Source organism: Elaeis guineensis, chromosome 2 (assembly GCF_000442705.2).
Source record: "Elaeis guineensis isolate ETL-2024a chromosome 2, EG11, whole genome shotgun sequence".
NCBI lineage: Eukaryota > Viridiplantae > Streptophyta > Magnoliopsida > Arecales > Arecaceae > Elaeis > Elaeis guineensis.
In genome coordinates this window covers 119,086,381-119,156,394 of record NC_025994.2, presented here as the reverse complement: position 1 = coordinate 119,156,394, position 70,014 = coordinate 119,086,381, and the positions used below count along the sequence as shown (strand labels likewise).

The window sequence follows — 70,014 nt, the reverse complement described above, 5'->3', positions numbered from 1 at the left end:
TGGTTGTTGAGTTGGCCGTCGGTTTGGGTGAAGGGAATAGTTTATTCCTCGTCACCGCAGTCCTACACGTGTCGGGGTCGGGAGCGATCTACGCGTCGGGGGTCGCGGCGCTCGATGTCCAGCTATCATCCCCGTCATGTGGCTGACGTGGCCCGCTCACGATTACAACGTGTCCTTACGCATGTCCTCCGTTCTATTCCCATTGGACACTTGTCGTGACCTGGCCCCGGGACCACCAGGAAGGCACGTGATGCATGTTGACTAGGTCGGATAGGTGAGATGATTTGTATTTTGGTTCGTTGTTGGCTCTTGTTATTTGGATTAAATTCGATTGGAGTTGCGCCTCACGCCCGACGAAGGGCGGACCACCCGATCGCAGGATCCACCGCGTGCCTTCAGAATAAAAAAGTAGGCGTTTTAAAGATTATGACTTTTCTTCCATGGCTCTGAAACGACCTTGAACATTGAAGAAATTACGGGAATCTTGAGGCATCTGTGAAAAGACGAAAAAGACCTTGGCTCCATTCTCGGATGTTCTACATCGGCCTACTACTGTCGACAAGTGGCTCACCGTCCAGCGAAGCAAGTTCGCAATATATTGGGCTAGATATGCTGATGGGTTGACCGGTTTTGGATGTCGGATTTGTGGACTATTTAGCTTGCAAGCTTGAATTAAAGAATAAACGGAAAAGCATGCTGGTCGTGCCATCAGGCAAAAATTTTGACCGTGAGTTTTCCGGTGTGGACTAGAAGTCATCCACGCACAACAGGGCTAACCGATTCCTTACATGCAAGTACGTGCACGGTTCAGATGTTTGATGTATCTGATCATATCAAAAAGTGACCGGCAGATGAAACTTGTTTGATTGTCATTTGGCTTATGCCACTTAGCATGGTAGTTGGTAATAGGGTTTTTCCTGTGCAATTATACTTGCAAAAGCAAGGTCGAGGAAAACAAAATCAAAAATTTCATCATATCGACAATTCGCAAGTGATGATTTTCTTGTGTTTCCGTGCATCCTGGACATGGCAATGCGTTCAATGTCCCACAACGAAGATACTTTCTGCCTTTCTGTTAAACAACCACATATATGCATTGGACTTTATCACTGCTGGTTCAGGATGGACCATCTCTATGGATCTAGGAGAGGATCAGAAAGCTCACATGATTGGCTTCAATTGGATCCTCCGGTACCTATATAAGAAAGGGTTATTTGGTAGAACATGAAATGGAACAAGAAAGTAATAAAAACGGTAAAATAATTAGAAGATCAGGCAATTGAGCATTTTTCTCGCATTTCATAGGAGAACTCTTGATCCATTTATAGCCAAAACTCAAGATCATGATGCAACAATCCATTGACGACGTGATGTAACAATTCAGGAACATGTTATAATTGCTTGGCATGTAATGAAATTATTGAAGCCTCATGCATGTTTGGCAAAAAAAAAAAAAGGCCGAGCTATCTCTGCCACGATGATACTTTGCTCCATCAGGATTGATTGTCCAGATTGCCAAACAAAGTTGACAAACTTTGATTGTGGAGACAGTAGCATTTAACATGCTCATCCTGGTTCACAAGTCAGTCCCGCATGAATTGCACATTGATCATGAGTTAGACAAACCTAGTCATGCCACGCAACCTTATTTATGGATTGCCCCAACGGACTTCCTCGCTTGTTATCTCTGGAGAAAAGGATACCACTTTCTTCTCTCTTATTATGTCTCTTTTCCATATAAAATCGCTCTTTTGTGCCTCATGATCATCATCAAGGGCCGCTTGCCAATTTGCTGAAGTCACCGTGAACTCATGCTCTCCTGTCCCCTTGCTTTATGCTCGTTTTTGCTACACCTGGATGTCTTGCCGTCATCTTGATCGTAAATAAAAACTGGTAACAAGGAATGCATGGTCCGTGTGCCTGCATCTCATGGATTATTGAGGTCTACTGTTCAGTTATATCGACTCCATCTTCTCCACCCAGCGTGAGGTATTGTCCACTCTGAAGCGGAATCCGGGCTTTTGACCCGGTCACCCCACCCCGCACAGTTTTGCCCCACAAAAGACACCTCACGTGGGAGAGGGGGAGTGGTAGTACTTAAGCAGTAGAGTCCCTTGATTGTATCCGGTATGAGACTTTCGGGCTCAATGCCCCCGATGCCCATCCCGCAACAGCTCTCCCAGCAAAGGAGTGTACTACTGCAGATAGGGGATGGATTTCCACAGACGGCGTCAATTGTTGAGGTCTACTGTCCAGTCGTATCGACCCCATCTCCTCCACCCAGTGTGAGGTATTGTCCGCTCTGGAGCGGGGCCTGGGCTTTTGATCCGATCAGCACCCCGTCCCGCACGGTTTTGTCCCGTAAAAAGTGCCTCACATGGGAGAGGGGGAGTGGTAGTACTGAAGCAGTAGAGTCCCTTAATTATATCCGATATGAAATTTTTGGACTCAATACCCCCGATGCCCATCCCACAACATGGACGAATAAGCTGCGTTCCTCAATAGGTGTCTAAATCTTGCTCCCACAATTGTTCCTACCGAATTTCTCTTTTGGTTACTATTCTTAATTTAGTTGGTAGGCTGTGGTGCTGATTTTGTTCTAATTAGATTTTCTCCATCCCATGTTCCATATTCCTCTGCAAGGAAATATATATATATATATCTGAATAATCCATGATGCTCACACAATTTTTTGGGATATCATGGTAGAATTATTGTAGTCTTGACTACTTAAATGGCCATTGGTATTTCTTGTACAATTGTTGAAATATATTGACGAATTTTTAAAAACAATATGGTGATAAATGGTATCTGATACAGCAAATATAACCTAATACAAAGGCATATAATTTTATCGATGAAAATTAGCAATACATAACATACATTGCATAAGCCTTGCTAATGTAGAAGTTCTAATTGCTCTCCTAGCATACGATCCAATTTATGGTTAGCCAGCTGTGCCGTGCAAGTTCCATCCAAGCTAGCAAATCTAATGAACCTATCATAGCGACTATGGTGGCTTTTAATCTATTTCAATACCAAACATGTCAAATTATTTGATATGAATGGCATGCCGCCGTTGATTATCTGAACTAAATAAATCCGATCCAAAGAAACAAGTCAAATACTCTTGTACACCTTTTTTGGGTAAAAAAAATACACCCTGTACATCTTTCAAATTCAAGACCATGCTGATTAAATTTTTGAAGTGAAAAATTTAAGCTACATGACATGTCACCTGCAAGACACCCAGCAGACCTTATAAATAGGGATGGCAATGAAGCAGATAACCCACAAATAAGACTGTAAATAGGTCGGATCTTGGGCTGTAAATAAGTCGGATTGATCCAAGATCCGACCCGATCCGATCCATTTAGATCCGACCCAAATTATTTTAAAGGATCTATGGGGCCGGATTGGGTTCTAAAATTGAATCCATTCAATATTTCGGACCAGATCTGGATTTACTAAATTTCGATCCGACCCGATCGATTTAATTTTGGGTCAATTTGGATCTTGTACTCAATAACTCGATCCGATCCGACCCAACCCGAATTCAGCATAGGATCTGAATGGGCATACTGAGGCTCCCAAGCCTGAGTCCGACTTGTCATCCAAATAGCCCAAACCCATTGGCTATCAGCCAATCACTGGCTTTCTTCTCTTAAGTCTTGACCGACTCTCCCAATTCCCAATCTCAAATTAAAATCACTCTCCGGCTCTCTTCCTTATTCGATCATCCCTACTCCTCCTTCCCAATCGATCTCCCATTCTCTTTCTCCCCTACAAAACCCTAGATCTAGCGGTGGCCAGAGACTCATTCTCTTCAACGACCGACGACTTTGGCATCCGATGAGGCTATGACATTAGCATGCTCAGTGCTTCATTTAGAGGTATTCCCTTCTCTGAAACCCTAGATGATAGATCTTATCTTCATCGTTCACATGGCTTTGATTCAAGATAATGGAGCAGCCAGAGCTCTGAAAGAGGTACCATATCCTCGTGTCCCAAATCGATAGGCCCCGCCGTACATGGTGGTGGGTTTCAGTACGACCCCCTTAGCTCTGCCCTCAACTTCGATGAGGGCAACGATGACAACGAAGATTCCGTGACGTTTCGGTACTGGAAATCCCCTCCACGGCTCCTGGCATCGCTGGCTCCGATGTTCGAGATGAGGTAGGATTTTTTTCTTATTTTTTTATTCTTAAATTATTTAGTCGTCTAGCTCGCCATGATTCTGTTTATAAGCTTTTTCTTGTTTTTTTTTTGGTCTCCTCGATTTGTATTTGGAATCATAGCACACAATTTCATGAAACCATTGATCAAATGATCCAATTGAGATCAGAGGAAGAAAGCTAGATGATACGATCCATAAAATTGAAGTATAATATATTTTTTTTATTTAAGTATGTTAACTGCCTAATCTGATTGAATTAGATGGTTAGAATGGGATGAGAAACTTAAAAATCCTGAAATTTTATTATGTTGAGTTTTTAGATTCGGCCCGACTCGAACTAGATCTGCATTTCATGGATTGAGGTCGGATTAGCCATGAATCCGACCCGACTCGAATGATCCGATAGGTTTAGAAATTTAGTTATAGATCTGATCCGATCTTTTATTGTACTAAATCTGGATCCAATATCACGATCCGATCAAACAACTGAGTCAGATTGGGATTACTCATGACCCAATCTGACCTAACCGATTTACACCCTCATCCATAAATTTGATCTGCTTCAACCCATGATGGGATGGCTAAATTGATTAACTAAATGGGTTAAAAGGTCAGTCAGGTTAAAAATTAACAAACCCGCTGGTGAGATGGAGCGGGTCAGGGTTTGCCGTCACCTCACCTCGCAAACCCATCTCATATATGTGAAAAGTCCAAAATACTATTAGTTATATATATATATATATATATATATATATATATATATATACACATCGGTGGTTTTTCACTTAAGTAAAATGATTGAATTTTTTTTATAATTATTTTATGATAATATAGAGGTGCAGAAATTTTGATAAAAAAATTATTTATGAAATGAGATATATCAATAGATCTAAGACATATAACGTATTAGAGGTGGATTGGGTTGAAGTAGAATGGGTTGGGTTGAGACGGATTGGAGCATGATGGATTGAAAAAAAAAAAATGACGTTAATAATAAAAATTTAAATTTTATAAATTTATTTAAATATAAATAATTTTTTATGAAGCGAATCAAGATCCAAATTTTGGAAAATGCAAAGGGTTTAGATCGTGTTTATGTAATTTGATCCTGGTTTCTGGTTGGACTCCGACGTCTGACCGCACCCATCTCTGACGCCCCGTTTCCCACGCCACTCACCCCCGCGGACTCCAATCTCGACCGTCCACTCACAACACGGTTCCTCCTGGACCGTCGTCCGTTCACGTGTCGAGCAAATCAATAACAAAGTTTCCCATCGTGGGCCCCGCACCCGACACACGCACCGAAATCCCACGGCCATCATCCGGCTATGCACCAACGGCCCATATCACTCCATAGTCTAAAGCGGTGCCATATACGTACGGCGATCTGGCGTCATCCGCACGTAGCGGTAGCTGGTCCCCACCCGGCCTCCTGTCGGTGGCCGGCGGGCCCGCTGGGAGGAGCACCACCGTGGCCTCGAAAACCCGTGGGCCCCTGTACCCTCCCAAAAAAAATTTGTGGGCCCCGCCACGATGATCCTCCGGGATTTGCCGCCAGCTCACGCCTCACGTCCCACGGACTTTTCCCGATGGCCGACGTGGCGCTGCGGTGTTTCACGTGGTGATCTGTACGTGTCGGGTTCTCGTTGGTGCGTTCCGTCCTCATCAAGGTGAGGTTACGCCCTAGCGACCAATATTAAAAGCGAGACGCGACAGAGTCCTAGTGCGTGGTGACGTCATCCACGCCAGGTCCACATCACCGCGAGACAACAGCCGTTGGATGAGAGGAAAGATACGGACGATGGGACGATGTGACGTGGTGATTAATTTTCTCTTCCTTTGGATGCCTCTTTTATCAGCCCTCGTAGCTCCTGAAGCTGCTTGGGTCCTGACAGCGTCGTGCCCTTTTTGACGGACGTGGCAGTCCAGGTAAAAGCTTTATGGTCGGTCGTATACTTGTATCCAGTCAGTGGCCTGTGTATGGCTGTCTGCTGTTTTGGGGGTAGATCTTGATGTCCCTCACTGCGACAGGATGACGTGGCTATAGTGAGTGAAGTGGGTCCCAGGAGACGTGGACGAGAAGGAAAGGCAAGTGGCTTTGTCAATTAGGGTCCGGTTTCGGCGGGGTGTCGTGGCCATCGAGGAAACCGGAATTAACTCGGTGGTCAAAGTCTGTTGGCCGGGTCTTTGAGGGCATGTGATCGCCCGGGGTTTTGGAGCATAACTACGGGAGTGCCCCTGCGCATGGTCCTCGGTGCGATTTTGCTTTTACGCCCTCAGCAGATCATTGTATTTGTTTATAAACCTTTTGTTTGTATTCGTAAGAAAATAAATCTGTAACTTGTTGAGTAGTATGATGACCACATATCGGCTCTTTCGTGTAATACTTGTTTTGAAGATTTGAGTATATCTTAATGATCTCCTGTGCTATCTTATTTGTTGGAAATATTTTTTATTTAATATTATAATTTTATTTTTTATATTCAATTAATAGCTTTCTATACATAATGAATAAATAAATTAAAATTTGACGTTATTTAGTTTGAGGCATGCTTTAGAAGGTGCTTCTTTTATTGTAGAATTTATCATGCCCATATGTAAAAAAGTTAATGATAGCCTACTACTCTCAAGATATAATGAACTGCTTTATGTTTTTTTTGTAAAGTTCACTATAGTGAAGGAGAATTAGTATTGAACATGAATTAACCAAATCCAAATACATTAAAAATTAGTAAAATTGATTGAAATAATTTCTTTTAATCCTTTTTTATATGGATACAATCTTCTTATCAAGTACTTAATGGATGTATTCGAGTTCACTTAATTAGTCACTCAATTTTTTCTCTAATCTTGTCTTATTCAGATGAAAGGAGATGTTATTTTGATGGAAAGTACGATTCTTACCATTTCATTGGATATATCTATTCATATAATCCATCTGTTTATCAAAGATTATCTTTTTATAAGAATATATTTCGAAGTTTTTGTGATGCATTTATTCGAGATGTTTTATGAGAAGCGAAAGTGACTTTTCAAACATATCACATAAAAAACAATAAGAGATGTGTCTATAGAATTCCATAGGATTTTAAAAGATGAGAGAAAAATAAAGATAAAATACTAGTTTATCTATTTAGAAAATCAAGTTATTTGAGAGTCTAAGATAATATATTTATATTTTTAAAATTATAAAATTATAAAAATTTTAATTAAATATTTTATTATGATCTAGCACTATTTTGCTAGCATAAATTCTATTTCAAAAGAGCGAGATGTCTCCATATTTAAACATATGACTCAGGATAAAAATATATGCTGGATCGAGTTTTTACCAAGAGTAATACAAGTAAGCGATCAAAAATTAAAATGATCTTCATAATCCAGATACACATTGTAGGATATTTTTATTCAGTACAAAAAATTTTTCATGTTTGCAGGTCAAGAGTTCTCATATTTGCTGGATTTAATGCAAATTGATCCTAAAAGTTAGGAAATGCCTTCTAAGACGAAATACCTCATGCATATTCTAAAACATACCATTATTGCTAGCTCTCTGTTTGGCACGAAGAGTGCATTAGAAGAAGGATTGATAGAAAGAAGAAGGATGAATGAGAGAGAGAATGGATGGAGTTTTTATCTATTCTTTCATATATTTTGATGAGATATGGAAGGATAAATGAAAATGATTTTTTCCTCCATTTGGTATAGAATGAATGAAAAAATGATGGATGATATTTGTACCATATTTTTACAAAACCGCCATCTAATAAAAGAATATTATTATCAATTTATAATGTTATTTATATTAGAGAAATATAGCAATGTATAAATGTATAATCTTTTTAATTTTTAATTTATAATTATATATAAATTATATAAATTATTAATTCAATTTAATAAATAATTTAATAAATTAATTATAAATAAAAAATTATTTTTATATATCAATTATATAAATAGCCAATTAATATATATTTTATTTTAAATAGTTAATTAAATTTCTATAAATATTAAATATAAATAAAAATATAGAAGATAATTCTAATTATTTACTTATAATTATAAAAATTATATACTAAAATTAAAATAATTGGCAATACATTTTGACAATATATGATCAATAGTATAGATAAACTAAAAATATATAAATAAAATAAATGAAAAAGTGAATCAAATTATAATCTTGTCAAAAAATTAGAGTGAGTTAATATCGTCAATGTGGAACCTATCTACTCTATGCATCATTATTTGCATTTTCTCAATTCTGAAGAATGCAAATTAGGAGGCCAGAATGGATGAACAATCTCTCTTTTTCATCCATCTTCTCTAAAACTTTTAAACCAAATGATGAGTAAAAGTCATCTATTCTTTCGATCTCATTTATCATCTCTCTCGTGACCTTAACCAAATATAAGATAGATGTATTTATGATACATCTACACTTGATCATTCAAAAAAGATATGCACAAATAAATGGTTTGAAGTGGTTGTTAAAAGAAATTTTTTCAAAAATATCACCAAATGGAGAAGGAGAAAAGCATGGAATAAGACAATCCAGCAAACTAGCATTACTTTAGTTCATATGGTTTATGCTGATTTTATTTTTTCCCTCCCAATTCAGCTATTGCTTATTTAGAGTTTTTTTTTTTTTTTTGCATCATTACTTATTTAGTTTACAAAACAATAGAGATGGCAATTATAGTTGATCGACCAAAAATTTGATCCATGTTGATTTGAATGGGGTGGATTTTGTCTAACCTATTTAAATCCCGAAATAGGTACATATTATAGATAAAATATTTGAAGTGGATTCAGAATGGATGAAGATAATGGTTATCTCATTTCGAATCCGATCCAATACAAGCTCAATCTAATTCCTAACTTCCAAAGCTAAGGGGGTATTTAGTTTGTGACTGAAATTGGAATCGAAATGGATTGGGATGATAATTGGAATGACCATATCTCCTGAAGTATTTGATTCATGACCAAAATTATAATTAAAATTAGAATAAAGATTTGAATCATTAGAAGAAAGTAAGGATTGGATTTTAGGAGAATTGGATCATTTTCATTTCACTTCGAAATCGGAATAGGAATGAAACTCCTATCAGCTAAATGGTTAGAATAGGAGTCATCCATTTCAAGCCCTAACTTTTCCTAATCAAACATCCCTTAAAATCTATGTAACATAAGTAAAATAGTCAATATGTATTAAAGGTGAAATTTCATGTTGACACATTATATTATGGAGTAATTTCTCAGTATGCCACATGTCAAGATATTTGAGAAGTCTCAATCGGATGGAAGGTTTGGAAAGGCCAAAAGGAAAGCTTGGACGACTGCTGGGGTTTCATGTTGGGTATTTCCTTTTGTAGATATGGTGGCCAGCTAGGGAGATGCCAAGGAGGTAGACGAGGCTACTGTGGTGGCTCTTGCAGATGGCAGCAAGGCAGGTAGGGAGGGCTGCAGGGCCGCTGTAGAAGGGGGGCTGGAAGATGACGGCATCCTTACCATGAAGGGAGCATCGCCAGGAGGAGGAAGAGCCAGAGGCGAGGTGACAAGCAATGAAGTTGTTAGTGGAGATCTCAGTAGAGGGGTGGAGTGTGGCGGATCTTCTATAGAAAGTTGTGGAGCATGGCGAGGGAGGTGGATGATGAGGCCTTGAAGTCGGCAAAGAGGGCCATGAGGAGGAGGAGGAGGAGGATCCGGTGGTGCGGCGGTAGTTATCAAAGTTGGTGATGGGGAAGCTGTAGGAGGAGTGGGATGACGGTTGTAGCTTGGGATCAGAGGCCATGGCGGTGCATTGGGTCTTGCACATGGAAAGAGAGGGAGGAGAAGAGGAGGGGATGAGACCTCGAAAGCATAGAGGAATCAAGCTGTATGTCGAATTAGGACTCTAGAAGAAGGAAGGGAGAAAGAGAAAAGTTGGGGGGAACGGGAATGGAGGAAATCGAGATGACTAAGGAAATGGTCTTGGATGGACGGACGATGGGGGATCAGGTGGAAACACTCAGAAAAAAGTCCACGGATTTGTACAGGATGTATACACGTGGCGTCATATGTGACTCCTGTGCCAAGGGTGTGCAATGACCTCCGTGATCTTCTTTAAGCAGAGTGACATAGGGACATAGTTTATTCATATATCACGTAAAATTATTACATGACAACTTTTGCATTTTGCTTTAAAAGACGTCTAGGCTATTTACCTGCATTGCATCCTTCAATCTATTTTTTTTATAAAAATTTTAGAAGCTAAATGCACCATCCTTTATAGCCCTCATTTTCATTCTCTATAGTATTAAATTTAGCAATAAAAAATCTTTCTCTTTCTCTGCTATCAATAGGAGAATTCGATAAAAAAAGATCAATAAAAAGAAAAAAATAAAAAATATTGCAATGGTTGTTGGTGCTGACCATGATTGGAAAGCCAACCTATCTTACTCTCTATCACCGATTAGAAGCTAAAGCTTTCTATTATCTTCTACCAGTACCAAGGCATGCTCTCTACTTCTCTCTAATTTTGATGATCGTATTTCAATTTATGAGATGTTCAAAAAATTTTTAGTTTAAATTACTATTGTTTCGATTTTTGTTAATATTTTTGCTGTGACATAATTAGAAATTTTAGAGATAGCTATCATGGAGTATTTGATTTTTCTTCTTAAGCTAATTTTTTAAAGCATTTTAATTCAAAAGCATTTGCGATGCAGTTGGGTTTAAAAGACAGACATCATGTTGATTCGTAAAATTATCTTCAATTAGTTTTGCAGAAATACCACAACATAATTTCTATTATATATGTTAGACTTTCTAATATTATTATATAGACGATGGATTAGCGAGCTAAACTACAGCTTGATATCTGAAACTTGAAATTGAAATTTGTTATGTCTGAAATAGATTGGCATATCATTAGCTTGATTGATAATGATACTCGATATTAAGCTATATGGAAATTTCAAAGAAGCCAAGTATAAGCTTCAATTTTGCTATCCATATAAATCTATTTGTATTAAATCAAATCAAATTATGCAATTTATTTTATAATGATAATTTATACATATATAAATATCTTTTTTTGAGCCACGACACATTCAAGTATGACCTATAATAGAAGGAAAATCAGTTTCTATTGGAATTAAATAATTAAATATAATTTTGGTATGATGTTGCGGTTGTTACGGGAGAAAATTGATGTTGGTCATGCAATAATTTTTTATTCAAATTGTATTTTGTTATTATTTTCTATTGATTATTTTGAATGGATTCATGAATTTATGATGCTTTTATTTTCTAATTGCTTTCAATTGTGTAATGCTCGTTCAAATAATTGGTTGATTTGGTACGACGGTGCTATAGGAACATGGGGAAGTAAAGTTTTTTTTTTTTATTTTTTTATATCAAACAACTAATATTTTATTTGCGATACTCATAGGATGTATTCTACAAATCTATGTTATAATATTTTTGATTTTTAAATTTATTAATATTAATAATAAAAAAATATTATTATTATTATCAATTAAATTCTCATAATATAGAAATTAAGTATTAATTATTTTAAAATATTTATGTGATGAGCTAATTTGATCTGAATTGGTTTATTTTATACATACAATCTAATCTATACCACCTATTTTATCCGATGCGATCCAGTCTAAAGCAGGTCCGAAGTGGATATGTCCTTGCAAAACTGGGATAAAAATGTTTTTGTAATTGTAGGACTTCTACAGCATTTATTTAGATATCAAGTCCAAATTATGGAGTCCAGCATTGCCTACAGCGTCCCTTCGCTCGTACATCACGTACCGCTCTTGTTGATACCCACCGACGACACGTTTCAGCAAACCAAAGTCGGCGAACGTTGCCGAATTCACGTCAAACTACTCACAATCTGGCTTGAAATTCACAGGTTCTCGAGTCGGCGAAAGAGAGCTCCCCCTTCGTCAAAAAGAATTCTCGTCAAACTCCGACCGTCTCCAAACCTCTCCGAACACCCCCCGCCCCTTCCTCCTCCTCCTCCGCCCCCTTTCCTCCCATCTCCCATGGATTACGATTATCGGAACCGGACGGGCGCCGCGTACCGTCCCGGCGTCGGCGGGGGCGCCGCCTCCTTGTACCCGAGAGTCGGTCAGCCCGGCCACCCGCCAGTCGCCCGAGCCCCTTATCTCCATCCATCCTCCTCTGCTCTTCCCTCCGGTAAGCCTTTCTCCTCTCGTCTTTTTCTCCGAATTAATTTAGGGTTAATCAGTAAAAGCCTTCAATGAATTCTCGAAAACCTACGTTCATTAATCTTTATGAGCGATGATAATATCTCCAAAGTGCTAGGGCTTTGTTGGTCATGTTTTCCTTGTGGTTATGACGAGGACTTTATTTTTTTTTTCTTTTTCTTGAACCCTAACGCTTTGTTTGGATTGGGGGTACACGAGAGTTCATAAGGAGAGGGGAGAGGAGGGTAATGGAGATTGGGGGTACACGAGAGTTCATAAGGGGAGGGGAGAGGAGGGTAATGGAGGGGAAGGGAGGGGAGGGTAAGAAAATTAATGAACCCTTGTTTGGAAAGGGAGGGGAAGGGTAAAGAAGGATACATACCTTATCCTTGTTTGTTTGGATAGAGGGGTTAAGGGTTTATATATATTTTGACAAATATGCTTTTTCTCATTAATAGATGTACTATATTTATGATATTTTGACAAATGTCCGTTCCTTTCGGCAAATATGCTTCTCAAATCTACTCTCTTTGATTTTTTTTTTTTTTTTGGCATTCATATGAATCTATATGAATCTATTCGAGAATGATTTTAGCTTTTTGAAATACTCATTCCTTTTGACAAATAAAAAAAGTTAATATATGAACTTCTAGATAGTTTAACCACAGAGAAGTATTGAAAGGATTTTTTTAAAAAAGGAAAACAGTTGCAACTAATATAAAAAAAAAATTGACGAGGGAATCCAACAAGCTTATATAAGCTTATATAATTTTCAAAAAATTATTATCGTTGATCAGATAATTATAGTATGATTTTTTCTTAATCAACATATCAACGGCATTGAAATGTTACCAAGTGATTACAGAAAAAAAATCAACTGGGGAAAAAATAGAAGATCAGAAATATTTTGAATAAAACAAAACATTAGCTCTTAAAAAAAATATATTTTAGATCTCTACATAAAAAAAAAAAATCTAGATCTGTTGAAAGATTATCATCAACCCAGACACTGACAGGTTTTGAATCTCTGTCATTAGAATCTGCCTTCCAAAAATTGTGATATCCGGATTTGCGTGAGAAGGAGCGGCCAAAGGGATGGCTATAGGGTTTCTGAGTTGTGCGAAGAGAAAAGGGACGGTTGGGAAGATAGAGTATGTAATGGTCTAGTTGTAATTTTAAAATTTTATTAAGGATAAGTTAGGAAAATAAAAATTAAGCATGAACCTTTCCCTCCATTGCACCTCAAATCGGGGAATATGGAAATTGAGTAAGTGAGGGGTATGGAGGGGTTGAGAGAACCCTTCTCTACCCTCTTTTACCTCTCAAAAAGTTTTACCAAATAGGGGTTCATTCTTTCCCCTCCCCTCCCCTCCCCTCCCCTTATGAACCCCCGTGTACCCCCAATCCAAACAATATGTAATTGGAACACGACATCAAGGTTTATTTCTCGAACCCTAATTGAATTAGATTAAATCTTTCCGACGTGATCTCCTTTTGTAAGTATTTTCTTTTTCAATATTTGTACAAAGCGACATTGGATTTGGAAAGAATTTCCATTTGAGTTAGGATTCTTAATGGCTCTATATTCCCACCCTTCTAAGTTTATTTTCCAGAATTAGCTGACATTTTACTCTACAATAAGATCCCAGACAATGAAGATTAAAATTATCATTTCTAGACTTGTTCTGGGATAGTTTGGGGAGGCAACTTTTTCTAAATCTTAACTTACCAATGAGCTTTGTTTTCACATGTCAAGCCCAAAAGGATCTTTTGCGGGATTGATAGAATATTGGGCTTCGCTCCTTTAGTCTTTTATTTTGAGCATGGTTTTTAGCTGAATTTTAGTATCAGAACAAGTCAATGGGAACTTTATATAAGCAGTTCATATATAATTTTATGACTAATGCTTATTTTCTTGGAAGAAAATTTATGCATGACTCTAAGCTTTCTTTATGTCAGTATATCATGCCATTCTCAAACAATTTCCGTCTTTTCTTATCATTTTATAATCCATGGGGACAGGATTTGATAAATATAGTTCTATTTGTGTTAATTGATAGCTGAAATACAAAGTGATGCTGATTAATTGGGCATGGAATCAAAAGAATTTGCACATTCTATGCCTGGTTCCAGCTTATCCTCAGACTTGGTCCTTTGCATAATTTTGCTTGCATATAATGTCAAAGACTACATCTATTAAGTAAAGCAAAATGTGACTTCCAAACTTCTAAGTACATTAAGGTGAGTGTTGACAACTTTTTCTTCACTTGAATGAGGTGGGCATATGTTGGTTGGATTGAATGATGAAGCATTCCTACTTTCTTTACTATTATTATGCAATTTACGAGCCTTATCAAATTTATCTTATTCCAAAGATATGATACTGTGATTACTATTAGACTGTGACTGCATGACAACATTGGACATTTTCAGGCAAATATTTCTTGCTTATAATACTTTGAGTTTATCTACTTAAATTTAGATAAACTTTAATCAGGTCTCTCTTTTCATCTTTGCATACTAAGTCTCTCTCTCTCTTTCTCACCCACCTCCTTCTCCCCTCCTTCCCTGGCCTCATTCTTGTGACTATATTTTGATAGGCATGTTCAAATAGCATACAGCTATACATGTTTGTCAATGGATGCCAATCCAATTTTTTTATAGTATGCTGATATTGTGCATTATTAAATATGACCCACCTATATAGTGCATCAGTTGTTATTATATTTTTTTCATGTCATGAGCACACTATGTTTCACTGATTTTCATTATGATGGACCATAGCAAGGGAAATGTTATGGTCAAAATATAGCATACTTTCTAAAAGATAAAGCTTTGTAGATCTGGAGTATAAAAATCATGGACAATAAAACTTTTGTTCATTGTGGACAATGATTTCAAATCCCTTCCTTACTACCATCTCAATTTTACTCAGGCTTCCTTTTTATCTGTCTGAAAAGCACATTGTGAAGTTGAAGATGCATGAACTAGAAATCATTTGATGCTTATTTTAGTTTCTTCATATTGCTATATCTGATCAGGGAAGGTTATTATGTTCTCATGGTTAGATGCAACATTTACCAAGCTTGTTTCTGAGACTTATTCTTATATGTTATAGTTATCAATTCACCTTTAACTCAATAGGAAAATGCTGTTTTTTATTTTACATTTAGTCTTCGGATCCTTATGAATGGAACACTTTTTATAGCTCAAGTATTCTATCTTGTTTTGCAGCAGGATTGGGCATTCGAGTTACAATAAAACCAGAATATCAGATAACACCTCCTGTAAGATTCAATTTGCAGTTAATTATTTTGATACAGATTCATCTTGATATTGAACTCTGCTTGTAGTACTTGTTTAATTCCTATGTCAGAAGTTTTACTCTTCCCTCTTTGGCTTGTTCTGTGACTATAAGAATCTTAAGGGTTTCTCCAACTTGCATGAGCTCAAGTTAAGACAAGGTAAATTTATGTCATCAAAATTAGCTACTCGCCAAAAGTTATCTATACTAGAAACTGATTTATTTAAGGTTGGCATAATGTTGAGAGCTGACATACTTTGGTAGATTATAGTTTAATTCAATAAGTTGTACCATATTAATGCGATAAGATTATTGATTATAGGTATACTTATAATGAAAATTTGCTTGGCATGCCATAATAATTGAATTAATCAGTAGCCACTTGAAGCCTCGTGGTAAAGAAATGGATCAAAAGATCATGAGGAACAAAGCCAATAAAAGCTGCTTTAGTTCATCTATAAAAGTTGGTCTAATTTCTTATGATAATTCAATATGCATTTTTTTGAGCTGGCCATGAAAAAATATACACCTTGTTTGACATGCAAGTAAAGAGAGTAAAATGATCATATTTTTGATGTCATCTTAAGGATCCATCTTCACCATCTTATGAGCTTCAGCCTTGAGAACTTGTTCCATCCCTTCTTTGCAGTCTCTCCAATTTTCATTGTCTTTCATCTCTTGCTTGAGCCATCAGCACAAGTATGTGCTTTTTTGCTGCCAAAGGACCCATTTGTCTTTATTAAGCATGAATATTTATTCTGAAAATTGCTATCCCTTTGTTCAACATTGATGCTTTGCACCTTGTCTTCTTACAGGTCACTTTTTTGGGCTGTAAGTGCCTCTGTCCTCTTTTCCACCTTACCTTAGAAAACACTAGGTTGGCCTCCCTATCCATAAATATGCCTTTTAGGTTTCATGGCAGGTTGCTGTCTGGCCTAAAGTTGCCTTGGTTGTAGACTTGGTGCCCATTTTTTTAGTGGCTTGGAATTAAGTTGACAGTCAGATAAAATTTGGTTTACTCTTCCATGGAGTGTTATGAACTTTTAGTTGTGAGCAGCGACTGACCCTTTTTCGATGACTACAGTCTTGGATGTGAGTGCTTATGCTGACAGTGTGGTAAGCCGATTCATCATCTTGTCATTTTTAAGACTGAGGATCACTGATTCTTTGGTTCTGCTTTGATACACATTCTCAGGACAAACAATCAGTGCTTTGAGTAGGTCACGGAACATGTTGAAGTTCAGTTTCTTGTGGTTATGTCGTTGCTACCGTTCAATGAAAGACTTGCCTACCACAAGGTTGATGGTACACTTTTGAGAAAGATACTGGTTCATCTTATGATGGATTTTGCTGCTTTAGGGAATGTTAATGGCATTTTTTGATCTTAAGATTGTGTTAATTCATATGCTTATTGTTTAACTTTTCTGCCTGCGTCTGTGTCATAACCTTGTGAGTTTCATGTCAGTATCTATATTTATTGTTCTTGATTCCAGAGTTATATGCTGGTACATTGCATTTGTTCCTTATTTATGCTGTAAGTACCTGATATTGGAACTGTTTGAAATGCTTCTCAATTATTTGTGGTGTATATTAATGTATTTGTCCTTCTTATGGGGCTTCTATTGATCATAAATGGACTGAGCTGCTTAGATTGTATTTGTTTGTCTGGGGATAATTATATGTTGTTTTTCTTGATTGTTTTCAAGATGGCATCTGGCAACATCTCTAATAATCATACCTCTGCACTAATTAATATGAGAATGCTGTTAATGTACAGTGTTTTTCTTGTTTGTATTTTGTATTTTCAGCCTCAGCTAGCACCTCAAGTAGCAGAAGTTCCTAGGAGCACATTTCAGTTTGACTTTGAGTTTGAAAAGAAAATACTTGCTGAGGCAGAGAGAGATAGCCAGAACTGGAGCAAATTTGCAGTGGAAAGCCAGTCATCAAAAACTGCACCTTCAACTTCTTCTATGGTATATTTCTCACTACTGTTAATTTCGTATATTAGTGCGCATATGCAATATGTGTTTATTTTTTTCACAGCCTAGAAGTTAGGCAATGTTTTAATAGGCGTAAAGATAATTTTTTATCTTTTTCTTAGGCATGCTAACTTTTTGGATAGAACAAATTAAATAGAACAATAAGTTCTGGAAGTTGAGCGATCTTTTAAAAAAAAAAAAAAACAGTGCACCATTCCCATTAAGGACCTATTCTTTCGTGGATAAATATCATAGGAAAGTTGGTCAATTTTTTCATTGACCAACTTATCTATGTTCTTACGCTTTTTTAGACGGGTAAATTATTTTTTCATGAATAGCATTTACTCATGAAATGGGGGAAAAATCTTACCTACCTGGGAGGTAGATAAGTCATTTTCCCATCAATCAAAAAAATAATCTTTTTATTTTATTTCGAATATATCTCTAACGCTATAATAATAATATAATAATATATAATATCATCTTATATATAATAGAATATAATATTATTATCATACGATAATGTTTCATTATTTTAATATAATATATGATTATAATAATATAATGTTATAGTATAATATCTTATTTTATTGTTATAATATAATTTTAATATCTTATATTACTAATATAATATAATATAATAATAGATTATTTTACTATATATTAATATTATACACTATATTATAATCTATATTTTATTTTATTATATATAATATAATTTATTATATTATATTATATTATATGTATAACATGTATTATCTATGTTTATGAATATATTATATAATATTGTATATCATAACATACAAAATATAATATATTATACTATATTATTATTTATAATAATATTTATATAATAAAAGGTAATATGAGAAATATGGATAGATCTTAGCAAATTATCTAGGAAATTAGTAATGCAAAAGAACATGGATAACAGATTCTTGAGTTATTTTTCAATGCATAAAAGAACATGAGTAAATTATTTTTCTGTTTAAATGTTGTCTGAAAAATACTTATCTAGAAAAATACAGATTTCTGGATAAGTTTTTCACCCTCAAAAGGACGGACCCTAACAATCACACAACTGCGGTTGGTTTTAGCAGTTTCGGACATTTTCTAAATGCTTTTTGTGAAATTCTGAATAACAAGGTGCCTATGCATCAAAAATTATCTCCATATCCTGCTCATCATTTTCACAAGGCACATTGCTCTAGATGTGTTTTTTGGAAGTTTGCTTTTCTTATAATTAAATTTGTAACTTTAAGCAACACACCTTTCTTAAGTTAATTGTATTGGGCATGGTTTTACAATTTCAACCTTTGCAAAAATTTTAAAACAAAATTCTGCCTAACATCTCAAAGATGATGAAAGGGCAAAAAAATTTCAGACTGAAACAGTGGTCGAAATGTTTTAGAAAATTCAAAAGGTTCTAAATGCCATAGTATAATCAAAAAATAGTTATAATAGATAGGAGTGCTATGTCAATATTTTTATGTTTTATTGCATGAAGTGCAGTGCAGCAAGCAGATGCAATCCATTTGCTCTAAAAATTTGAAAAAATGGGACAACAAGATGTTATGACCTTCTGTAGTCATGAAATTGCATCAATGAAAAAATATAAATAATTTGAGGATCATAGTGTGATGTCTTTTATGCTGAAAATGTAGATTGTGGGCTGGATTAAAATTTAGGGTTTGTTTGGCTATTTCTACAGGATTGGGATGAAAATCCTGTAGGATTGGTGGATTGGGCCATCCATTTAAGCATGGTTCTGTATCAACCAAACTCTACCCAGCCCAAATCCTCCATGGGTCTATTTTTTCCTTCTTGCTGCCTAAAGGCTAGGATCTGGGCTGAGTTTGGATAGTTTCTTAGAAAATGGAAGCTAGATGAGCCAACAGGTTTGATTCCTACTGGAGTGGGATATCCAAATTGGCCCTCAGTGTAGAGTGTAATGTATGTGAATCAGCACAGCAATATTAGAATTTAGTTATAGTACAGATTACATGTATGCAAACAAAAATGACAATTTAAAAGTACCTTTCACTACTATCTAGTCAATATAACAAAATTGACGAGCTGGCTAATGATATTTGGTGTACTTATTTGTCCAATGTGGTTATGTGAAAAGTGATATAGCAAGTCCATAATCTGATATATGGATGATGTTCTAGGGGCATGTTTGATCATCCTATTCTAATGCTAGTTGCCCAAACTGGTACCTTATAATATGCAGAAACACTACATCGACTACCTCCAACCCTAACCCTGATGATCATCATTGTTTGCCTTGTTGGGTGGTCCCATTCCTAGCAACCATCATGCCTCATTTCTGAGATTATCTTAAACAGCTTGACTACCCACATCAGCATCCTCAACATTGCCATGACATGGTCTTTACTTGGGGATTAGATCAATGGTGCATGATGTATGCTTAAATCTTTGTGATAGTCTTATTGGATGATGATAGATAAATAAGGCATTGTGCCAAAGCGGTAGTATAAATTGAGTAAATTCCCTAGCTGTTCAATTGCACTGCATATTATATGTACATTTTTTTTTTAATATGCTGCAATCTCTTTACAATATGCATCATCTGAATATTATGAGAATACAAGATAATTTGTTGTGACTTGGATGCCCGTTCAAGTCAAAGTCAGATTAGCATGACCACATGATATGTATATGACTTGGACACCTGTCGACCTATGTTCAACTGCATGCAATAGAATGATATGTCTGTGTTGCAAGATGTTATGAACTTAACATTTGCTTTTCCTTGAAGGGTTCAACAGGGGATCCAGTAGTGGACAAATATGTTGCCTCAGGGCTTGGACGTGAAGCTGTATCACTTGCAGTTCTAAATTATGGAGATAATCCAACAAAGGTACCAAACAGTCTCCAAATTCCCTTGTCAGATTTAAAGAACTATTTAGCAATTATAATTAATTGTCCGTTTGGTCCAGTCAGCCCAGCCCCAGTTGTCACCAATCAGATGTGTAACCATAAATACGATTTTTGTTTTTCTGTCAAAGTCTTAATTCCTGCTAGATCATCTGTGCAAGCAATTATAACTATTTGAAGGGAATTAAATTTTCGTAACTATTTTTCCAATTTGTAATTCTGCTTGTTAAGGTAGGTTTTCCCTCATACCAATCAATCCTCTTGGTGTATCTCTTTTGCCTGGAATTGCCTTAGCAGGAATATGGAACCAGAGGCACATCAGACTGGAATTTTAGTAGCAGGAAACTTCTACGAAGGGTGACGACCTTGCTCTGAAAGAAACTCAAACCAGAATCTGCTTTCTTAGCACCTCGTTCAAATGTTTCTAGAATATTGGCTTCCACGTGCCTGCACCTAGACCTGCTCCCGCATCTAATCCTGAATCTCGACCAAGGATTAGATTGGCAGGGCTCACGAGGAATCTGCAAACTTTATCTGATTGTTCTTTGATCAGCAAAACCAACCTATATGGACGGAAGATGGCACTTTGGTCTAGTCTAAGGCAGCAACCCAGGTTGTTTTATCATCAGTTAATCGTGTGACTAGCCAGTTTAGTAGATTTCTATTCATTTTACAAGCTTAGTCTGGCAACGATCCAAATTTAGGCTGTTAGACTATATTACTGTGGAATTATATACTGATTGGATGAATCAAGGTGATAAGCTAATGAAAATGCGTAATTAAGTTTGCTGTTAAATTTATGATTTGGATGTATGAACTTTCACCAACTTGGGATTTTTTGATCCTTCCAGGTTAGGGAGTTTGTGAAAGGCTATAATCTCCTCCGAGAGATGGGTTTCTCTTCGAAGAATGTGGCTGAAGCACTGGCGATGTATGATAATGACACTGACAAGGCTTTGGCTTATTTTCTCAACAGTTCGTCGTGACTTTGTACATAGATAATTTGTGCTTGGAAGTGTGGTACTGTCTCATATTATATGTCAGGGTTCACTCTCTGTTATAGGTGAGACCTTATAGGTAAGGTGTGTACTTGAAATATACAAGTTTCTCATTCTTCTACATTTGGGATTTAAGAGTTGAACTCAAGATATCAATGCTATTATACTGTACGAGTTCCTATTTGATTGGATCATTTTGCTAATATCCAGCAATGATGTTGATTGCAGCTTCGTGCAATTTCAGTGTAGGAGGCACTTTAATCATGTCTCATCAGTTATCATTTGTGACTGCCGTAGTTCCTGCCGTCGTGACACTTGTGAGGCAGTCAACTGTGTTATGCATAAATCTGCAAATGGTTCAAATCCTAATGTGCTCGTAACTGAGATAATAATGAGTATTGCACCAGCTATTCTTGGGTTCTATTTAATCTCATCTGAGAATGTTCATGAACAATATATATTCGTGGGGTCTGGTATCTTAAGCGCCGCCCATTGGGAGGGAATGGTGCACACAATTGAGGACGAAGCATTTTCGTGTAAATAAATGGGCGTGCGTACATTTACATCATGGATCCAATAAGCGTAAGTAATCAAAACGGTAGTCCGCTCTGATATTTAAGTTTATACTGTATTTTGTAGGCACGAAATTGATCTTAAACTTCGGAAAGCAGGCTTAGGAATTTCCAGCACCGCTCAACACGCAGCATCCATCAATCACAACAGATTTAACCTAGCAAACAGGATGATCCGGTTCTATCTGCATATAGCAGCATACTTACCCAGCTTGACGTCGCGCTAGCTTCAGTTGCCGAAGTCGCCATTTTAAGCATTTTATATTTTGATGTCTCCCAGTAGCAAAAAATCAGGAAAAAAAAATGATGAGATGAAGCAGTGCTTACAACCATATGAGCAAAATATTTTTAAAACTCGAAACTGAACTCGTGTAAAAATTGATTTCCTGTAGTCCTGTCAATCGCGTGACATAAAATTTCTTCCTCGACAAAAGAATGTGCCAACAATGAGAGGCAAAACCATGATACACACAGCGAGGAATCTGTTAGTTTTCTCAATTCCAGGATAAACTCCGTTGTAGCATCCTGAAATGAAGAAACCAGCTCCTCTTGAGATTTGAGCAACCATGCTAACACAGGTGGTCATGCCATCTTTCTAGTAGACCCAGCCTAGATGACAAGGATTCCTGTCAGACTTGTTGGCCGCCGCTTCCAACTACTGATGCAGATTGGCCGCTGCAGAGCGAGGGGCATTCCACATGAATTGTAAACCTTTCTCCGAAAACACATCATCACACAGCTGTACATATGGCTCCTGCAAGGTACAGGATCACCAACTCCATCAACGGGGAAAAGTGCTTAGCTACCAAGCAGAATGTGAAAGCTAGAGCATAGTGGAAGATGGAAGTCATGAAATGTGTATGCGGACATGGTATGAACATCGGATCTTTTCACAGTCCAAGGCACGGTAAATAACACAAGTCCAATACTAGCATATATAATTTATAAGTAAATTTAGTGCAGGGGAATCACATCGTTAAATAATTAAAGTGATCATAGGGCAAGAGAAAAACCTGAGGACCATGATGATGAGCAGCAAAATCTCCCTTTATTAATATGCTTGACATCAAGCGCAATCATCCATGATCCAACACTAACATCATCATGGGCATATGTACGAAGAAAAGATCTATTGGTTCAAAACACAACAAATGGTCATATAGCAGTATACTAATGATTCATACAGAGAACAGGATCTCATTATTATTCATGTAAGTGATCATTGGAAGAAAACAAAATTAAAGAAAACAAAACAAAATCATTGGAAGAAAGGAAATTAAAGAAAGGAGGCCAGAAAAAATATCTTATGATCAGTTGAACTAGGAACATCTCAAAGAATGTGGTTAGGTCGCATTTGGCACATGTTTTCAAGAATGCAGGTGAGTTTGAATCATCTCAACTTCATGCATATTCACACCGGAAAATTCTGGCGCACATCATCTGTGTATCACAAAATGGCAGGTTATTGCTGGTTCTCTCTGGCGACGGCCGGAACATATCAGAATTCTGAATAAATTCTGCTAGCAATGTTTCTAAGGAAATTGTGAAGCCCTCGATTGGTCAATTGATCATAATCTAGTATAGTGTTGGAGATATATCATATGAGGTATGGTTAGGCCACTGGTCAATTGGATCGGGGCATGCGACCTGGTAGGTACTCTGCTAGGTGATAGGTCTTCTTGACCAAACTAATAAAAAATAGTCAAGCTATATGGATAACAGGGCCAAGAACATTCGAATAATGTGGTTCGATCACAACGTGGTAGGAAAACACAATGCCCTTCATGCATTATGACATGGAGGGTCTCCGGTCCACTGTTCTACGCTTCCACCAACTTCCTCGGCCAAAAACAAGCGACACTTTTAAGAATGGCAAAAAATTAACTCTACGACTCATATATATATATATATATATATATATATATATATATATATATATATATATATGTATATATCTTATTTTTATATGGGAAAATAAAGATTGCAAAACCTTTTTGCCAATATACTAATGTCCATGGACTCCACATGAGAAATTATTAGATGAAATTATTCTATCATCTAGTATATATGCAAATTCAATCATATGCTTGGTTTCTCATTAATTACTAATCATGATCAAACAGGACTTTAGTAGGAAACTATTAACTGCTCTGAAAGCAACCACACTTCTGCTATAGCGATTCCCACCACCCCACACAGTGGTCCCCAATACCATCATGGACCCACCTTTTTTTGTTTTTTTTGTGTTTATGTTTGGACCACCTCTTCACTTTTTCGCACTCACAACCAGCATTTTTTTCCCTATTGTGGCCCACACTACCACGTTGGACCCCACCTCTTCACACTCACAACAAGGGCTATTATTTTTGGTTCCCTACTAAACCACGTTGAATCATACTTAGCAATTAATGGGAACCATCTGGCATGTGATCTTCAGCCTCAAGGCTCACCAACTTAAAAAAAAAAAAAAAAAATGCAGTTCCATCCAATCCAATCAAAGTTGTGATCAAGTAATTGTAACTGATTAGAGAAATTGGCAAAGGCAGGTACATGGCCAGCAATTAAAAAGTAATATTTGTCCCCCTCATTTATTACATAATCAACCCTGAAAATTCTCCAAGGACAGCAAAGTTTCAGGGAAGCTGAGAGGGCATAGAGAACAATATAATCACACAGCAGGTGTATCGCTTTTTCAGCAGCCATAGGCGGTACTGAAATAGCTCTTGATGACATTGTCGCACAGGATCTGCAAGATGTTGCCGTGAGATGGGCCGACAAAGCGGGGTGTCTTGAACTGGTTCATTGCAGTCCCAAGGCTCATACAATGTTCTAGAATCTTCCGGAAGGTTCCTTTCCCGACGATACGAAGCTCAAGCGGTCCGATGCCACCCGCCCTCCTTGAGGTGACATAGCCTCCATCCACAAAAGCCAGGTCCAAGCAATTGCAGCAGCTGCTCAGAACCTCTTCGCCGGCATCCGAGCTCAGCTCCCAGAAGATCACATAGTGGCCAGGGTGTGTTGAACCATCGATGTGGCTCGTAAAATCCACAAGCTCGAGCTTCTCCGCTGCTAGGAGCTTGGCCGCCTCCTCGGCGGCCACCATCACATCTTTCTCTGTGTTCTTGTCGATGTTGATGGATAGGACTACGTTTCTCCGGCATACATATCTCAGCTCCGGCGTGGAGTTATGGAACCCTACTACCTTTACGATGTCCCCCAGCCTATAGCGACATAGACCTGTGATCGGATGCAAAACCACCAAGACTATTGTCAGCAATTAAATCCCCACATAATAACTTCACTATTTTATTTTTTGATGATTAAGGAGGCAATTGTCACCATATATAATATTATTTAGGAGGAGCACGGATCCTCTGTGGTGCAACATAGCATGTGGTGGCCGTCCATCCTATGATGGATGGCCAACAAACAAAATGCGCATGGGCATGATAAGTGCATACACATAGTATGTGTTGTTGGCTGTCCATCAAGACCGCACACTGCAGAGGACCGGTTTTTAGTAGAAGAATATACAAATAGAGGAGGAGAAAGGGGGGAAAAAAAAAGTCACTATGGATTACAGAAGCTCAATGAACCCATGAAGTTTCAGTGACATCAAACAGATCAGTACCTCTGTGTATGATACTTCACTGATTTTATATGGGCAAGTTGCATTAATGTTACAAGTTTCAGGTGATTAATAAATAATCAGCAAATATGGTAAATTTGTGATATTACAGGATATGAAAGATATCCAACGATCATAACTGAAGACACCTTACGAAACCGTGCACATTAGAGTTTCCAAGTTTTAATCCCAGCATTTCATTGGCTCGAAGGAATGAACAGTAAAAAATAATATAACAGGACAGAGAGAAATAACATGAATACATACCTGCAAAACTGGTGACAACAACTTCATACTCTTTGCCAACCTCAACTTCCGTAAGACCAACAGGCTCTGATTCTATGTAGTCATTGGAGGCAGAATTCTGCAACCCCTCAGGCTTTAGCAGAGGAATAAATTCAAAGAACGCAATGTTGGGAAGCACCGTAAAAGTTGCCAACTCGGGAGGCAGTCTCGGGTTTACATTTGCACCAACCCATCCCTCCGAAGCTCCATAATCAGCACATATCAGTGGCAAGCTTCCTGCGTAATGTCTTAATTTTTTCAAGTATGGTTCCATAGCTCCCGTCATAATGCCATAGACATATTTGGCATTGGGAAAAAGTTCTGGGATCACACCATACCAGTTGCTTAATCCCTTACATCTTTTGTATATGGAATCTGCCAGTGTGGGATTTGGGAATAGAAGTTTCGAAACAGCTGCCCGCACAGATGGGACAGTAATTCTGCTGGAGAGAACTCCATGGCTGATATCATGACAAAGATCTTCCCAAACCAGCTCAAATGTTCGAAATGCATTAACCAAGCTGTGGGAAAATTGTGCAAATACCCACTGCACTTCATCTGAGAAGATTAGCCCACATAGAAGGTGGCAATACAAAGACTGATCGGAGTGGGGACAGAATATAACTTCATCAGGACTGCAGCACTGAGACTGGATGTCCTTCATTATGCGTCTGAAGTGTTTGCTTCGGTAAATATTTGTTGTGGCTGCTGCAGCGGGAAGGCCCCCATTTGTTTTCATCTCCATGCTGCTGTAGATGAATTGTAAAGCTTTTCCATTCCTAATTGGGTATTCTCTGCAAAAAGATATTGTTGGTGGATTTGATATCTATGTTAAGTATTGTTATATCCTTCTAGTTTGTGATAAAATGGATGCAGAGTACAAGATTAATATGATATCTAGCCAAGGACATCTAACAAAACTAAGGATTGCATTGAAGGTTAAAATTATCTTTTCTATCAAAGTTCATGTTTGCTTGTCATGCATAGTTCAGAAGAAACGGGCTACTGGACTAAAGAAATATGACATAATAATATAAATATTGTCTGAAAAAGGAAAAAAAAAACATATAATTAACAACACTACATCTACTTCATTTAATCTGCAATATATAAACAATTTAGACATTGGAATAGAAATTTAGGAAGAAAAAAAATTCTGAAAACAGTGGTTCTTGAAGAACAAAGTCAAGTCTCACAAAATGTAACCTGAAGTTGGATAAACAAGGCAATCTCTAAAACCATACGCATTTCTTACAGGCATTCTTCAGTGTGAAAGAATTTCATACCGGTTCCTGAAAGCGAATGAAATCCTATATATCTGCACCGTCGTCTGAAGTAGCTCTTCATTGAATGGAAGAAACTTGCGCTTTCCCTGTGCCGTACCAGAACTGTAGCAAAGATAAGCTTTCCAGTTATCCGGCAATTGATACTTGGTACCCAAAAGAACAAAGAAAACAAGGAATCGCAAGTAACTAATACCTGACTGTAATCGCTGTTAAAGGTTTCCCAGTGAGAACGGGTGAAGTTTCTCCATCAAAAATCCTTTGAATGTAAGGCTCTAAATCTTGATGAGTGACCAGGGGAATGCGAGCCTTAAAAGTCTCGGGGTCGGTTCTTCCTTCAAGACCAAATTGTTGCAAGTACTCTGTCTCACCATTTTGTTCAAGAATCTTTCGCAGGGTCTCTCTCTGGACCCGGCCGGCATCCTTCGTCAGTATCTCGAACTCCTCTATTACGCTGTCGATGCTGAAAGCTGTCATCTTTTCTAATGTCAATGAAGCTGAAAGCTCTAGGAGATACGTCCAATAAACACTACCAATGCCAAGGAATCTTCCAAGTTACTGCTCCACACGAGAATAATTCAGATGATAAGCACAGAGAATATATTGCACTTGACAAAGACGCAACGAAAAGCACAGCAACGGTCAGCTGACAAGAACCGGATCAAAGACTTCTATTTGCAATATAAACAAAATATAATTAAATACCGAATCAGAGAAGATGGAAGCACTGGATTCTGGAGGCCGATTTTAAGCAAAAACTGGCATTTAAAAATTGCGAGTAATTTTTGAGTAAAGAATCCATAAAGGCTTAATATTCCAAGCACAATATCAACTTAGATGAAAAAAAAGATAATATACTCCAGACCGAGTCAACTCGACTTAAATGTCAATTAAACCGTATATGCTTAAGCTCGAATTTAAACCTTAGACTACTCATATAATATATATTATAAATAAAATATATCATTAAAAATATATATAAATTTAAATAAGCTCACGAACCTTCAAGCTAAATATATAGATAAATATATTAAATCAGCTCGAATAGCTCTCTAGCAACTAGACTCATTGCACGTCTGGACTTACAATTCTTCTAAAGAAACTACAGGAATGGGGTGAAAACGTAAACTGAACGACAGAACAAAACAAACGATCCTCAGCATACACAAGACGGTATATAGAAAAACGGAAATATATCAAGAGAGGAAGAACTTCATTAGCATTAAAAAGAGGAAGAAGACATCAAATTAAGCAGATGGAGGAATAAAAAACTTCATGATGTAGAGAAAAAGTAAAGGTCCAAAAGAAGAGAAAGGAATGGGAAAAGGAGGAACTTCTGAGTCAGATCGAGAAAAGGCTTTCGAAGCTTTGTAGTATAATATTATAGATCACAGAAACATCGTAGGCATTCTCGAATGTACGGGTCTCCGAAATAAGAAAAAAAAGGCACAAAAGAAGCACAAATATAGTGCAATAATTCGATCAAATGCTAGTTAAATGAAAAAATCTCTTCCAACAGACCTCGAAGAGAGCACAGTCCCGAGCTTTCAGTACCAAAGCTGCGGCCTTTCCAGAGAAAACATGAAATGAAGAGACGAAAACGATCAATAAGAAATCAACTTAATGAGTTCTTACTTTTGAATTCAACTGGAGGAGCCTGAAGCCGCCTCGTGAGCTCAGCCCCCTCTTTAACTTCCCTCTGCTCTATTACTCGCTCTCTTTGGGTTGGACTTTGGAGAAAAGGTATAACGAGTCTACTGTATATCCGAGCGTGGTTCCTCCTTAAAAACCTAACAACAAGTAACCAAGCAAAAAGAGTTTTAAAGTCCACCCAGGATCATACTCTCATTCTATCTTACAAGGAAAAAAATGAAGGATTGGATTCTTTTCTGTTTTGCTCTCCCTCTCCGTCTTCTCCAGGCTTTGCTCACTGTGAAGAGTGGAGAGGGGAAGGTTCCCATTTTATAGGGCGAGGTTGCGAAGACGCCATGGAGGCCCACCATAGGCAAAGCCACTGGCTTTAAGTTGGTGATCTCGTGGGATATTACCTCACAGGCTGCCGACGTGCTTGACCAGTGGACCGAGCACTCATGCGTGCTCTTTTTTTTTTTTTTTAATTGATAAACTAAGGAGCTGAAACTATATTAAGGTGGAGAGCAAATGTACGGAAAGCTATACCGAAAGCTATAGGATGATTATAATCTTTTTCAGTGGTATTAAACAAAGATTTCATTAGTGTTACTGAATTGATATAGAAATTAATGATACCACCAATAATCATATTTGCTTGATATATGCTGAACATATATGCTTAATATATATTTATCAAACAAAAAATTCATTAGTATGACTAAATTAATATAAAAATTAATGATATTAGCCGTAACCATATTTGCTCAATATTGCTGATATTGATGATAAATATTTTTTATAAGTATTGTATCCAATAATTCATTCAGGCTATTAGATTATGCTAATATGTTATTAATATTGGATATATGTTTATGATCATAATCTTTCTTAAAAGTAAAAAGATAATGATTCATGGTCTCGCTATATCATATTTAAATATCTAAAAATCTAATATTTTTCTATTTCTTCTTATATATAAGTTGGATTATGATCTTATTATTTTATAATAATATATTATTTTATTATATCAACATATATATTATTAGAATTTTGTATAATCATATTATGTCATAATATTAACAATAAAATTTTAATTTTAAAAATAATTAGTATTTTATTTTTATTTTATTCTATTTAATTTTTATTATCTCTTTTATTATATCTCTTCCTGTACCAAGGTCGGAATCTAGACAAACAATTTTGTTCCAAAATGCGGTTTCCTGAACTCTAATCCTTTGATACAGAATACCTATAAGTTGCCTTTTTTTTTTTGGGTCCAAACTAGTTTCCATTTTCTTAGCTAACAAGTAACATCATAGAGAAATATATTTTTTCCCTCCACTTTTCCCGATCGAGACCAATATTTTACATTCGATGGTGAGATAAAATAAATGGAGCTGGTATTATATATTTAATTTGTACCGTCAATTTATTTGAAAAAGAGTCCAATCATAAGACTGGAGTAGGCAAGTAATGGCAGTTACTGACGTCATTAAAACGGAAAACAACGGTTACAGAGGGTAAAGTGCTAAAGTACAGTGGTCCTGTGCTCCATCTACACATCAAGTGACAAAATCACCCTACATATAAAAACAAATAAAAACTATCTTTATGTATATTATAAATATAATATTAAAGTTCTTAAGGTTTTCTCTTTTCTATCCCTCGTTGGATATGGATCCATTCGGAGGGTGTGGAATTTGGAAAAAGATATGATTCTCATCACTTTGCCCGACTACTTCATTAGACCATCTGGTTAGACATAATTTGGCATGATAGATAAATTATATTTTAAATTATCATATTTCGCATAAAAAATGGATGAGAGCAGGTAAAATAAGTGGTGAGTCCTTTGTCTACTTTTGTGAAAAAAATATAAAATAAATATTATTAAAAAATTATATTCATTTTCCATGTTAAATTTGAAGTGAATATAATCTAAAATTATTATTATTATTATTATTATTGATACAAATGGACGGTCACACTATTCAAATGCGAGGGTAGTCTAAGTAATCAAGGTACATAAGATCTCGTAAGGCTGGCATGCAGACATCCTCCTGCCTCCAGATCCAGTCCGTCGAGTGCTCTGCCATAAAGGTAGCAATTCAGTCTGCACGCTGTTCGTCTCCTGATAGACATGCCGGATGGACACCGCTACAGAATGATGAAGGAAAATCCAGATGTCCCAAACCAACGGATGAGCCTCCATCTAGTCCGGACCGTCCCGGATCCGGTCGATGATAGTGGCAGAATTGCCCTCGATGAAGATCCTCTCCGTCCAAAGGTTCTTACAGCAAAAATGATACCAACCCAAGCAGTATGAAGCTTTGCACCGGAGACAGAAGGCTCGAAGATGTGGGATCTTCCAACTACTAACAGTTGAGCATCAGGGCCATGAATGACGAAATTGGTTCCACCTCTGCCACCCCTAACACTGCCATCAAAATTTACTTTGACACTCTCCGTGGGAGGGGGCTCTCAGGAGATGTATAAAGCCTACCGGATCACTGCTAGTAGGGGTGCAAATGGATCGGATTGGATCGGATCATGAGTGACCTCGATTCGACCCAGTCTCTTGATCGAGTCCTAATGTTGGATCCAGACCCAATCCAATTGAAAATCAGATCGGATCGGATCGGATTCATAATAAAAAAATCTATCCTATTAGATTATTTGGATCGGATCGGATCCATATATAATCCGATCTCAATTTAAAAAAATTTGGATCCGGTTTGGGCCTAAATTCTGATTAGGCCTTATTCATATGATAAACCAACATATATGAAGTTTATGACGAAAAAATAAATATTACTTTATCTTGATAATTAATTTATAAATAATTTTTCAAAATCTCATAGTCAAATTGAGTAAAACTGTATGAAAAATAATAATACTATAAAAACATTTGAAATTTTAATCTCATTTAATTTGTTCTATAGTTTACATGTTAGATCAATACTGAATTTGGATCGGGTCAGGTCCGAATTTAGTAAATCCAGACTCGATCCGAAATATTGAATGGATCTAATTGGCTTCAACATCTTCAAATGTGCCTTCACCATCCATTCTTGGGTTCTAATGCACCAACTTTTACTATCAGATGAAACTTGGTACTAAATCCACTTCTTCTCAATCTTATTTATTAACAGTCTCCGAGCTACAAGTCCACTGTACAAGTCACAGACTTGGGAGCATTGCCAAGACAAGTAGGTACAGTAAATGTTACCAAATGAAGCCACTTTACGGTATGCCAAATTATCATTTACATAAAAAGGCACATTACTGCAGTTATATTCCTGAAAAACCGGGATCCTGGTCTGGGCAGACTGGAGACAGACCTAACTTTTGGCATTTTTTGTACAAAGTAACTGCTCTAGGACTCGAACCCCTACCATTGCACTTGGGGCAAAGCGACTGCCCAAGACTCGAACCCATATTATTGCACTTATGACTATCTTTTATCTAGCCTTCTAAAAATGCAGCAAGAGCATTTTTTTAAATATCTTTCTGATTAAAACTTGGCCACTTTGTAATATAGAAAATTTCGTTCTATCTAATCCTCTACAATGCAAAAAAATGCATTTTTTTGATATGTTGCTTATATCCTTTCAGGTGGTTCCTACCTCCCTTTCAATCTAAATTAAAAAAAAAAAAAAATATTACTAATACCCCAACTGGCAAGGTTCACCCCAAAGAGTATCACCATTATGAATGTCGCTCAAAAATCTGGATTTTATGTCTTGCTAGGTGTTGGACCAAGGTTTGCCAAATCGGTACTGGCGGGCGTGCTGACTAGTGACTAGTTTAGCATGGTACAGATCTGTATCATGCTATTCTTAGGCATACAGAAACAAGGATGGAGGGTGAGATGGAGGAGGGAGAGAGGGTGAGAGAGGGGGGGGGGGGGTAAGAGGAGGATAAAGAGGAAGGAGAAGAGAAAACCCTAACCCTATGAAATTGGAGTGTGAGAGAAGGGAAGGAAGAGGGACAAGGAGAATAGGGAGAGAGAAAGAGAGAGAGAGATCAATTGAGAGGGAGAGAGAGACATTGATCAATCGAGAGAGAGAGAGGAAGGGGGGGCCTCACCTGCCATTGCCGTCATCATCCATCGTTAGTGACGGATGGCTTCAAACAGGATTAGGGTCTCCAAGACATCGAAAGAAGCGAGCGAGGCATTGAATGGAGCAAGCAAGCCTTTTATGATCATTTCAAAAGGGTGAACTATGCTAGTAATTTACTGGTTTATTTCAGTATATGCCTAAATCGGCTGGTTTAGCACAATTTGGCAATCCTTGGATGGACCTATTGTAAGCAGAGAGCTCTCCTGATGCTGACACCAGAAAGTTAGGATGATGTTTGATGGTTATAGTAAAAAAGACTCCCTGGTTTTGTTCAAATATCTCTAATAAGAATCATTCCCAAAACAAGTAGTTGCAATATGCTTCTTTTCAGTTTTACCCTCATAGTAGGAATCTTCTACTTAAGGAAATACATCTGCTCGGAAACTTCCTTGAATCTCAAACCCACACCTAGCATCTAAGATTTTACTTGTGATAATATTAGAAAACTAAAATGATTTCCTTTTCCCCCTTGAGGAAAATACAGTTGGGATGTTACTACCTGGATTTGAACCTAATTGATTTGAAAAAGTCCTGTTGGAAAATCAACTAAAATGGTGTTTCAATTAATTTGTACCTTCAAAAATGAGCCGCAACCCTAAAACTTCAGGATATCTTTAGAATTAGCTCATCTCAATCACCAATCCGTGTTAAGGGTTTTCACCATCTAGTTTGCATCTTAAAAGCATGAATAGTTGATTTATTTAATAAGCTAAGTAATATGATATACAGTGGGTATAGAGCTTCCTTAGGGTTTGCTTCGAATCCTATCAATTGATAAAGATGAGGTTAGCTGGTAGATCCAATGAGTAAGACTTAGGTGAACCAACTATACATATCTGACATCTTCTAGCATATATAGTTGCAGATAACAGGCCAATGGTTTCCAGAGCAAACCTATAGAGAGCAAAAGTTATTATTATTATTATTTTTTAAAAAAACATCCATAAAAGAAAATTAAAGAAGGCCAAACTAAAACTTATGCATATCAAGCACGCTCCAGGCCCTTAATGGCCAGATGTTCAAACAAAGCTTGAAAATGATCAGCAAAGCAAAAAAATCAGGCCAATCAAGGTTGGGACTAGTTGGTGCTACCAGGTAGCCTGATATACTGACACCCTTAAAACTGTACAAAAATCAAGTCATTGGATCTCTTCTCTTCATAGTATTCAATCAAAAATCAAATAGTAACAAAGTTCAAGTAACTCTTGAGTGAACTTTGCCTATTATTATTTTCATGTTCCAAGCTTTCACTGGAATCAATCTGATCACTGCTTCCATTCTTCTTTATTGTTTAATCATTTTGTCACCTCTCACAAGATAAACACTAAGCAAACCACAAATAATTACTGTTCTTTGATTACCTGACATGCTGTCATTCAAATTCCTAGGTAAAAGTTAGTTCATAGAACTTCCTCATGCAAAATTATAAAAACCAGATCAGACCACCCAGTCCAACTGGATAACCAGTGAACAGGTCACCTGTCTGCTCCACTTTTGCAAAAACGACCGGGAATGTGGTTGACGTTGATCTGATAAGAATCAGGTGAACGGTCAAAACAGATAATTACCGTTCTTCGATTACTTGACATGCTATCATTCAAATGCTAAAATAAGGGTTATTGTGTAGAATTTCCCCAAACGTAGTTATAAAAACCTGGACCAGACCACCTGGTCCAAGAGGGAAACCAGTGAACAGATCATGTCTGGTCTGGTTTTGGAAAAGGATCAAAAATGCAATTGACCTTGTAAAAATCAAGTAGAACCAGCCGATTTTCATGAGAACCAGGCGGTTTTCATGGAAACCCGTGACCTGTGGTTAAACAGGGTCAACCAGCTTCAGGAAAAATTTAAAATTACATGCTGACCTGATTCAAACTGCTGTTCTCCTAGGTACCAACATACCCCCTCTGTACCAGGCAACCCATTCAGTTCTGTATAATAGTTATTTATTGCATTTACTATGTATCATTAGAAAAGGGTTGCAATTTAATGCTTTCAATAGTTTGCAACACTAACTCCTTTTGATAATCATTTTTTTTATAAGAAATAAGAGATTTTTTTTTTCTTCTTTTAACACTTCAGATATCAATGTACATATTTTCTTCATTATATGTTTTTATATTTTTAAATTATATGACTGATAACTTTTGTATATTTATGCTTCAAGTGTAGAACGTAGATATATGGAAACGAGTCATATTTAAAGTATAAAACTTATCAACAGTTATGCATATTATTCTTACATTATATCTAATATTTTATATTTTTAAAATATTTTAATATGTTTTAATCTTAGCCCGGTCCGACCAATTGATCCTGTGATTGGATCAGTGACCGAGACCCTTGGCCGGGTCGGTTTCCAGCCCGGTTTTTGTAACCATGCACCCATGCCCATGAGATTAGCTTGTATCAAGGTTCATAATGCACGCCTTTATAACTGACCCCAACTAAAACTGTTATTTATAAGAATTATCACGACCATTATTTGCATCAATGAGAAGCATTTCAAATTATATTAAAATAAAAAATAATCACTGTTATAATGGCTATTGTAATAGTGTTATGCAGAAAGTAATGGGCAATAAGAGGAAATTAACAAATTTATATTTCTATTGACTTTTCATTGGATAAAAATATTATTTTATGAACCAGACAATTACTTTTGGAGGGAACTAGGATGCAAACAAATTCAACTTTATAAAAAAAGCCTATTTTATTTAGAAATAAACTATAAGCAAAAACAATGGCCATTATCTTGTTCTCCGATTATTATATATAATGTAATGGGAGGGCATCAAAACCATTATAACAGCAATTATAATGGTTATAATGCCACAAAAAAAGAACTTGGCATAGATCAAAGGTTTTAAAAGAATTAATTTTGGAGGGAACTCGGATGCAAACAAATTCAACTTTATAAAAAAAGCCCATCTTATTTAGAAATAAAGTATAAGCAAAAACAATGGCCATTATCTTGTTCTCCCATTATTATATATAATGTAATGGGAGGGCATCAAAACCATTATAACGGCCATTATAATGGTTATAATGCCATAATTTAAAACCTTGGCATAGGTCAAAGGAATTACAACATAGTCATCATTTATAGTCACGTATTGTAGAATGGAAAAAAAAAAAAGAAATTACAAAAACAAACACAAGACATGCAACATGATGATAAAAATATGAGAAACCTTTTAAGAGCTACTAGTGGTAAGCGTTACAAATGATGTAGTGTATTCATTTCTGTCAGAAAGCTAATGCTTCTCAGCAGCTTCATTCTAATCTTTTTTAGGTGTTACAGTTCATGCTGTATTTTCTGTAATTTGCGCATGACCACAGTTCAGGCTGTATTTTCTGTAATTTGCATGTGACCAAACCAGATGCTAAATGAGTCACAGCAACCAAGAAAGTTAAAAGACCAGGAAAACCAGATATTGCTATAAGGTTGTGGATGGTACATGAAAGAAATCCTCTTCTTAAAGTTTCTATGTTTCAGATTATTAAACCAAGCTAGGCTAGGAGCAATTACCAAATTTACCTAGATAATTACACCAAAAAACAGATCTTTAAAAAGATGCTCAACACTTGTAAGTTGTCGCAAGATGTTCATGATCTTTAAATTAAAAGGTAGTAAAACATCACTCACGATTTTCCGTCGCCAAATTTCCACCAGTCTGGTTCATACCATTTGTGGCTCCTGGATCAATATACAGATCAATATTTGATAAATATAGAAAAAGAAACCAACTTCCTTAATACTCATCTCGAAGAAAAAGTGCCAATGTCTCAAAAAAACCTAACTACTCACGACTGGGAGAAAACTTCGCCAGATTTCATGCATCCCATATAAACACGGGGTTTGTCCCAATGAGTTGCAAGCATTACTCCCAAAGCATCTAGAAAGAAAAAAGAGTTAGAAAGGAAAAGATTTATTCTAATATCAAATACCTTCAAAAACATCTGAGGATGCACATATGCCTGCACTTGCAATTAGCTTATTCGTTCTATAGCAAGGTCGGTGGAACCATCCGGAACCACCTGGTTCGGGACGTACTAAGCCGTAATGGAGGCAGACCGGGATGGTTCCGGCTTTCACATCGAGAAACCAGCAAGAGAGGGGGAGAGGGAGAAGGAAAGAGAGGAAAAAAGAGAGAGGAAAGGTGATGGAGAGAGAGGGGGATGGTGGCAGAGAGTGAAAGAGGTGGAGGGAGGGCCGGAGAGAGGGCTTTCGAAGTCTTCTCTGCAGTGCTGAAACAGGGGCTTCAACCCCTTTTTCTTTATATATATTTTTTGAAACTTTTTAAGGCAGCAGCAATTGCGTACTTCATTTAAAAAAAAAAAAAAAGTGACCGAGGATCTTGTTCTATAGTGTACCATAAATTGATGAAGGCAATATATAACATTAATATTCCAAAAAGCTACTTTAAGCATGTCAGACTGTCATTTATCAGCCCCATCTCTCTATATTATCATCAGGAAACACTTGGTAGATAATTCATAGCACTCACACAAAAGTTGATATTACCTTGAAACTCAACCAAGGTAGACAACTTCAGTCATATCCACATAAATTGTTGATTTTTCATGATTTCATTACACCACAGGGCAAATTTTGATTTTGATGTTGGCCCACAAATTTTTATGCATTGGATATCAGATTTCCAAAATATCAAAAAACTAGCAGTGCAGCAAATCAATTTAAGGTTCAATCTAAATTTTAGTAATTATAGGCATGATATATGTTGGCATTAGTTAGATGAACTGAACTGTTCTTACGGTGTATTGACCAAAAAAATAATAATAATGCCAGTGTAAGTCATCCAGAACATGATAAGGACAGTTCTTACCGATGTTGACATAAACATCATCATTGACCTTAACATAGAACTCAGCATCCCAGGTGTCTGCAGCATGAGCGAAAAACAGCTTTGTCTTTTTGGGACGTTCTTCTGATGCTTCAATATGATTATCCTATTGGAGATTAAATAATATAAGCCAGTCTGAGCCGTCCAAAGAAACAGACATAAGTTATATCAAAGTCAAATTGTGAAAAAATTCTCTACTTAAAATGAACAGCTTCCTAGCCCACAGGCTTCTCTAACTTGTCAAACAAATAATCACAACATAAACTGAAGCTCAGCTACAGTTTACTACATGATATTAAATATGTGTTCGAGACATAGATTCAAGGTGTGTCAAATAAGAATGGATAAACACAAAACGTGACAGATGTTTTGATTTCTTAACAAGTTCAAGTGAGTCCAAAGATCATCACAAAGTTATGATGCACAGAATAAGAAATGAGAAAAAAAAAGAAAGAAAAAAAATAGTGAACAATAAGGAGATCCAGCAAGCAAAACCCTGTAAAAAAATTCCTCCTACAAGAAAATAGAAGAGTAGAGAATTCCTACTAAACAAATAGGGGTGTCCTCTGTTGCGATAATAATGTTTTTCCTTAGTGTTGGTGCTAAACACTATTATATAAAATCAGCAAGGTTACAATAAAAACATGCCTCATCATCCATTTATTGAAGCTACTAGATTCTCCTCCACAACCAATTAATAGCATTTTCCATCTCTTCACGTGTCTCAAAGAAGATAGCACCATCACTTAACAATCATTGATTTCTTTGACAAAAGCACATGCTCCACTGGCTGGTTAATTAGCATATTTAATGGTTGCATGTTGTAATTTCAACTTCATTAAACAATACATATATTACAATACTGACCTCCTTGAAGTTCCTCAAGTAAGTTGTTGGTGAACAGTCTGTTTCACACAATTAATTTCAAGGTTGGCTTGGAACTACTTTAAATCATTCCACTCAAGTGGGAATCATGTCTTACATTTTGAAAAGAAGGTAGGCTTGTTCCGCTGGATATGGCTTAATTTTTAAGCGTGTAAGTTTTTACAATTATTGCTTTTTATGGGAGAACAAAAACACAAACGAGAACATATCCATCGACGAATTTGGCAAGTTAGATGATATTGTAGTTTAAATAGCCATTTCCTATTTGTTTCCTCAATTCAAAAATACAACATAAGGTGTAGCTAACCACAGAACAAATCAACAAACTGTTCTAATGCATTTATAAGACTATCAGCACATATATGAGTTAGACAGGTAAATTAAAAGCAGCTTGAAGGACTAACCAAACAAACAAGAATGTGAGGGAAATGGATAACAATCAAGGAAATTGTGAAGAAAGTGTCAAGAGAGCAAACAGACATACAAGAATGACGAAATCCTTTGTATGCATATTTTCATCATCAATTTCCCTGTCAAAACTGTCTCCTCTATGTGTACTGCACCTAAGCAAAAAAAAAATCAGATAAAGACCTCCCTGGAATCTTTTTGGTTGTTATTTTAACACAAAATAAGACCTTCTCCCGATCACAAATCGTACTAGGACGCCTTTCTCTTCTTCCAACCTTTTCAATGCAGGACCTGTGCAAAGTCAGATTAGACAAAGCATTTGATTTGGCAAAATAGATAACTCCTAAGAATCACATATTATTTCAGCATTCATAAAGCACTTAATGTTTCTTGAAATGTGTGGCTCGCATAAATTCATATATTTCAATATATACTTCTTAAATTAAAATATATTTTACAAACCAAACAGCATATAATTATTCAATAAAAATATCATATGCGTGCAAGTGGTTATGTGCTTTCCCATAGCTGTTAACTGGATTGATCAAGATTATTGGGAGGCTGTCATCAAATTGGCAGAAAGCAACCCGATCTGCTTATAAAACTTTCTCTTGATGGGACGATGTTGGGAGGTGGTGGTTAGTTGTAACATGGAAGTGATTATATTGACACCAGAATACACCAACAACTAGATATGTATGTGAGAGAAAAATTTGAATTAAAGGAGATACAAACATAAATTGTTCCTTATAGAGGGGATGGTATGTGATCTAATAGACGGTTTGGTCTGACATAGACCTCCCACATTCTCATAATTTAACTCATAAAAACAATTTCAAAACAGTACCACATTGCACAAAGGTTTGTCCACCATAACTGGTATAACCGTATAAATGTATTCGCAGTGAAACAATAATATATTTTCATACAAACATATAGAAGCATAATTCAATTAAATTTAACATAAAAGCAATCAATTGCTTTTCCAAATTTTCCAACTAGTCCAACTTAGGTTGACTAGGTCCAGTCGAGTGGATCTCCACTCAGATTTTAATCAGGTTATACTTCGAGGATGGGAGTCCAACATCGATTATGTGAGCTATTAGATATGATCTACTATCTCTAAATTGCTTCTACATTAAAAATCTTGACAACTTGATGCATAGTTTAGAGCTCTCCAAATTACATGATTTTGAGTGCTTAAGCAGTTTAGAGGCAAAAAATTACACCAATTGCTCAGATCACTGATGCTGAACCTTGACCCTCCAATCATGACCTAAACAGATTTGAGTAGAGATCCATCGACAAGATCCTAGACAACCTCTTATTATTGTTTTATTACCACTAGTAGGAGTAGCATTACTACTACTAAAATACAAGAAGCAGAAAGCAGTCCATTTCTTTCATGGAGAATCTCAAAAGAAGAGAGGGCAAGCACTATACCAGTTGGAAGCCATGACCTCCGAATCGCATCTCTACTGTTCTTCCGCCCGAATTCTGTGATGACTCCTATAACAGCCATCAGCCTTCTCCTATTATTAGTCCCATTAGTCTCAGAAGAGTAACTTCCCACAAAGCCTTCATGCCTTGCTGCAGCCAGCTCCATCTCAAGTGCTGCTAATCTCTTATGTTGGTGCCTGACAATTAAAATATCTGCATTCAAGCCCTAGTAAAAAATTTCAAATCACTCAGATCTGCTCTCATTCTACCCAAAAATTTGGTATATGAAGGCGAATTACCTGCAAGCTACTACCTTCAGTGTATCATCAACTGATATAGCTGACTGCGCCTGAAACAGAGACAAAAAGCTCAGATCTCTTCAATGCTATGAGCCACCCCAAGATAGCGACAACTGCCTAAGCTCAGAAGTTGACTCCAATCATGCCTTCTCTAGGAGACGATGTAAAAATTTAAACGACTGACGTGAAAGAAAAGCATAAGAACTTGATGTTGTATCTAAGCTAAAAAAATTTACTACAATCACACATGGAGATCGTGTCTTTGTACAAGAATCCATGTCAAATTCAAGATTTACCACTAGTTTGTGTCAAGAAAAGCATGAAGAACTGAATATACTCCACAAAACCCTAACTGGATTGAAAACAAAAAGCGATGCGAACACACGTCTCAAGAAAAACGAAAAGCAATACCTGGCTGGTCCTCCGATCGAGTTCTTTAATGAGATAAACCCTATTTTCTGCGTCCTGCCACAGACTAATACCAGAAAAAGAAAAAGATTCCACTTAAATTCGAATAATTGCCGGTAATTCTTTAAACGCACGCATGCAACTCTAATTCTAGCGATCAAGAACCCTAAAATTCTTTCAAGAACCGAAAATGAAGACGAAAAAGTGATCGACGGAGGGAGAGAGGCGCGCCTCACCGGCCGGCAACGTAGAAGGAGGCCATAGTGGCGAACATTGCGAGCATCACCGAGGAGATCCGAGAGCGGAGCATCAGCCCCGGCTGGCGGTGGCCCGATCCTCGGCTCTGCATCTTTTCTTCTTCCCTCCCTCCCTCGATGACCCAATAATCCTCACACCATCCTCCCCAATTTTGTGATTAGATATATTGGAAGGGGTAGCGGGTCAGGGAGAGAGACGAAGGAGAAGGAGAGAGGAGCTTGGTCGACGGAAAAGAACGACCTCTCGACCGATGTCGGCAGCGATCGCAAAGAATGAAAGCACGGAGGGGGGCAAAGAGGATTTATTTTTGATTAAGAGAAGAAAGATGGATTTATTTGAAGATGGATGGTAAAAATGTAGAAACCCGTTTAACAGTGATTGGCGGCTAATGAGGCCCCGCTCTATCCCGTGTCACCGCGTATCTGAAAGATGACAAAAATGAATCCCACATATTTAATATACATAATAAATTACAATAACTATCTTAAAATTTATATTTATTATATTTATATCCAACGGTTCGTGAAATATACGCTAACCATAGTTAAATTAACAACATTAGTGAAGTAAAACAATTTATCTCATATAAAAAATTTAAATTATTCTTAAATGGGAGGAGGATTTTTTGTGCAACACCATATTCTTCATCTCTCGTCCCTTCTCTTTGTCTGAACGTAATTTCATGATCACCCGTGCAAATAAATTCCTTTTGGCATGGCTTGATGTAACTGTTGTCTTTTCTGCTAGTTTCATAAATCCAATCATCAAACGCCCCTTCAACTCATAATGCAGTTCTTTCTTCCTGGAGCTCCCAAACCCCGAATAAGCAACACGTCATTTCATACACTGAATCAGCTGATTTGAATTCTGAAGGCCATCTGTTGCGGCCAATCGCCTCGTCGCTCGATCGCCGGGAAGCATGCACCTGCAAAAGAAAGTCCGCACTGACCGGAGGCGGCTCCGGCGGAGACCCTCCGACGGTCAAATCAGAGAGGTGACTGGACAACAGTAAAATGCAGACAGAGAGCTCTGAGAGGGAGAGAGAGAAAGAGGAGCGAGCCTGCGTATGTGGGAGAGACGGGCGGATCGACCCTTTGCACTGTTGCCTTCCCCGGTATATATAGTGGAGCACGGTATGGCGCCGTCATTAATGGCGCGGACAAGTGAGGAACTGTCAACTCACTGTAGACTGTCAGAGCCGCCGTGGAAATGTCATGTCGCCGTGTGGCCCTAGTCACCAGGGTTGACCTCGCTCTCGGCGGGACAATGCCCCTGGGGAACTGTGCCGCATGTCCGTGTCAGAGCTGACAAGGTCTGGCGGCTGTACGGCGATGGGAGGAGACGGCCGACCCTTGGTCGGTGGCCAGCAGAGTGGCGTCGGGTTCCTCCGTCAGTCGGCGAGTTTCATGTGAGTCGGCCTCTGGGTCTGGTCGGTCGGGAAAGATACGCCCGACATATCTCCAGTCGGCGATTGGGCCATTGAAAAGCCGTCGGTAGCGTCCGTTAGTCGGTCACCCCCGGCTTTCAGTCAGAGACGGTCGGTCGGGCCGCCAGCCGGTCGGGCCCTCCGATAGTCGGTCGGTCGGTTTCCCCCAACAGTTGCCCCCCTCCACTCCTAAGTCGGGTGATGAGCTGGCGACTAGGAGTGGATTTGTCGTGTGCGAGGATCCGACCGTACCGCCGATTGATACGGTGTCCGGCGCCCTGTACATATCGAGAGGTTTACTGGCGCCCGACATCCAGTCGGCGCCAGGCGTCTCGTCCCATCAGCATCAGGTGTCGGTCGGCGCCGGACGTCCGCCGTGCCGGATGTCCCGCTGGTGTCAGCGATAAAACCGGTGCCAGGTGTCATGTCCCATCGGGAAGCGGAACCGTCGAGTCCCATCGGGAAGTGGAACCGTCGTGTCCCATCGGGAAGTGGAACCGTCGTGTCCCATCGCGACACGTGGCGCGTGGCCATCGGTTCTCGTTCGGTGGAGCGGATGGAGGCGACGTGGCGCAATCTGAAGGGGGGTGCGTCGAACCGTCGGTCCGTTTGACGGCCCTGATGACGCCACGCGGCGAAATCCGAGGAGACTTTGCTGTGCGTGCCTTCATCTCGACCGTTGGGGAGCACTATATATACAAAGTTACCCCCACATGGTTTTTTACCCCTCTCATTTTTACAGTCGAGACTCTGCCCGCTTGAGCCTCCGCTCCAGGTACTTCTCCGCTCTGTCTCCCCTTTGCGACTCTTTCCTTCCAAGGGCTAGAGTAGCCTTCCTCTTTCTTTTTCCTTTCTTCCTTGCCATTTCTTTGAGCTCATGGCTAGGACGTCCCCACGAGGTAGTCGGTCGGGAGAGCCGACCGAAGACACTCGGTCGTCCCCGGAGGTGGAGGCTTCTTCACTTTCGGGGCCGAACGTCGATCGGCTCCGGGAGCAGTACTGCGTCCCGGAGCAGATTCGGCTGTTCGCCCCTGGCGTCGATGGTCGGGTTAATAGCCCGCTCGAGGGTCAGGTGGCCTTCTATCTGGAGGATCTCCGGGCCGGCCTTCGATTCCCGATCCCGGAGTTCGTCCGGAACGTTCTGGACTATTACGGGTTATGCCCGGCACAACTTGCGCCGAACTCGGTTCGGCTGATAGTCAGCTTCGCCCTCCTGTGTCGGCTTTTGCCGACCGAACCTCGGATCTCTCTTTTCCGAGTCTTCTTTGTCCTCCGCCCTCACCCTAAAGCCCGAGGGTGGTGGTATTTCATTCCTCGGAAAGGGCTCTCTTTCATTACTGGTCTTCCAACATCCATTCACGGATGGAAGAACCAGTTCTTCTTCACGTCGTCCTCTGCCCCTTGGGGGTTTCCAGTCCGTTGGGGGAACCCCCGAACCGATCCAAATGAGAACAGTCGGGTGGAGGTCGACGATCGGGAGGACTTCCATCGGCTAAAGGATATCTCGGTGCCGAAGCAGAGCGAGCTCGTCACCGAGCAGGCCTTGTACGACGCCGGCCTTAGCCCGGTCCCCCGTTTAGGTCGGTTTGCACTCTCCCGACGTCTTCATTTTCTTTTCTGTCTTCTTCTTTAGCTCTAACCTTTCGTCGTCTTTTTCAGATATGCCGCCGAGGACGCGACTGTCGGCAGCCGACATACGTCAGCACGCCGTGAGGAAGAGGCCGGCGGCCGGTGCCGGACCGTCACAGCCTCCCAAGAGGCCCCGCGTGGTTCCGCCGAGCGAGCCACCCAGGTCGGAGGCGGAGCCGGTGATCGCACTGTCGGTGCCGACAGTGCTTGTTGATGTCCCGCCCGAGGGACCGTCAGTCGGGGTTGCTGCTTCGCCCGACCGTCGAGCGGCCGACTCTGCCGGGGGCACGCCGACCGCCCAGCAGATTCCGGAGGTTCGGGAGGAAGTCCGCGAACCGGGGCCTCCGACGCATGCCACCGCCGCGCCGTCCACCGAGACTCGGTCGGGCTCAAGCTTGCCGTCTATCTCCGACGTCAGGGCCTGGACGGCAAGCCGAGGTAAGGCCCCAATGGCGTCGGGTGACGAAGGTCGATCGGCGGGTGGGTCGGCCGACTTTCCGCTTCCCGAGGGTGCGTCGGGCCTGGCCAACCACGACTTGGCCAGGAGACTATGCCAAGCACTCCTCCTTCCCGCCGACATCGAAGCGATGAAGAACCAGCGTGTTTCCGACATGCTGTCGTCCTTCTACCCGATGATGATCCGGGTAAGCTCCCTTTCCCTCTGTTTTTAATCGTAGCATCGCAAGTCCGGCTTACTAACAGTCGGCTCTTTTTTGTGCAGCTGGTCTTCAACATATCCGAGCTGGAGGCCGGATATCGGAAGTTTGGGGACATGCGCGCGGCCTGGAGAGATAAGGTCGCGAGCCTCGAAGCCGAGAAGGCCATCCTTCTCGACCAATTTCAACAGTCGGTCGACCGGGAGAACCGACTCGAGGGGGAGGTCTCCCGATTTTCGGAGGAGATCTCCGGACTCAAGGAGGCCAAGGCGTCGCTGGAGTCGGAGCTCAAATCGGCGAAGGATGATGCGGCCAAGAAGTCCCGGACTATCCGTCGGCTCCGACACGAGCGAGACAGTGTCGGCAAAGAGTTGGAGGGCGAACGCGAGCAACTTCGGGCGAGTCTCGAGAACCTCGCCAAGGCCGAAGAGGGTCATGCCGCCGCTCAGGCCGACGCAGACGTTGCCAAAGCCGAATCAGAGTCGGCGAAGTTGGCTTTGGGTCGGGCGGTCGAGGTCTTCCGGGACTCAGAGGAGTACCGCGAAGAGCTCCTCGAGAGCGGCTACCTCTCGTACCAAGTCGGGTACGAGGACGCCCGGGAAGCCGTTCGGAGCTTGTACCCCGAACTTGACCTCAGCAACGTGGTTCTGCCAGGGTCGGAGGCCCCAGCTGCGGAGGAGACGGCCGGACCAGTGTCGGACGGTCTCTCCACCAGGGCAGAAGCTGAAGGCGTCGCAGAGCCGGTTGCCGAAGACCAGTCGGCTCCAATGGCTGAAGTCGGAGCGGATCTTCCGACCAACTCGCATCGTCGTCCAGTGGAGGACGTCGACTCCGATAATTAGTCGTTTTTATTTTGTCTTCTACTTTGCCTTGGATTGTAATTGGGCTCCGGCCTTTACCTTGTAGACTTTCCTTTGTTTATGGAAAAAACTTTTAATCTTGAATGAATTCTTCTTTTGCCTTTTCCCCCTGTTTGCGATGCCAAACACGTCTGCAATGTCGAACGTTAGTCGCTGACTTAGTCAAGTCACCAACTCGCATAAGTCGGTAGGGCTTCAGCAACTTGTTCAGCTCCGAGGGTATTGCCGGCGTCCGACGTATTGTCGGGGAGATGATAGTAAGTCGGGTCCCCATACCCCTGCGTCGGGTTCGATATTTTCCGACGTCCGGTGGTAAGCCGAATGTCGTTCAGCCGGCCGTTGGTCGGTCGGCAAGTCGTAGATGCGACAAAGGTCGCGTCGTGCGATAGACGGTGGTAAGCCGAACATCCCTCGACCGGCCGTAGCCCGGTCGGAAGTCGCGACAATAGTCGCGTGGGCTTTTTGCCTTTCTTCGGTCGGGGCCCGATCGGCCTGTCGGCCGACGGATTCTGCCCGAAAATTCGACCGTAGAGGGAGCATGAACTCCCGTTCATAAGAGTCCATCGGCCCTTTGTGGAGGTCCGACAAGTCGTCGAAGGAGTATTGACTCCCGTCGTTGTAGGTGCATCGGTCCGCGTAAGGGGCCGATGTGTCGTCGGTGCCGGATCCGCGTCGGCGCGTCGGGGCTGAGCGCCGACCGGTAGTGGGAGAGTTAGGACTCCAACTTTTCAAACTGGACATGTATTCCGACGATTGAATTACAGAATTCACTGGCAATACAGCTTCAAGTTGTCGGCGTTCCAAGTCCGGGGAACGGTTTTTCCCTCAAGGGTTTCCAGCCGATAGGCTCTCGGCCCGAAGGTGTCAGCAACCCTGTAGGGTCCTTCCCAGTTGGGAGCCAACTTCCCTTGGTCCAAGGGCTTCGATACCTCCGCTTTCCTCAAGACTAGGTCGCCAGGTCTGAAGAGCTTTGGTCTGACCTTGGCGTTGTAGTACCGGGCGACCCTCTGTCGGTATGAGGCCATTCGGATCTGAGCCTCATTTCGCAGCTCGGGGAGAAGGTCTAGGTCGGCCCTCCGACTTTCGGAGTTGTCCGGCTCGTGGTACCGCTCGACCCTTGAAGACGGCAGGCCAATCTCGAGCGGGATCACAGCTTCTGTCCCGTAGGCCAAACTGAACGGCGACTCTCCGGTCGGGACACGGGGGGTCGTTCGGTAAGCCCATAGGACGGAGCCCAGCTCGTCGACTCAGAGACCTTTGGCTTCGTTCAGTCGGGTCTTAAGTCCATGGAGCAAGGTTCGGTTCGTCACCTCAACCTCACCGTTGGACTGTGGGTGCCCGACTGAAGTTAGTCGATGACGGATGTGGAACCTGGCGCAGAAGTCCTCGAAGTCTCGGTTGTCGAATTGCCGTCCGTTGTCGGTGATGATGGTGTGCGGCAATCCGAACCTGAAGATGATGGACTTTTGGACGAAGTCCTCCATCTTCCGCTCGGTGATCTGCGCCAAGGGCTCGGCCTCGACCCACTTCGTGAAGTAGTCGATGGCGACAACGATGAACTTCCTTTGGCCCGACGCCGGTGGGAAGGGGCCGAGAATATCGACTCCCCACTGAGCGAAGGGCCATGGAGCGACAATGGGGGTGATTTGGCTGGCCGGTTGGTGCTGAATATTGGCATACTTCTGACATTGCTCGCACCTTCGGACCAACTCTGCCGCATCCTTCCTCATGGTCGGCCAGTAGTAGCCCTGTCGTAGGACCTTGAAGGCTAAGGACTTGCCCCCCAAGTGATTCCCACAAATTCCTTCGTGAACCTCTCGGAGGGCGTAGTCAGCATCGGTCGGACCCAAGCACCTGAGCAGAGGGAGGGAGAACGACCTCTTGTAGAGTCGGCCGTCCACGATCACATATTGTGATGCCGACCATCGGAGTCGCTTGGCATCCGCGGGATCTTCGGGACTGGTCCCCTCGGACAGGTACCGAACGATCGGGTCCATCCAACTGGGTTCAGACGTCAGCTGCTGCACTTCTTCGACCCGATCAATGCTCGGCTGCTGGAGGTTTTCAACAAACGTCCGACCCAAAGAATCATAGGCCGACGTTGCCAATCTGGAGAGAGCGTCGGCACGGGCGTTCTCCATCCTAGGGATGTGGGAGATCTCGAAATGCTCGAGGCGGGCCACGAGACCCTTTACCTTCTGAAGATACTTGATCATGGTCGGATCTCGCGCCTCGAAGTCGCCCTTGACCTGCCCCACGATCAGCTGAGAGTCGGAGAATGCCCGAAGGCTGTCGACGCCCAGTTCCTTCGCCATCCTCAAGCCCGCGAGGAGTGCCTCGTATTCGGCTTGATTGTTGGAGGCCTTGAAGTCGAACCGGAGGGCGTATTCGGTGACTACCCCATCCGAGTTCGTGAGCAAAAGCCCGGCCCCGCTTCCTTGAGCGTTGGAGGCTCCGTCGATGTGAAGTACCCAGGTGGAGATCGGGTCCCGTTCAGAGACCGAATCTCGTCCCGGGCCTTCAGCTCCCGACCTTTTGTCGGTCGTCGGGCATTCGGCGATGAAGTCGGCCAAGACCTGAGCCTTCAAGGCAGGCCTTGGTCGGTACTGAATGTCGAACTCGCTAAGCTTCATTGCCCACTTAGCGAGTCGTCCGGATGTGTCGGGTCGGCGCAGTACGGCCCTCAGGGGCCGGTTGGTGAGTACCACGATGGCGTGGGCCTGGAAGTATGGTCGGAGCCGTTGCGCGGAGACGGTCAGGGCGAAAACCATCTTTTCCGTCTCCGAATATCTTGCTTCGGCGTCGTGGAGCACTTTGCTGGTGTAGTAGATGGGCTGATGGGTTTGGCACTCGTTTTCCCGAACAAGCACCGAACTGATAGCCTCAGAAGATGTGGCCAAGTAGAGATACAAGGTCTCCCCGACCTGCGGCTTTACGAGCAGCGGCGGGGAAGCCAGGTACTTTTTCAGGTCTTCGAAGGCCTGTTCGCACTCATCCTACCAAGAGAAACCGTTCGCCTGGCGCAGGGTCTTGAAGAACGGGAGGCACCTTTCAGCTGATCGGGAAATGAATCGGCTAAGAGCGACGATTCTCCCGTTCAGCTGCTGGACCTCCTTCTTGGTGTTCGGATGACGCATGTCGAGGATCGCCTTTATCTTCTCAGGGTTGGCCTCGATCCCTCTCTGAGAAACGAGGAATCCGAGGAACTTCCCCGAGGTCACCCCGAAGGCACATTTGGTCGGGTTGAGCTTCATTCGGTGTCGTCGAAGGGTGCGGAAGGTCTCCTCGAGATCCTGAACATGGTCCGGGATCTGCGTGCTCTTTACCAGCATGTCGTCCACGTATACCTCCATGTTACGCCCGATCTGGTCTTTGAAGACCTTATTGACGAGTCGCTGGTAGGTGGCGCCGGCATTCTTCAATCCAAAGGGCATCACCCTGTAGCAGTAGAGGCCCTTGGGGGTCACGAACGCGGTGTGCTCCTCGTCTTCAGGCGCCATCCGGATCTGATTGTACCCGACGAAGGCGTCCATGAAGCTGAGCAGCCGAAATCCGGACGTCGCATCCACCAGCTGGTCGATCTTTGGGAGTGGAAAACTATCCTTCGGGCATGCTCGGTTGAGGTCGGTGTAGTCGATGCAGATCCTCCATTTCCCGTTGGCTTTCTTGACCATGACGACATTGGCGAGCCAATCGGGATACGTGGATTCCCGAATGAAGCCCGCTTCGAGCAGCTTGTCCACTTCTTCGTCAATGGCCTTCTGCCTTTCTGGGGCGAAGGACCTTTTCTTCTGCCTCACCGGTTTCATCGTCGGATCGATGTTGAGTTGGTGAGTCATTGTTTCCGGAGGGATGCCCGACATATCTGCTGCCGACCATGCGAATATGTCGGCGTTAGCCGTCAGGAGCTCCGCCAGTCGGCGGCGTTCGGCGTCGGGCAATTGAGACCCGATCCAAACTTTTCTGTCGGGATTTTCCCCTATCGGGATCGCCTCGAGCTGCTCGGCCGGCGAACCTCGCTCTTCCTCCTCCCGTTGATCCAGTTTGTCGATTGTCAGGGAATCCTTTGTCTCATCGCTTTGGGCGGAGATTTGGAAGCATCGTCGGGCGAGCTGTTGATCTCCGCGCATCTCTCCGACCCCATTTTTGGTCGGGAATCGAACAAGGAGATGGTACGTCGAGACGACCGCCCTGAGGGCGTTCAATCCGGGTCGCCCGAGTATGGCGTTGTAGGCCGAAGGAACTTGGACGACCGCGAAAATGAGGGAGACTGTGCTTTGCCGTGGTTCGGTACCGACCGTCACGGGCAGGGTGATTTCTCCTTCTGTCGTGACGGTGTCTCCGGCAAAGCCGATCAAGGGCGTGGAAACCCCACTAAGTCGATCAGTCGGTAGTCGCATTCGGGAGAAGGTCGAGTAAAACAAAACATTCGTCGAACTTTCATTATCAACAAAGATTCGTTTTACATCATAATTGGCTATTGTCGCCGACACAACAACAGCGTCGTCGTGGGGAGTCTGGATGCCCCGAACGTCGTCTTCCGAGAAGGTAATCACGTCGTCCGGGCGCGGCCTTTTCGTCGGCTCCCCCCCTGTAGACGTCCCCGATCCCAGCCGCTTGGAGATCATATTGATGACTCCAGCCGTCGGCTGGTTAGTCGGCGCCTCTTCAGTCGGCTGGGGGCGTCGATCGGCAGTCGGTTGGGCCGGTGGTCCCTTTCGAAACTTGCCGAGATACCCTCGGCGGATGAGATTTTCGATCTCATCCTTCAACTGGATGCATCGCTCGGTGTCGTGGCCGTGGCTCCGATGGAACCGGCAGTACTTCCGATGGTCGAGGCCCTTTGCCTTCAGAGGTGGAGGCCGTCGCAGGTATTCTTTCCTTTCGATCTCCATCAAGATCTGCGCACGAGGAGCGGAGAGAGGAGTGTAGGAGTCATACCTGGGACGCACCGACCTCGGAGTCTGTCGGCCGGGTGATTTTTGGATCTGTCGAGGTGGAGAAAGCCGACTACCGGCCGGGGGCCTGCTTGGTTCGGCGGGCCCCCGACCTTTTCTTCGCTTCTCCTTCGGACCCCTGGGCTCGACCAGGCGTCGGTCGGACGCTCCTTCGTCCGCGCGCATATACTTGTATGCGCGCTCCAGCAGCTCGGCGTACGTTCGGGGGAGGGTCTTGTCCAGAGAATAAGTAAATCGGGAAGACCTCAGGCCCCGCTTCATGGCTGAAACCGCCATGTCTTCGTTGAGGTCCCGGACCTCGAGTGTGGCCGCGTTGAATCGCGCCACGAAGTGTCGGAGCGTCTCGTTTTCCCCTGCTTGAGGGAGAAAAGGCTATCCGACGTTCGCGGCGGCTTTCGGCTGGTGCTGAAATGGGCCACGAACGAGTGCTCGAGCTGCGCAAAGGAATGGATGCTGCCCGATCGAAGACCGGAGTACCAAGCCCTGGCAGCCTTGCGAAGTGTGGCGGGGAAGCCGATGCAAAAAAGAGCGTCGGTTGCCCCCTGGATCGTCATGAGAGCTTTATAGCTCTCGAGGTGGTCGACCGGGTCGGTGGAGCCATCGTATGGCTCCACGTTCGGCATTTTGAACCGACTGGGAATCGGCTCATCGAGGACCAGTCGAGAGAGAGGCTGGGCGGTCTGGAAGTCGACGTCGTTCGAAGACTTCTGGCCGTCCATCTGCAGTTGGGCGAGTCGGCGGTCGATCTCCTCGAACCGTCGCTCGTAGTCGTCCGCTCGTCGATGCTGGGAGACCCCGGGAGTGGAGCCTCCGGAAGACTCTGAAGGAGAGGCCGACGGTGTGCGCGGCCGCTTCTCCTTCCTCGCCCGTTCCAACGGCGAAGGAGAGGGCCGCTGAGACCGTCGGTCGTCGCGCCGTGGTCGCCCCTCCTCCTCTCCGTGGGAGCGCTGTTGAGAGCGCTCGCTTGGAGGCGACAGGGGTCGGCGCGGCCGTCGGCGGCTGCTCCTGGAAGGCATGGGTCGGGCCGTCGGTTGTTGCTGGAGGCTTTTGACTGCGTCAGTCAGTACGGTCATCTGCCGTACGATGGCCGCAATCTGGGCCTCCGTAGTCACTGCAGGGCGCGGAGAGCTAGGCTCCGCCGCCGGTGGGGGCGGGGAGGCTTCTTCCCGGCGGGAAGAACGCCTTGCCGACCCAGTGATTCTCGATCGTTGAGCTCTTGTCTTTGTCATGCTGTCTCCCTACCTGGCGCGCCAATCTGTTGCGGCCAATCGCCTCGTCGCTCGATCGCCGGGAAGCGTGCACCTGCAAAAGGAAGTCCGCACTGACCGGAGGCGGCTCCGGCGGGGACCCTCCGACGGTCAAGTCAGAGAGATGACTGGGCAACAGTAAAATGCAGACAGAGAGCTCTGAGAGGGAGAGAGAGAAAGAGGAGCGAGCCTGCGTATGTGGGAGAGACGGGCGGATCGACCCTTTGCACTGTTGCCTTCCCCGGTATATATAGTGGAGCACGGTATGGCGCCGTCATTAATGGCGCGGACAAGTGAGGAACTGTCAACTCACTGTAGACTGTCAGAGCCGCCGTGGAAATGTCATGTCGCCGTGTGGCCGTCTAGTCACCAGGGTTGACCTCGCTCTCGGCGGGACAATGCCCCTGGGGAACTGTGCCGCATGTCCGTGTCAGAGCTGACAAGGTCTGGCGGCTGTACGGCGATGGGAGGAGACGGCCGACCCTTGGTCGGTGGCCAGCAGAGTGGCGTCGGGTTCCTCCGTCAGTCGGCGAGTTTCATGTGAGTCGGCCTCTGGGTCTGGTCGGTCGGGAAAGATACGCCCGACATATCTCCAGTCGGCGATTGGGCCATTGAAAAGCCGTCGGTAGCGTCCGTTAGTCGGTCACCCCCGGCTTTCAGTCAGAGACGGTCGGTCGGGCCGCCAGCCGGTCGGGCCCTCCGATAGTCGGTCGGTCGGTTTCCCCCAACACCATCTACAGCAAATCTGGCTAGGTGCTTAGGAAGGAATGAACAAGATAGGCTTCTCAAAGTTTTAAGGCAAATGCCATTGTCAACAAAATATTTGATCGTGCTGCTTCCAATTAGATGATTTAGAAAATTGAGAGCAAATTTGGTTCGGAGCATTAAATTCTTGAATAAAAATAAAAATGAGTATTTTTTACTCTAGCCATTTAGCCGAAGAAGGTCATACTCTCATTCTAATTTTAGTTTGAAATGAAAATACTTTAATTTTTACTCTTTTTTAATATTTAAATTATATTTTGAATTTAATTTTAGTTACGATCTAAACATGTTAGAAGATATGATCATTTAAATTTTTATTCTAATATATTTTGATTTTGATTTTAATTATGAGTCAAACACATTGTGAAAGCTATTAAAATTTTTAAAAAAATATTTTTTATGTTAAAAAAATTTTGAAAGAACTCAAGGAATACTCCATCAGGAAAATCCAAAATTATGAAGCAGCACTCATGCACGCAGCCATAACATGATATAATTAGTTAAGATGAACAAAACCCCATGTTTCTAATGGAATAGTTCAAGAAAAATTTTGATCACCAATATGTGAACGTTGAAAAAAAATTATGGGGCAAGTTCTTGGAACATAGTCAACCATAACCACCCAACGCTTGGCACCAATATATATATATTAAAAAAATATAATATATATCGTGTCAAATTTTTTGGATGTTAGATTTTCTTACATCTAGGAGGGCAATGTGGTCACTATAGAGGGATCTAGAATGATTTCTTATTTTACTTGAGATGTCACTTTTATTATTATTATTATTATTAATAATAATAATAATAATAATAATAATAATAATAATATTATTATTATTATTATTATGACGTCAAGCTCAAGAAAGAAAGATGCAGTGCAATTCAAGATGTGTTTATTCCCTTGAGAGCTTGTTTGAATATTCAGATCCAAAATTCCATCGGCTTTATAGATTTGGAGTAGTGCAGTTAGAAAAAAAAGTATGGATTTGACTTATATTCCCAATACCCAAGAACTTTTACAGTAGATTAATTCGAATCTCATAAGGAAAAAAAAATAATTTGAATTTTTTTCTATGAGATTCGAGTCATTCATACAAAATATAGTTTTGGATGGTCGTAGGTATAAACTTAATCTAATCTATAATTCAATATTTTTTGATGATTGTATTGATCTAACCCTTAAATTCTATGAAATTTCAGATTTGACCATCCAAACAGACTCTAAATCAACAGGCACCAAATGGGAAGGGTCAGGTGGTAGAGGGATTCCTCTTTTCGTACCTTCTTGCTAACCGGTATTTCCGTAACCATGAGCGGCCATGAAGACGTGTATAAAAGGTTTAAGATCTAGAGTTGGCACGATTATCGTATGGCTCTCAATTCTACACGAGGGACTAAGGGGGAATGGAAGAACTGAGAGCCCGTACTGCTCAAAATGATCTTTTGCAATGAAGCCAGTAGAACGGGCTAAGCCTTCTTTGATAGAGTCATCAAATTAACCTTCACAGTGTTTTGGGGAGGGGTACTCAAAAACAAAACGAGGACTGTATGAAGACATACCTTGGGTAGAGATGTGGAGTTACAAACTTTGCAAAGAACGGAAAATGTTGGGGAACAAAAATGGCAGACAATGTAGCAGAGCCTATAGGACACTTGGATACCACATTCGGTAGCCTGGTTATTGAGGAGCCCTCGTTCAGCCAGTAGCTTGGCAATCAGCCCTCCAAAAGAGCCTAACTCCCTTGAGTTGTTGGAATCTTCCAAACTAGAAAGCAATTTGCATTAAAGTTACCATCTATGTTAACATAGAGATTTATAGAAATCCCGGACCTTTAAACCTCCTAACACTCTTAAACGGTTAAACCCATTTTTGTGGGCCAATTTTTGGTAGATTAATAAAATAAATAGGGCAACCACCAAATGCACTCGCCAGAAACAAGAAAAACGTGGGTGTACGGAATAATTATCTAAATTTTCATAATTTATTTTTTTTATCATAAAATATAGATGTATCATTTTTTTTTAAATAAATTTTTATAATGGATCGATCATTGAAAAAATTATGATCGAACTCTCATGTCATATACATATCTAAATTATTCAAATATTTTTAAAATTTATTTATTTATTTATTTTTAATAATTTAATATGCATGTGTAAGTACGAGGGATCATCTATTTTTTAGTAGGTATTTTTAAAATATATCCGATCATAAATTTTTTTTATGATGGATCTGGTTATAAATTTTTTTTTTTTAACAAAAAGCTAGTGGCCAATTTCATTTCAAGGTGCAAAATTCGCATGTCTACGCAACCATGTCACATTTTTTAAGACGACGCCGTAAACTAGCGGACGAGATACATCGTGCAGTCAAAGCGTCTTTACCGTTCGCATAATACTTCTCGTGCGCGTGTTGTCGCTAGCATGAAGGAAGGTCGAAATCAGTCCCAGCCTCCAGGCACCACCCTGTTAGAAAAGCACCCACTGCCACGCGTCTCCGATAGAATGGAATATTGCGTTTAATTTACCAATTGTATCATGCCATGTGGAATTGTTTTTTACCGTGGTTGGGATCGACATGACTCGTGGCTCTTGCGCCCTCGAGGGAATAATTCGTCCGGCACTCACTGGACGCACCTATAAATAAGGGATACGGCCGTTTATCACCGTGTCGTCTTCTCCGTCTCGCCGCCGCTTTCTTTCTTCCTTTTCGATTTGGGGGAAGGTTCAAAGATCGGAGCTCGATCGATCGATAGCCGTCGGATCCCCGCCGCGATCCGAAGATGAACGACGCTGATGTGTCCAAGCAGATCCAGCAGATGGTGCGGTTCATCCGCCAGGAGGCGGAGGAGAAGGCCAACGAGATCTCCGTCTCCGCCGAAGAGGTTCTGATCTCTCTCCCCTTTTCTTGATCCCATTTTCCCTTATCTTTGCTAAATTCTGCTGTTATATTTCCCTTCTTTTTTTTTCCCTGATTCTCTTGGTGATGTCTATTTGACCGATCTGTTATCGTTTATTGATAATTTAGAGAAATTTTGATAGATGAGTTTTGTGACAATCTATGATTTGGCATGAAAGAAGCTTAGAAGAGTAATTTTTAGCCTTGCTGTGATGATAATTTGTATGGTCATTTTGGACGCTGATGCGATCTACTAGAGATTACGCGAGGATACCACGAAAAATTGATCTTCTGAGTTTCGCTATCGTTGTGTTTCTCTAGATCGCTAATATTTTGTCGAATCAATTGGTATTTTGGTGGTTGTTTTGGTGTTTGCGTTCTGATTATAGAGTTATGCTACACTGCAGAAGTAACAAATGAGCCTATCTATCTATCAGCTGCTGGAGACGTACATCCGATTTTCTGGAATTTTTGTTAATTGTGCTGATTTTTCTTTTGTGCTTTTTCTAAATCATTCAGTTGCTTGTTGGAAGCCCATTAATTTGACAAGGTGTAGATGCAGAATTGGTTGATTGGCTGGGTTAGGTGGTAGAAAAGAGAAGTTAACTTATAATCATAGAAAGAAGATTTCAGTTTAATTTGCCGATTAGCACTGTTTATTGCTGTTTAATGGTGGGCAACTGGTCAAACAGATCATTCATCATAAGCTTCAAGGGCCTAATGAATGGATTTATCTTCACATGTTAAGGACTAAGTATTAAATGGTGAAACTAAAAATTTACGATCATACAAATTTGGATACAGAGAGGGATCAGCTTTTTTAGTAAAGAAAAAAAAAGGGTTACTGCAAGGGCTATAAACAACAGAGGAATATCTAGGTAATTGGATATTACAGTTTTTGTTTTTGGTAATGATGAAGGATTCTGCTGCAATGCAAAATAGACTTTTTATGTTTTGTGATTCTATTATTTGTTGTAAGTGCTGTTTTACTGATGGTGGTGTTTATATGAATGCTGCTTTTTTACCAATTTGGATTCCTTTTTTTCATCTGTCCCTCCCTAAAGTCTTGATTCTATGCTTTGATGGCCCTGTAGGAATTTAACATAGAGAAATTGCAACTTTTTGAAGCTGAAAAGAAGAAGATCAGACAAGAATATGAACGAAAGGAGAAGCAGGTCGAAATTCGGAGAAAAATGTAATCCTCTTGACACCCCTTTTGTCCTTTGACATTCATTTTCTTTTGTTATTTGTTTTATGTGCCAACACCTGATACATGATATCATTTTGCTGTTTATGTCTGGTTCTATGTCCATAGCTTTAATAATTTTGTGCTATCATTTCTCCAATTCTTCAGGTTCATCTCCAGCACTAAACCAACGATCCATTTTTTAAACATTATAAAGATATTTAACTCAAGAGAACTGGTGCACAGAGCACTGTGTCTTTTAAATTCAAGAGATGAAAGTGAAACCTAAAAGAAGGAAAAACACTAGGTTAAGGTGAACATTTCGTAGTTGAAGCCCAGTCCCACCAAAGAAATGACAAGAATCTAACTGTGTACCATATAGCTGACAAAAATTCATATCAATAAATTCTAAAATGCACCAGTACTTACATAGTTTATGCTCACACTACCTTCTTATTTGTTTCAAAGTTATAGCAAGTCTTAAGCTCTGCTTGAATATTGCATCACTTTGTCTGAGGGGTTTTGCAACAATGTTCAATTTCTTTCATTTACATCATACGCTCAACTAGATTTGCCACTAAAATCTGTTTACTGACCAACAATGTAGCACTTGTTATGGGATACCATAGATGTTTGATTAGTCCCCATAGGTTTAACGTATTCATTGCTTGAGGAAGTAACTAGAAGGGAAGGAGGCTCTTCCAGGCGAGTTGTCTAGAGGAAAGTGCAAAATCAGTTTACCCCTATAGATGAAAATTGTAGAAGATGATGCTTGAGTTCTGAACAATCACCACTAAGGCATATTTTAAGATGCCATATGGAGGGAACTCATGCACATATACTGTAAGATAGCAATCACATACAGGCATATAAAGAGAGTAAAGTATATGTTATTATTGTAACTTATGAATTATAAGCATATAGGCACATGCATATATGCATGTATACTGTAAAGTTTTTAGTTGTCGATTGCTATTGCTTGTGAATATCTATCAGCATGATTTCATGGTTTGACAAAGTTTACCTTTTCTTTCTGCAGTGAGTATTCTATGCAGCTGAATGCTTCTCGTATCAACGTTCTTCAGGCGCAGGATGATTTAGTCAACTCCATGAAGGAGGCTGCTGGGAAGGAACTCCTGCATGTCAGCCATCATCAATATGCATACGAAAAGCTTCTGAAAGAACTGATTGTTCAGGTATGAGAGTTTGAGCATATTTTCTTGTGGTTACTAGTATTGGATTCTTACAAAGATATGGCCATTTTCCATGACAACACAAATTTGATGAGTTACAATGCTATGCAATGAAAAGCTAATAACCAGACAAAGATCTTGTATTAATGTGATTTCAAATGTTGGAAAAAGCATGGCTTAGATATTTTTCTTTTACATGCTGCATATGATACTGTGATAATAATCACTAGATGTTGGTAGTATAACTCAAATTTCTTGCAAATTGTTAACCACTCAAGTTGCAATATCGGTGCTTTCTATCATTCCAAGCTAATACGTTATTACTCAACTATCTTTGCTTTCCATAACTCAGTTCCCTTTGTCATCTGTATTATTATTATTATTTGAGACTAAGCTAATACTGCTCTTTCAATCATTTCAGAGCTTGCTTAGATTGAAGGAGCCAGCTGTATTGCTGCGCTGTCGTGAAGCTGACCTTTATCTTGTGGAGTCAGTTTTGGATTCAGCAAAGAATGAATATGCAGAGAAAGCAAATGTTTATCCTCCTGAAATTGTAGTAGACCACAATGTCTATCTGCCTCCGGCTCCTACTCATCATCAAGCTCATGGCCCCTTTTGGTAGTGCACCTTCCATCCAAGTTCATAAATGTTTAGTGATTAAATATCTGAGCTGAATATCAGTAGTTATCTAGTCATAACTGGGAGGCCAATCCTAATTGATTTATTTAGATGCTTGTAGGCTTCATGCTTTAGTTTGTTTTCTTCATAAATGACAACTTGATACACTTCGAAGCTTGGAAAGGAATATATGTATAATTGCTTATAAAATGCAGCAAATGCTGTATAACATGCAAAATCATGGCTTCATATATTGTAGGGATAAAAGCAAATATCAAATCATCAGTTAAAGTACTCTACATGTTTGTGTCCAAGTAGGCACATGTATTTATATCTGTATTGCAGTTGCCTCTAATATTATCACAACTATAAGATGCAACCATTTTAATATCTAGCTACAGGAACCTGTTGACTAAACGTATCATAATCATCATGACAACTTTATACTATCTAAGGATGTTATTTTCCTTATGCACTGACTAGAGGGAAGTTGATGGTGAATCAGTAGGCTGTTAAAATGATAAGCAAAAGTCAACATTAAAATATCAACAATTGAATATTAAGGTTTTAAATCCTGTGGAACAGAGGTGCCTTCGCTACTTTATGGAATGGAATGCCCTCTCTGTCCCATCCTATTCTGTCCCAGTAGCCGTCTTGATCATGCATCCCGGTGGATATCCTCTGTCTCTCTCCATTTTTTTTTCTTCCTTTCTTTTTATGCTTTCCTTCTTTTCTTTCTTTTTTCTACCTTTCTTTTTTTTCTCTTTTCTTATCCCTTTCTTTCCTTTTTCTTCTTTTTCTTTCCTTTGTTTCTTCTTTCCTTCATTCCTTTCTTTTCTTTTTTGCTTCCTTTCTTTTTTTTTTTCATTTGTCTTCTTCTTCTTTCCTTTTACTTTTTCCTTTACTTCATCTTTCCTTCCTTTCTTTATTCCTCTTTCTTCTACTCCCACTGCCCAGTCCCTTTTTCTCACAGGAATGGGATGGGATGACAGGGATGCCCCCCATTTTTAACCTTGCAAATAATTGAACACCTATGTCTAGATAAAACGAACCAATGAAGGTGGTTGAATTCCCCAATGAATTATTCCACTACATACATGCTCTTAGCAAACTTCCTTATGACTAAATTAACATGTTCTTAAAGAACAGGAAAATTTGTAAAGTTCAACATTGAGATAGGAGAAGGGAGAAAGGTATCTTCAAGAAATCCATAAGATGCTCTTGATGGCATGGTATTTGTTTCATACACCAATGGATATCAAGTTATTCATCATCCATCACAACCATCTCGTCTCCAAAGAACTGTCAAAAGTTGGAATACAAATTTTGAAAAAGTCATAGGAATCTAAAAAGAAATCCCCATTCATAATCTGGTGTTTTTAGATAGTCATTAACTCTAACTGTAAGTCCTCCTCTTGTTTAATCTTTTTTGTTCAAGCCATGCATACAGGTAAGAAGGCCAAAAATCTCTGATATCTCATGCCAAATACAGCATCATCTCTGAAATCAAGATCCATATTTATCAATCAAAATAGTATTCCATCTCTGTAGGCCCTTGTCCCGCACTTATTTTCTTCCATGAAACTGGCTCTTTCATATGTTGAGAATAAAATGGCGTGTGATAATGTTGTATTGTTCTTATAGTTCTTGTTCTGGTTGCATTAGTGGCTTTAGGTGTTGGCTTATTAATCCTGTGGGAATTTTGCCTCGGTTTTATTTTCTGTATGGTGATTTTTGTTAAAAAAGATCATCAATGATGACCGATGACGGATTTTAATGATTCAGCTCTGGAGGTGTTGTCTTGGCTTCTATAGATGGGAAGATTGTCATTGAGAACACACTTGATGCAAGGCTGGATGTTGTCTTCCGGAAGAAACTTCCAGAGGTGCAATCTTTTTCTTCACTTGATAATTTGACTTCTTTGAGCTTCATCAACAACTTGGCAATTTGTTGAGAAAACAATGTGCTCTGAATATTGAACGATGTTCTATCTTATCCTAGTGCATACATGGAAAATTTCTGCATGGACACCCTGATCTGCTGCCCGCTTCAAGTCAATCACTGTCAGACAATGTATAATCATCAGTATTGCTATTAGATGCTGGGCAGTGATAATGTTTTTGAAAAAAGTGAACATCTGATCTGGACATCTATGGAAATTTGTTTTAGCATCTGAATTCAATTCAAGTTGCTAGGCAATATGGTGTTGTGCTCTCTCTATTTATTCTTCTTGATTATTTTTCTTCCATTTTCCTTTTTTAAATGGACCTTGAAGGTAGATATTTATTTCATACACATTTTTAGCCTTGTAATCTAATTTTGTCGATAAAAATTTAAATTTTCCGATACTTGGGTTCAGTGGTCATGGTATTACTTGCTGATTAGCAGTCCTCCCTCTAATGCCCAAAAACTGCCTAAATATCGACTCAACTTGCTTCTTTGCAGAATAATTTAAATTTTATAAGGGACACTCTGACATGCTTTAAGAACCAAGGTACATTTAAGTGTGATATTGACCCTAATCTATGAAGACCTTTGTCCGATTATGGAGTCAGCATTATCCTGTGATAAAATTTTTAAACACCTCCTGGTTCTTTATTGGTTTGTAGATTATTTAGTTTTTAACTTGTGGGAGTCTAAGCGCTTCCTCAGTAACTGATATGGTCAGACATACATTGTGAAAATTTGACATGGTGACATAAGTACATGACTCCTACCTATGTGGAACGTTAATTCCCAGAATTTTATCAGGTCACGTTATGCTTTCCATTAAATTTTGTTTTAGTCCATTTTAGATATAATTTCGTCAGATGCATAATTTGCCTTCTAAACTACTTTTTTTTTTTTTTTAATCATAAATTTGCCTTCTAAACTTGCAGCAACTTTTTGCCTCTCTCATTGCAGATCCGGAGGTGTCTCTTTGGCCAGGTTATTGCTTGATCAACTGGTTTAATTTGGTAATACTACAAAGTTCATTTGTTTGGATTATAAGTGATGGCTCATCCATCAGTGATCAGAACTGCTTGTCTAAGTACTTTTGAGCCCAGTTCAGTGGGCAAAACTTCATTCAATTACTTGTTAACTTTTGGTATCTGTATTTCGTTTGATATATCCATTTTACCTGAACTTTGCAAAAGTCTTCATCATTCTCCCACTTTGTTATCAGTATCTTAGAAAGATCTTGAATAAACTGATTTGGAATAAGATCTTTGTGTTGATGTATGCATTTGCTCAAATCATACAATGCCAAGCTGAGTCGGTTTCACCCAGAATTCATTGGTCATGACTTGTCATCTTGCGCTTACAAGTCTGTCATTAACAGCCTGCATGCATAATGGCAGATGAAAGCTAGTCGACGCAAATTTCCGAAGTTGCCTGACCACAGTATGGTGCAAGTTTCCAGACAATCTCGTTAATTTATTAACTTTTTCTGATTGGCACCGAATAAAGAAGAAAAGAACATTGAAGTTAGATGTTACAGACGTTATACTAACAAAAATACATAGTCGCACAAAAACTCGGTTCTCATTGGAACCAATGAATACGTGTAGGGATGGCAACAATGTTCCCATCCTTTGCGAATTTTAACGTGGAACCATGAGTTGGGGTAGAAGGTCCAGTGCATGAATAATGGCTGATGAGGACCCAATTATGTGGACCATTGGACTGTCTCCGGCGATGCTTGTGCTCGTACCCTGCTCGACCTCTTGCTTGGTCTTGAGGCTTATGGCTTGAGAGGAGGTGCGTCCAACATTAATAGAAACCAAATCCACGTTTTCTCTGTGCAGAAGCTTTCTGGCATCCACAAACCGAAATCCTAGAGTTATAGCTTCTAGGAATCGTGAACATCTTGATGGTTTAGCTCATCAACAAAAACAAGCAACCGAAGAAGCATTCAGTTTCGGCATAGGTTCGAGAGAAGAAATTCTAATAGACGAGAAGGAGCAAGAACGGTGGAACAATGAGATATGCTGATAACGATTGTTTTGAGGTAATCACCTGGTGGAGTTCCATGGCCATGTTGATCAACCTTCCTTCTGTAACCTCGCTTTGCAAGAGGGGTCATGCATTCACGAGGTACTGACACCGATCTTTGGGGATGTGGAGCGCGGTTGATTCGGTGGCCTTGGACATGCCTGTCGTTGCTGTGTGGTTGAAAAGTTTAATCACACTAGCCCAGGAAAAGGTCTCTTGGAAGCCCTGATGTCAAACCCTAGCAATGGAGATTTTACCAGGTCCAGACTGATTCATGCTTTATGACCCCTTTATTTACAAAGTATACACCGCTTCGAGAGTTCCAATTGTTTAGGGATTAGGATTAACGCAGGACTTATCATGCAAATACCAAAGGGCCCAGAAATCCTGTTTATCCAAAAAAAAAAAAAAAAAAAAAGAAAAGGGAACCGTTTTTCCTTTTTTTTTTCTTAAATTTCCTTCGAAGTTGTGTTTTGTCCAGCTTCTTCCGCCCGTGGGAAGGATTCACCTTCCGAGAAATTCTTTGTGCACCACAGAGGGTGTAGAAAATCCGACGTGGAGAGTACCAATTTGTCCATCCACGTGGGTATTTAATATAAATAAATTAATTTTTTATTTAAAATTTTTATATGATAAAAATATTTTTTAAAAAAATATAATATATTTTTTAAAAATTATAATAATTTTTTATAAAAATTATGATATTTTTGTAGAAAATATTGAACTGAAGCAGGATGTCATAATGTTTGTAAAAGATATCATAATTTTTAAGAAAGAGTCTCGTAATATTGTATGAAGAAAAAAAATAATGAATATATATGAAAATATTATTATAATATTTTTTTTTAAAAATTACGGCATTCTTCATAAAAATTATAACATTTTTATTTTAGTTTAGTCTTTTATGTACGGATATCATAATTTTTGTGAGTGAATGTAATAATTTTTAAAAAAAATATCATAATTTTTAAGAAAGATATTTTTATCCTATAAAATTTTTAAATAAAAAAATTGATCATTAAATATATATTAAAAAATAATGATTACGTGGATCCATTGAACAAGACGTACATTTCACGTCAAATCTTCTATACCACCTACGATGCACAAAAAAATATTTATTCACCTTCCTCGGATCACCCACTGCGCCTGCATCAACGGATCCAACTCCATGATCCATCTGTCTGCAACAATGGGTGATCCAACGACTTTTCCGTGCAAAAGATGCAAACCCTTATCCGTCAATAGCTCAGCCCGGTAGTGTCACCGACCTCATACCGAGAGATGAGGAATTGGCGACACTTCGCTGGTTCGATCCGGAGAATACCATTGCACGTCGGAGAATACCATTGCCGTCGTAGCAACGTTACGGGCATCCCTCTCTTCCCCCAATAAGTTAAGCGTTGGGGATCTGGACGCAAGTATGCAGACGCGGTGATAATTGTTTCGTACCGCAACTTGTGATCTGGTGGTGGACGGTTGTGATCCTCCTGAATAACACCTTTGCCGTTTGTTTAATGCTGTTTCGTAATCTCCTTGCACTGCAGCAGCTGCAATTCTCGTTTCACAGGTACAGAGTTCATGGCTCAATTGCACTCGGTTATGTTCAGTGCCGTGATGCCGTGGAAGTTGGCTACAGAGTCGTAACAAGTTTGCACGTTAGATTGGCAAAGTTTGTTACTGTTGAGGTAGATCCCCGGTCTTTGTCCGGCTAGCCTTCTCTCTCACCTTCCGATCGATCAAGTGCGCCGCACTGATCAGATTGCTATGGTCCGACCAGATTTTGATCGGCGGGCCTTGCCCCGATTGGCTTTCCACCGGTTAAGATTGATAATGCTTCGTCGACTAAAGGCAATGGCTTAGCCAAGCTGATACTAAACCGATTTGGATCGACATGCAGTCCACATACGATCTTTGGCTAGCTGACAACGTTCGACGGATAGCCGACTATTTTCTCGATATTCTACCGACTATTCGATCAAATAGCACTGCTCCATGGACTCATTCGTTCGATATCGAATCTCAGAGCACGGGCGCCAGCCTAGCAGCCAAACGCTAAACATGGCCGCTATGCTATCCCGTCAGGTCACATCAAGTCATGTTGCCCATAAGCCATACTTTGGGTTGCTGGCTACGTGCCGTGATGGGAAGCCACGAGCTCATTAATTACGCCACATACACGGTAGCGTCCGTCGCTGCGGCCACCCTATGCACCGAACATAAGGTACATCCTCCGTCGGGACCATTTAAGGATGCCCCTTGCACCTCCGTATGATGGGACATGTTCGGAATGACCGTCCATCCTTTCGCCATTGACTTTGCTCCCTCTACAAATAGAGGTAAGTGAAAACTCCACATATGTATGTCTCACGTGCACACGCTTGAGATCCTGATGCCAAAACTCTGCTCCACTTTCTATCGAGTAACATCTCTAACTTGAATGTCGAAGGATTCTCGCCGAAGCGACCTCCGACGGGATTTTTCTTGCAGATCTCGTACCCCCAGCACCGGATGGAGATCATCATCGGCACTCGCCATCAGCCCTTGCTCTCGCTCTCGACTTCTTCGACTGTGCACCCATCTCTGGCGACTAGGCATCCTCTTCCAGTTTCCTACTGTCCGACACTTAGGCATAGGGGCTCGACCCTTGATTGACCACCCCATCGGAGATAGGCCACAACAGTTTGGCGCACCAGGTAGGGGGCACGCATGAAGGTGGAGAGAGAACAGTACTCCCTCAAGAACCACCATGGCCAAGACGAGAGCGCAAAATATTTCTGCAAGCTCCGCTTGATGCTCATCGCAATGTAATATGCTTCCGACGACCTTCGAGGAGCCAAGTGCTTCACGATCGATAGTGACAGTGGACCATCCGCAACTTGCTGCTCTTGTGCAGCAAGTGAAAACTCTGACGGAGGTCGTCCATAGCCTCCAACTTTAGCAGCAGCAGTAGCAACGATAGTCAAAGGAGTCGGCACCGCGTGGTGTGCCTTCCCGACAGAGTCACTGGCCCCATTCTCCATATGGCCACTCAACTCGATGTTTTCGTCGGACGAGTCCTCGACCTATCTGACGGTCACCACAACCTGACTCCTGACATGCTCCACATGTCGACTCCGACGATCGTCGGTCTCCTTCCCCTCGGTGAGCTCCACATAAGGGGAAAAGGCCGTGGACTCCGTCAAGTTCTTCTTTTGGAAAGGTTCTACCCCAGGATATCCTCGACATCTTGATAAGTCTTAGCGATGGTTGCACGAATACAACCGCAAGCTAAGGGAGCTTGATCGCCGTCTGGATCAACTCCAGATGAATAATCAGGATTTCACTGGTGAGCTCGACATCAGCTCCCATCCACCATTCCCTAGATGGATCCTCGACGAGCTGATTCTTAATCGGTTCAAGATGTCGCAGATGGAGCTATACGATGGCTCCACCGACCCATTCGACCACTTCGAGAGCTATAAAGCTCTCATGCTTCTGTAGGGGACATCCAATGCCGTCCTCTACATCGCCTTCTCGATAACCCTCCAAAAGATCATTCGAATATGATACTCTGGGCTTCAATTGGAGAGCATCCACTCATTTGAGCAGCTCGAGCAACTCTTCATGGCGTACTTTGGTACCAATCGAAGAATGCTATGTATCTCCGATAGTCTTTTCTTCATCAACCAGCAGGATGGAGAATCACTATGGGATTTTGTGGCATGTTTCAATGCTGCTACCTTGGAGGTTCGGGATCTCAACAAGCCGACGGCCATTGCCGTCATGAAGCGATGACTACAAAGCTCCAGGTTCACTTACTCCCTGAATAAGATGCTCCCCCGATCCTATGTCGAGCTCCTCAAGTGCATGCAGAAATGCATCCATGCTGAAGAAGATGCGACTGATCGATGCCAGTCTGAAGGCAAAGGTCAAAAGACGAAGGAAGGAATATCCATGGGGCCAGCCAAATCCGTGCTGAGAAGGAGGCTTCACTTTTTCAATCAAATTTGAAGACCAAAAACTCTAGCAACATATATGACTCCTACACCTCTCTAGTTGTTCCTCATAAGCAGATTCTCATAGAAATAAAGGGGAAGAGCTACCTTTGACGGCCCCAGCCAATGAAGTCGAAGTCTCGTAATTGGAAGCACTGCTGTTGGTTCCATCATGATCATGGTCATGACACCGAGCAATGCATCCACTTGAAGAATGAGATAGAGGACCTGATAAGATGGAGATATCTTGGAAAGTATGTGTGGGAATGACCTATGCAGTTGTCTTCTGATCCACCACCACAGTTGGGTCCCAAAGAGGAAGCCCATGCTCAACCTATGGCGGGCGTGATCAACATGATTTCAATGGGACTGAGACTCCGAGGAGTAGACGACTTGGAAGGCATCTCCAAGCATCAACAGGCAAACAACGACATCGTTTTCTCCAAAAAAGACCTATGAGGATTTTCAAACTCCTCTTAACGACGCTGTTGTTGTATCAATGATAATAGCCAATTATGCAGAAGCGATTTCCTCAACCTTTGCTTCACCTCTCCCACTCTCATCGTGAATAGGTATGAGAAACGATGGGATCAATTTCCTATGCCCTAGCTTGGCTCACGAGGTGATTCGGTTGGATTCAATCTAATTCCGTACCGTCAGGAAAGCGGATCTCTCAATCAAGAAGAAGTTCAAACAACCGGCAACAAACAGAGGCCATCAGATACATGGATTTGGTGTCCTGCCCAAGAGAGAGACCCAAGTCCTAGTAACCCCACTAAGTGGTCCTCTTACACATAACAGTAAGGACGAGGGCTTTCCTCAGCTCTGATTCTCCTCCTACCTGCATAATCCATTAGTCACTTTCCTCTCTCACTATGCTTTATGCTTACGAGCTGTGAGAGGCAGGAGCTAAAATGATATCTTGTTAAAAATGTAAGCTCCACTGACATGATTTTCTATGATTGTTTCTCTTGAATGTGACTCTCTACTGACCAACTTAAATCTGTCAACATTTTTCTAGTTGGATTCACAGGCGTCTCGATCAAAATAGAAGGAGAAATTGAACTCCTCGTTACTAGTGGGCAACCACCTCGATAGTTGACCATGTGTCTTGACTTTCTCGTGGTCAGAGTCCTTTTTGCCTATAATGTTATCTTGGGATGACCTGGGCTGAATGTACTTCGAGCGATCGTCTTAACATATCATTTGCTCGTGCGCTTCTCGAAGAGGAAAGAAACTGGATAAATGAGGAAGGATCAACAGTTGGTCTGATAATGTTACTTAACCATAATCAAAAGAAAGAGACCAACTAAAGCTCTTCCTATCAACGATGGACTGAATCAGAGAGAAGAAGAAAGCCAGAGAGAACCTACAGAGCAACTCATCTTAGTGCCCCTCAATAGTGAGGATCTAGCTAAAAGCATGCAAATCGGATCTTCATTAAGCGACGATCTGCGGAAGAAGCTGATCAATTTTTTGAGGAAGAATGCAGATGTCTTCATCTTGTTTGCCTCAGACATGCCAAGCATCTCTCCTGAAGTGATTGTCCACCAACTGAATATCGACACCAACCACAAGTCAGTGAGATAAAAGAAATGAAGCTTCGCTCCTGAGTGACAGCAGGCCATTGACGAAAAGGTTGACAAGCTGCTGGCAGCTGACTTCATTCGTGAGACAACCTACCCCGATTGGCTCGTGAACGTCGTGATGGTCAAGAAAGCAAATGGCAAATGGTGGATATGCATCGACTACACCGACTTGAACAAAGTTTATCATAAGGATAGCTTTTTACTTCCATAGGTTGATCAACTGATCGACGCTACAATAGACCATCAGCTACTCAGCTTTATGGATGCCTTCTTCTGTTACAATCAGATCCGAAAAGTATTTGAAGATGAGGAGAAGACGGCGTTCATTATTGACAAAGGCTTGTATTGCTACAAAGTCATGCCTTTCGGTCTCAAAACATCGGAGCTACATATTAAACGTTGATCAATAAAGTCTTCAAAAACTAAATTGGTCACAATATAGAGGTCTATGTTGACGACTTGTTTGTAAAAAGTACTCAGGCTATCCTCCATATTGACAACCTGGTTGAAGCTTTCAACGCCCTAAGGAGTCATCAAATGAAACTGAATCTGACAAAGTGCGCTTTTGGCATCACTTCGGGGAAGTTTCTTGACTTCATGGTAATGAGATGAGGTATCGAGGCAAATCCTGAAAAGATTAAGACGGTTCTTGATATGAGGCCTCCAACCTTTTAGTGGGATATTTGAAAATTGGCAGGGCGCATTATGTCCTTAAGCCGATTTATTTCCAAGTCAGTAGAACGGTGACTCCCCTTCTTCAAAATTTCGAGGCAAATAAAAGACTTGACTTGGTAAAAAGAGTGCCAGAAGGCTTTTGATGATCTGAAGCAGTATCTAGGCTCCCCCCACTCCTAATGAAGCCAAACACCGGTGACAAATTACTCATGTATTTGGCTACAACTCTTGAAGCTGTCAGCTCGGTGCTGGTCCAAGAAGAAAGCAAGGTATAGAAGCCTATCTACTATATAAGTAGGATACTATGCGGGGCCGAAATAAGGTACTTTTGAATCGAAAAAGTCATCTTCACAATCATTACGACTATTCGACGGCTACGACCCTACTTTCATGCCCATTCGATAAAAATCTTGATCGATCTCCCTCTGAAGAATCTACTCCGATGGCCAGACACCTCGGGGAGAACTCGGAGAGTTAGGTCACATCAAGTCACGTCGCTCAAAAGTCAATCCTTGGGCGGCTGGCTGTGCGCCTTGATAGGAAGCCACAAACTCATTAATTACACCATATATGCTGTAGCGTCTGCCGTCGCGGTCATCTGTGCACCGAACATAAGGTACGCCCTCCATCATGACCATTTAAGGATTCCCCATGTGCTTCCGTACGATGGGATATGTTTGGAATGACCACCTGTCCTTC

General features: G+C 40.9%; 4 protein-coding genes and 1 long non-coding RNA gene across 11 annotated transcripts; 2 read left to right on the top strand and 3 right to left on the bottom strand.

The window, feature by feature from the left end:
• The first annotated feature begins 12,083 nt into the window (after window positions 1-12,083).
• On the top strand, window positions 12,084-21,997 carry LOC105039715 (uncharacterized). Of its 4 annotated transcripts, none has more exons than XR_003800536.2 (6): window positions 12,084-12,376; window positions 15,622-15,674; window positions 17,500-17,664; window positions 20,453-20,554; window positions 20,869-21,184; window positions 21,423-21,560. XR_003800536.2 is itself a non-coding variant. In XM_010915990.4 (5 exons), exons 1-5 carry the CDS (start codon window positions 12,223-12,225, stop codon window positions 21,555-21,557), a joined length of 606 nt encoding a protein of 201 aa, XP_010914292.1. In that variant the 5' UTR covers window positions 12,086-12,222; the 3' UTR covers window positions 21,558-21,752. The 4 variants fall into 4 exon arrangements, 2 of the variants coding, with proteins under 2 accessions (XP_010914292.1, XP_010914283.1); XR_830972.4 differs by lacking the exon at window positions 20,869-21,184 and adding an exon at window positions 21,798-21,997 and having other exon boundaries at window positions 12,091-12,376; window positions 21,423-21,648; XM_010915990.4 differs by lacking the exon at window positions 20,869-21,184 and having other exon boundaries at window positions 12,086-12,376; window positions 15,625-15,674; window positions 21,423-21,752.
• A 478-nt stretch (window positions 21,998-22,475) lies between these two features.
• On the bottom strand, window positions 22,476-23,373 carry LOC140850981 (uncharacterized). The gene is made up of 2 exons (XR_012139248.1): window positions 23,155-23,373; window positions 22,476-22,895 (listed from the first exon to the last, which is right to left on the bottom strand). It is a non-coding gene; the product is annotated as an uncharacterized lncRNA (long non-coding RNA).
• Window positions 23,374-24,665: 1,292 nt separating this feature from the next.
• LOC140855857 (jasmonoyl--L-amino acid synthetase GH3.5-like) lies at window positions 24,666-27,814 on the bottom strand. Its single transcript, XM_073253034.1, has 4 exons — window positions 27,534-27,814; window positions 27,341-27,442; window positions 26,037-26,848; window positions 24,666-25,378 (listed from the first exon to the last, which is right to left on the bottom strand). The coding sequence occupies exons 1-4, from the start codon at window positions 27,812-27,814 to the stop codon at window positions 24,834-24,836; spliced, it is 1,740 nt and encodes a 579-aa protein (XP_073109135.1). The 3' UTR covers window positions 24,666-24,833.
• Window positions 27,688-41,978, bottom strand: LOC105039736 (hydroxyproline O-galactosyltransferase HPGT1). 2 transcript variants are annotated; one of them, XM_073253035.1, is made up of 11 exons: window positions 41,638-41,978; window positions 41,405-41,468; window positions 40,994-41,043; window positions 40,698-40,891; window positions 39,482-39,545; window positions 39,331-39,403; window positions 37,944-38,067; window positions 36,905-36,992; window positions 36,743-36,793; window positions 28,973-29,127; window positions 27,688-27,895 (listed from the first exon to the last, which is right to left on the bottom strand). In XM_073253035.1, the coding sequence occupies exons 1-11, from the start codon at window positions 41,748-41,750 to the stop codon at window positions 27,867-27,869; spliced, it is 1,005 nt and encodes a 334-aa protein (XP_073109136.1). In that variant the 5' UTR covers window positions 41,751-41,978; the 3' UTR covers window positions 27,688-27,866. The 2 variants fall into 2 exon arrangements, with proteins under 2 accessions (XP_073109136.1, XP_073109137.1); XM_073253036.1 differs by lacking the exons at window positions 27,688-27,895; window positions 28,973-29,127; window positions 36,743-36,793 and having other exon boundaries at window positions 36,807-36,992; window positions 39,331-39,409; window positions 41,638-41,977.
• A 13,876-nt stretch (window positions 41,979-55,854) lies between these two features.
• LOC105039747 (V-type proton ATPase subunit E) lies at window positions 55,855-62,303 on the top strand. 3 transcript variants are annotated; one of them, XM_010916010.3, is made up of 6 exons: window positions 55,855-56,088; window positions 57,197-57,297; window positions 58,328-58,484; window positions 58,903-59,099; window positions 60,885-60,984; window positions 62,004-62,303. In XM_010916010.3, the coding sequence occupies exons 1-6, from the start codon at window positions 55,987-55,989 to the stop codon at window positions 62,037-62,039; spliced, it is 693 nt and encodes a 230-aa protein (XP_010914312.1). In that variant the 5' UTR covers window positions 55,855-55,986; the 3' UTR covers window positions 62,040-62,303. The 3 variants fall into 3 exon arrangements, with proteins under 3 accessions (XP_010914312.1, XP_073109133.1, XP_010914317.1); XM_073253032.1 differs by having other exon boundaries at window positions 61,979-62,303; XM_010916015.3 differs by lacking the exon at window positions 60,885-60,984 and having other exon boundaries at window positions 62,004-62,235.
• The last annotated feature ends 7,711 nt before the right edge of the window (window positions 62,304-70,014 follow it).

Bases quoted from the DNA above. Each gene is read 5' to 3' on its own strand.
- LOC105039715 (XM_010915981.4), top strand. From the start codon at position 12,223: ATGGATTACGATTATCGGAACCGGACGGGCGCCGCGTACCGTCCCGGC. The intron at 12,377-15,621 runs GTAAGCCTTTCT...CTTGTTTTGCAG, and splicing joins CTCCTCTGCTCTTCCCTCCG to CAGGATTGGGCATTCGAGTT. The intron at 20,555-21,422 runs GTACCAAACAGT...TGATCCTTCCAG, and splicing joins ATGGAGATAATCCAACAAAG to GTTAGGGAGTTTGTGAAAGG.
- LOC140855857 (XM_073253034.1), bottom strand. From the start codon at position 27,814: ATGACAGCTTTCAGCATCGACAGCGTAATAGAGGAGTTCGAGATACTG. The intron at 26,849-27,340 runs GTATGAAATTCT...ATCTTTTTGCAG, and splicing joins TCATTCGCTTTCAGGAACCG to AGAATACCCAATTAGGAATG. The intron at 25,379-26,036 runs GTATGTATTCAT...ATCCGATCACAG, and splicing joins TGTTGTCACCAGTTTTGCAG to GTCTATGTCGCTATAGGCTG.
- LOC105039736 (XM_073253035.1), bottom strand. From the start codon at position 41,750: ATGCAGAGCCGAGGATCGGGCCACCGCCAGCCGGGGCTGATGCTCCGC. The intron at 40,892-40,993 runs GTAATTCGCCTT...TTTAATTGTCAG, and splicing joins CTGAAGGTAGTAGCTTGCAG to GCACCAACATAAGAGATTAG. The intron at 36,794-36,904 runs GTGAGTAGTTAG...ATATTGATCCAG, and splicing joins GGCGAAGTTTTCTCCCAGTC to GAGCCACAAATGGTATGAAC.
- LOC105039747 (XM_073253032.1), top strand. From the start codon at position 55,987: ATGAACGACGCTGATGTGTCCAAGCAGATCCAGCAGATGGTGCGGTTC. The intron at 58,485-58,902 runs GTATGAGAGTTT...CAATCATTTCAG, and splicing joins TGAAAGAACTGATTGTTCAG to AGCTTGCTTAGATTGAAGGA. The intron at 59,100-60,884 runs GTAGTGCACCTT...TTAATGATTCAG, and splicing joins CAAGCTCATGGCCCCTTTTG to CTCTGGAGGTGTTGTCTTGG.